We start from the raw sequence: 50,774 nt of genomic DNA on the forward strand, positions 1-50,774 counted from the left end.
ATGTACGAATAAAATAATTTTTACCATTTTATATAGATGATGAAATTTTGGGGTGTAAATGATCCTGCCCATTAATGGGAAAGTGGATAAAAGCACAACACTGGTCACGGATTCGCGTCTAACCGACGATTAGTGTGAAGTTTTCTTCGTGTGTTTAATACCTAAGTATAGCTCAATTTCCCTTGAACACTTGAACAATCTGCCCTTAGCAGATTGTTGTGTGTGTTGCTTTATTCCATTAATTTAAATGACATCCCTTCTACATTCTTTTCCAGTACGATATTAATCAAATGTTCGAAAACTTTTTCCGTCTAAGATGATATAATATACAAATCTACAGTTAAAATGACAAAAATAACATCTTTAGTATATGAGTAGTCAACATAGAATTTAAAATGAAAAAAAAAAAAAAAAAAAACAGTAAAAATTCGATAACAAATCCGTACCATGTACTCGGAGCCATGTTAAAGAATCATCGCAATTAGCTCGATTTATTAATATTCAGTAAATTTAAACTATATTACATTAAAATTGCTTTATTTATTTAATTTTAGTAAAAAGTTCGATAGTTTTATTATAAAAAAGTAAAATATTTATCAGCATTAATCTGAAATCTAAATTCATTAGCGACGTATAAAGGAAATATGGCGGATAAATGATGGTTGTGACCGGAACATTCATTTTAATACTTTTTTAAACAAAAAATAAAAATAAACTAAAGAAAATGCCAAAACGAATACATTTTAATAAATTTAAAATTTATAGACACAAAAATTCGAAATTTCGATTACAAATTCCTGAAAAGTTAATTACAAAATCGAAATATTGAGTAATATAATCATCACTCGAATTGTTCAGCTTTGAAATTATATAATTAAACTCTTATTAACTTACATAACAGGAGAAAACAAACTCATTTATTCAATATTATACATATTTACGACCTTAGTAATATAATACGTCAATGTTCAAATACAATACAATAGCCCAAAAGTCAGTTAACCACTGTAAAATAGTAAATTTGTATCTTATACGAATAATTTAACATTTAACAACTTTACAAAAAAACTGTTTAATACACAAATTACACACGATTTAACGAATTAAATAATGTTTTCTTTTAAAAAAAGCCTACGATAGTTTACTGAGTTTTGGGCCACCCTTTATATGTTAGACAGGCCTTCATAAGAGGATTTCGTATATAATAATCGGAATTTTTTAAAAAATAATACTAGTGATCCTGCACTTTTTATCATCTTTAACTATGCCCTGTGGGTACTAACTTGTAAAAGGGTTTTTTTTTTCTCCTATGCTCACTCATCGTGGATTAGGCCAAGTCTATAATAGGGGAAGCCCGACTTATCCGGGACATACCTATAAAAAAATTATTGTGTTGATTACCCGGATCCGATCCCGAGTACCCAGAGCGGTAGAAAGACATCATAACCCCCGGGCCATCCGGTTGTCAAGCCATTTTTTGGCTAAGATTGGTATCAATAATTTGATTACGGCTTCTTTTTTTTTAAAGTTTTATCCTCAATTTATCTATCTGAAGTCATATTGGCGCCACAGCATGAAATCCTCTTATCCACCTGATTACTTGGTAAGAGGATATCAATGAATTGTTTTCTATTTTTGGTTACATAACCTTTCATTAAAAACAGATTACATGTTACAATGTGAATAAAACAATCCCTTATTAGTTTAATTGGTGACACACATATAAACATTTTATTTTTTTTATTTTTCTCGTATAAACGACCTTTTATAAAATAGCAGTAATAGTCGAATATGATCTTTCCTTCACCCCAAGTTCAAACTTAATAATATTTTCCTATCTGTATGACCTCTCATGATACCTGAAGCAAAGTAGGAGACATATTTGTAAAGGCCTACTGGCATTTCTCGTGTAGCAGAGTTCGTGTTTTGTTGTTTAAGCTTCTAAACAATATGATTTATTAATTCATATCAGGATCCGCTACGTACCCGTGTGCGTTTAGTGGATATATGGGACAATATCGTTCCACTCGAATCGCAGTTTGGGATACGTGAAATCACGTGAAGAGATGAAAATTAACAGTGCATTTTACTCGCGTGGGAATGTGTGAAACGCACTATTAAGTATACCCGAAAATAGTGTTAAGAGGATGTTGGATTTCCTTATTAGTTAACAGAGCAATTTCATTTTTTAGCTGGTAAACAGTAAATAAAACCTTTGGAGCATCTCGCGTGACTAAAAACTAAGTACCGTAACAAAGAATTTTACCGCATGCAATCTTTTGTTAATACACTTCAAGACTTATAATTATATATTCTAACTAATAAAATACCCATATTAAACAAGTACACTTCCGTCGTTTTCTCATGATACAAACCCTGAGCTTTGAAAAAGTTACGTTAAACTTAACAGAATCTGTTAATTTACGTCACTAATTTGAGCAAATTTCATTAATTCTTCGTAGATTGATTTTTATACGACGATTTTTCTAGATAATCCAAAGCCAAGTACTTATCCAGAGCCTTATAGACAGAGCTGGATAAGTCTTCTTGCTCATCCGCTTCCGGCTTGGGCACATAATTTGGAACTAACGATGGAACATCTTCTGATTTACAAATGGGAGAACTAGAAGAACACACGCTATCGTTATCCTTCCATCCCTTATCGTAATTTTTCTCCACTTCTATATTCGATTCGGACTTTATACAAGGGATACCTCTGCGAATGCTTATGATGAAACAGATGAGGGATAGAACCGAATCGATAAGTGCCAAAGCCAAGAGTACAGCGTATATCGTAATAAAGAGGTTCCTTCTATTAGGGTCTTCAGTTTCGTCGCGTCTAGTTATGGATCTTGTTAGCCCTACAGTTGCAAAGACAATCAGCAGACCAATTGCAAGTTCTCCAACGACTGTGACTACAAAAAGGGCGCACCAACGTCTGACGTTTGTGGGTTCTCTTCCTACTGCGAGTGCCAAGATTCCGTTGATTCCAACAGCTATACCAGCCCAAATACCCGTACCATAAGAATTCATAAAGTCTGAGGTAACAGCTACGGATCCACTTATGAGAAGAAAAACCGAACAGAGCAGCTTACACATACCCAAATCGGAAATCAACGTACGAGGATAATGCGGATGTTGTTCCTCCACCAGAACAGCCGGATAAAAGAGAGACGGTCGACCTTGATAGAAGAGAAGACCATCTCGAGACTTCGGGGTCGTCATCTGTAATGAAGACCACACGAGAAAACTTAATAGGGATATCAGCGCATGATAATCTGACCTAAAATTTATCAACTGTATCTAAGAGATAGCCGATTAAGGCGAATGATGAGTTGGCTTATTTATTAGCACAGAAATTAGAGCAAATTCCTCTTTTAAATCATTTCCTGGAGGTTAAAAATTCGATTTAATTAATAAAACATGAAAAAACCGATTATAGCGTAGAGATTTGATTTATAAAACGCAGATACTCAACTATGCTGGTGTACTTCCAAAGAATACTTTATCATTTTGTTTATGTCGAAAATTCTACTTATTTTTAAATACGGATTTCTTAAATAGATATTTCTACTTAGATTTTTATATAAAATCTTTTATTTTTATTATATATTACCTTATTAACCTAGTGATAGTTACCTCCACAACGCATTGATGCTTTACGAGTTCGCGTTACGCAGTGCGTTCATATAAAACAGGTTACAACGCGAAAAAAAATCGATTAAAAATTTTTACAAACTGTTTAATATTTAAATAGAAACTTTCTAAACACTAAAATTTAATTAAAAGAATTCGTCTATTTTTATAATTAAAAAAAAAAAAACAATATAAAATATTACCTTTGACTTCTCTCAAGCCGCCAATTCCAAGTATACACGTGATTCCCGCCACAGCTGACCTTCTACTTACTGCGCATGTACGGAAACAGTAAACTGCACTTGTAACCTAGTTACGATAGCTACGAGGCAGACGATCAGGTTGGGGAGACGACAATGTAGGACCGTTCCACATTCGTACAATTTTTGCGGTTATTACTACTTATCATCGTAATATATAAATAAATTAAGCAATTTTAAATCATTACGAAAAAAAAATAATTATTATTATTATCGTATTAAGCAATTTAACACGCGGTTCGAGAGAAAGTAATTCAAAAATTTAAATTATTAATCTCGCGCCAAGAGGTTATTAAAATTTTTTTTTTTTAAATTAAAATAAGAATGTTTTAATAATTAATTTATGAATTATTACGTGAAATTTGAAATTGTGAAATATATTAAGCAGTAAATTGTGTCGATTTAGTATCTTGATGTCACGTGATTAAAAATTCGATTTACCCGTTTTTAAATTATTGAATCCAGATATTTATCGGTACTCTTTTGTCATTAATCTTAAAAGTTGGTAAGATATAAATAGATTTCGATCGCTGTACATCGATTATTACTTTATATATATCTTTTTTATCAATAAAGAATTCGAAAATAAGTTTTAAAAATTTAATTTTACATAAAGTAACGATTAAATAAATAAAGAGTTTATATAAAAATAAAACTTATTTTATTATAGATTCGTGGAATATTGTCGATATTGATTCAAAATAAATTAATAAATACATTAAAGAGTATTTTACTATAGATTTTAATTTTAAAAATATATTATATATTTATATTTTATTATCTTAATTTGCTAATAGTTATTATTTTAGTTTTATTTAATAAAAAAAACAGGTATTAATTTAAATATTAATTTATTATATAAATGTGTTTACAATTATTTAAGAAAGGAATCAAATATTTAAAAATTAATCACGTGATTATAGTTAATTATTTATGTTTACGACATGAAGCCCTCTGGTGAGTTAAATTAACTATTTAGAATAATAATTAAGAGTAATGATAGACTTTTTAAAATAAGCTTAAATTTTTAAATTATATAAAGCACTTTAAATAATTTTAATTTGAAACTGTTTAAATATTTATTAAAAGTTTAGTATTTCGTGTTTTCTTCCTCTTGTGGACACTTAGAGGGCCTTTTTTATAAAGCAGCCCATTATGGATTCGGCCAGACCCATAGTGAGGCAACAAAGGCACGACGGATCACCCCCGAAAAAAATTCCTGGGCTTTTCGACCCTTTCTTATTCGATTCCGGGTGTCCCAGCACAGTAGGTTGACACTTTATCCGCTTTAGCAAAGTGACAGCCTACCGTTCTGATGGACCCGGGATCGAATCCGGACGAGTTGAAAAATCCCCAAGAATTTTTCGGGGGTGAGCCGACAGGATATGTTGGTCCCCGTCCCTCACCACCCGGCCGTCGCATTGTGGGCCTGGCCGAACCCATAATGGGCTTGCTAAAAAGAGGTTCTCTTAGTGCCCACAGGGCGAAAAGAGTTTTAAAAAAAATTCGGCCGAGTGGCTAAAGTGGCAAATTAAATAACGAAAAAAATGGTTTTGAAAACACGTGAAACGTTAGCATTGAAGAATTTTATCCTGTAAATTAAATCAATATTAGTCTCCAGAGTTGCAGACTAAACTCCCTTTGATTCGGATTAAAACCCAATCCCCAGAGTGTTTGGATTGTCTGGTAAAGCACCAGGAAGTTGACCTAGATGTGGCGGCCCTTCTCACAATATCTGGCTATCCTATTGCAAACCATAATGGTAGGATCTGCAAAAGAAAGCTTTCTCAGTACTAGCTGTGTTAAAACAGGGAAGTATTTTAATAAAAAATAAATTTGTATAAAGGAACATAATAATAGGATTATTTTCAAATGGAGACATAGAAGAGTATCATGACTTCGCCAGTAGATTTAGGTTCGATTTTCTTTCGTAATGGGTCCACCTTTCGTTTGCTCGTTTTAAAACTTAATAAGACGGCCGAATGGCCTAGCTGTTAGGATAACAGTCGACCGCTTCGGGGGACCTGGAATATACTATTTGTTTTTCATATACGGCAACACGACACGTGGGCGATGCCTCCCAGGAGGACTTCTATGGATAAGTGGTCCCTATTTAGATGTTATAAACATGAATAAAACCCGGAAAACTCCACCTGGTCGACTCTTTGGCCAGTACGAACCCATGTCCAGTAGTTTTATCCACTCAACTGCTTGTGGGCTCAAAAATTAAAAAAAGTAATTAATTATATAATTATTAAAATAATTAATTTATGCTTTCTCATTAATATATTTTAAATTAGAAATTTGCTATCACTGTTTATTGGTATCATCTTTACTACAAGAAACGATGGTAGATAATGACTACATGTAACGTAATATCATTAAGCATCTACCATCTTAAAGAGACATTTATTAATCATAAATACTCTCTTCTATAGCCATAGGAAACATATGAATAATAATTCTTCTTGGATTGACATTGATAGTGTCTCGCTATTGCAAATTTGTAGATTATATATTTACTTAGATAATGACGCGAATGGCTATAATATACGAGATAAGTCAAACAGCGTGATCTAATTAGCATCGAATACAGCATCCAGAAATTACATTTTCGTATAGTTTAAGAATAATTTCACTATAAATAAATGCCTTATAAATTCATTTTCTTATAAAAATATCTTGTGAATTTTTATAAATGCTAAAATAATAAAAATTATTGAAAATGCCACACGAAAAACTTATAATATTGATTTTCTTAAGGATTAATTCTAGAAAAATACACCCGATGCTCCTGCCATCTCGTGTTCGTAAAGATAAGTATAAAAGCATGCTGTTTGGTGACATCTGATCGGTATTTCTAGTCAGGATAGAAAATATATATGTCAAAAGTAAGGATGCGTTTTACTTATTTTTTAAATTTAAAGTGAATACAATAAAGATTTTGGCAGTGCTAAGTTTATTTACAATTTAATTTGTTCATGATACAGGTGTTAGGCTTCTGATCATTAGAAAAATATGATTTACAATTCATTTGTGAATAATAACTTAAAATATATATTCTTAATGGAAATATGTTTCTGTTTATTCATAAATAAGAAACAATTGTAGATACACCAGAAGTTTCTATAACAATCAGCATAAAATTTTTCCTTCTTATGCACTTGGGTGACTTAAACAAATTTCATTACATATCAACATCTCCAACATTATATAACAAAGATTTTCATAGAAAGAAGGGAATAACAACTCCATATTAAAAAACTACTAGGCCTGAGCATGTGGATGAAGTCTTGGATCAAATGATCCTGTTGGTTTGGTCCTTCCTAAGCTTAGTTCTGTTCTATTCAGGCTGAAGTGTGCAGGAATGAATTTATTCTGAGAATGTTGTGTCCTTCTGATCCATTCCAATCAAATAAACATTGTTTTTTTTTGTATTCTGTCTGCACTGTGGGCACATTTTCAAGTTCATCATGGGTTCAGTCAGGCCCAAAACTGGACAGCAGGATTCTATTCTACGACAGACCACTCAAAAAAATTTCTGGAGTTTTTCAGCTACACAAATTCAATTCCAGGTCCCCCTGGCAGCATGCTGAGGCCTTAGCTGTCTTGGTTATCTGGTTAGCTAATGAATATCATTTAATTTGGAAGCTGTTCGATTGAGAAGTCTGAAACTGTTGAACGATATAATAAATGATCAATTTCTATAGTTCAATCTGTTTTCTTGTTCTCAAGATTTCTTGTATTAAAATAATTTTATTCAGAAACATTCTAACAATCTCTTAGCTTTACATGTCCCGATTTTCTAAATGTACAATGTTTTGTTGATTGAGATCATTATTATTACTATTCTAGCCAGCAGCTATAGTATATAACTTAATATTTTATGTGAAATAACAAAATTCACATGAAACTTAAAGTAAAAGAATTATTAATAATTTATCAAAGCATTAAATTTAAATTTCCTGGAATTACCATAAAAGTTTGTAAATTTGGTTGTAAATTTCAAGGTTCAGCCTCGAGAATTTACTTTTTTGATTTTTCTAATAATAAATTATTGTGTATTAAAAAACAATAAAAATTTTCCTTCTTAGTTTTGAAAGTCACCTTTAATTATCATAAAATAGATTATTTTTAAAACATATATTTATTATACAAATGAATTTTTAAGGAAAGAAAGTAGATATTTTCAATTAACATTTAAACATTTGTAATTGGATACAATTATATAATAAACCGTAGTCTGTGTTGAAGATCAGATGGCCAAAGCTGTTAAGCCGTTGCGCCACCTCTCTGGTGGACTCAGGACTGAATCCAGGCAGTTGAGAAATCTCAAGAATTTTTTATGGGCAGTCTTCCATAGATACCCCATCTTTTGCTATCTGGTTGCCCTACATGGGCCTGCCTATCATGTGACGAATATGAAAAGGCCCCCTTAGTGTCCTGTTGGCACTAAGGGAGCATTAAGTGGAGAGAGCACTGAACTGAGTGGTGGTCTAATGAGGGTGCTGTTATATTATGGTAAAATGCTCTGTAAATTATTTATTAATTTCAGTAAATAATTTTATATTTGAAATTATTTTACCATAATTTTATATTATGGTAAAATGCTCTGTAAGGCCTGTAGTTTTAGCTTAAGTTGTAACTTATGTACTAATAGTTTACAGAGTTAGTTTTTTATAAGAAGAAGCTCTGTAGCGTCTAAGCTATGACTTCAGACATTTATAATTTGTTTTTATCTATAATGCCATGAAACCATATTTCTACACATTTTTGATGAAAATCAAATTATTGTGATGTTTAATCAAAATTTTTGTTGTAATGTTAATATGAAAAATACACTGTCTTCCAAAAAGAATTCTACCGCTTTGAATTATCGTAATTACATTAATTATTATCCGAGAATGTTGTATGGTAAAACATTGCAAAACTGTCAAAGTTTCACATTTGTCCATTACAATTTATCAATTTATTTATTTTGTAATGGGCAAATGTGAAACTCTGTGCGTGTGCACCTTGTGTCGTATGGCACACATCCAACCGATACTCAAATTCTTCCTCTACTTGCCACAGTACATCGCTTGTGACGCCTCTAAAGGCAGCCACGATTCTATGGCTCTTGCAAATTCATGTCATACAATGACAAGTGATTTCAACTTTGCAAACTGCAGAACACAGAATGCCTTACTCCATTGCAGAGTTGCCATATTTGTTTATGACACTTCCTATGGGTATTGTATGTCGCATGCTTCTTGGATAATAATTAACATAATTACAGTAATTTAAAATGGCAGCATTTGTTTTGAAGACTCTGTGTTTAAAATTTCTGATGAGTTAATGATAAAAATCATTTTATATTTTGTATAATCAAGTTTTAAACAATTGTTAATATAACTGAATGAAAAATAGAATAGAAACAAGAAGGGATTAAAAGCTGGAAACAAGAAATATGCCGCAGAGAGACAGAATAAAATGAGAATATGCAGTAACGAAGCTAATGATGAATTGGAATCTCACTTTGATGATTTAAAGCTTGATGAGAAAGGTATTTTAATGTCAGTTAAGACAGATTATTGAATGATACTTGACATGTAATTAATGAAATTTATTCTCTCATAGATGACGATTCTTCTTATCCCACTGTACCGTTTAACGTGGCAATGTGGGATCTGAATCATTGTGATCCAAAAAAATGCTCGGGACGTAAATTATCTAGACTCGGACTTATAAAAACTTTAAAACTAGGCCAGCGATTTAATGGAATTATTTTAACTCCATCAGCCAGCCAATGTGTTGCTCCAGATGACAAGTATATTCATTTTATTATTTTATAATCAGTAAACTAGAAAATTTATGTTATTTATATATTACAGAGAAATTATTGATAAATATGGAGTTGCAGTTGTCGATTGTTCTTGGGCCAGAATTGATGAAACACCATTTTCAAAAATGAAAGGGTCACATCCCAGACTGTTACCTTATCTAGTGGCTGCTAATCCGATTAATTACGGTCGACCGTGTCAATTATCTTGCGTTGAAGCATTGGCGGCAGTGTTTTATTTAATCGGTTCGTATTCTGACAAAAATAATTTTGTAATGTCTGAACATTTAATTACTTTTTATAATTATAGGTTATGATGATTTTGCACACATGTATTTAAAAAAATTTAAATGGGGTCATTCGTTTCTCGAACTCAACAAAGAGATTTTAGATAAGTGTCGGGAATGCCATACTAGTTTAGAAGTTGTACGAGTACAAGAACAACACTTAAATCTGTTGGAAGAGGAAGCTGCTGCTAAGAAAGGTGCATACAATTATTGCAAATTATATTTGGTACATTCAGAATGTTTGCAGATGGAATGAGAATGTCTGATTTTCTTTAAATATGAGTTCATTCCAGAAGGGAAAACCATGAACAAAGAATTGTACATCCAAATTCTTTGATGATTATGTGAAACAATGACAAAAATGGCCTCAAAACTGGGTTCTATAACATGATAATGCTCTGGCTCATCAATCTCTCCTTGTTTAGAGGTATCTGATGAAGCATTCCATCATTGGACCTTGTGTTGTCTGCCTCTTTCTCTGTATGGAATACACATACAAAATGTTGAAAATTTGTCAAATGTAGATGAGGTGATTGCCACTGTAAAAAGTGCACTTTAGAGGGTTGCAAATGAATGGTTCAAGGATATTTTAAAAAACGGTATGACTGCTTGATAAAGTGTGTTACTGTAGGAGAATATTTTAAGGGTGATTTTTGTCAAAATGTAGCTAGAGCCGATAAAAAAGGTGACAAAAATCTTTTCTGCAAACTTTTTGAACGTACCATATATATTGTTTCTATATATTTAATTAATTTCATTTATTCTTTTAGATGAGATTGACTTACCACCATTGGTAGAAAGCAGTACTGATGATGACGAAGATGATTAAAATGTTAATTATTTGTAATAAAGTTTGATGAAAAATCATTTATTTGGGTACTTTATATATATATATATATATATAAAAAGATGATGATAGATTAAAAAAATTGAATCTTAATAACAATCCATTCCTGGAAATTTCGTGTCTTCACAATTGATGATATCATCCAATAGAGATTCAAAATTATTTGTATAAAGATCTGTTGATTTTTCACTTTCTTCCAAGATTGATCGCAAATTTTCAGATTGTAGAATTTCTACAAAGTCTTTTACATCCATTTCTATGTCGGTACTATGCAAAATATCTACAACATCATTGACTTTTGAAATAGGTTTAATCAGATCACAAATTTGTTTGTCAGTTTCGATATCAAGAACACTTTCAATTATTCTAGATCTGCTTTCATCATTAATAGAAATACTCATGGAGTCGGATCCCAATTTTAGGTCATCTTTAGCTCTGCGTATAAAATTATTTAATCCAGACGATGATGTATCGGTATTTATAGACGTGAGGTGACCTATTAAGTCGAGAAGAATCTTAACTGCTACGTTTTGTACAGTTTTATCGTGATCTTCGATTGCACTTGTAAAAGAACGAGCAAAACCGCACTGACACAAATCCGTCAGCAATTTTTGATCGTTGTTATTTGACAAAGTTAAATTCTGGTTGAGAATAAATTCCCAACTTTTTAAGGCAGACATTTTCACTTCCCAATCTAAGTCCGTGGTAACTGCCAAATAAAGAGATTTATAGAAATATTGAGGCACATCTTTGCTTTCGATCCAATTAAAGATGGCTTTTGCGGCAGCTCGGTGTACAAAAGTGTCCGAGTCGCACAATAAAGCTCGACAGTAAATTAATAAAGCATTATCCTAAAAAATAAGAAAAGTGAGAATGTATATCATAAATAATTTTAAATATTTAATAATAATTAATACTAACCAAAGAAATCTTTTTATCTTCAAAGAGACGTTTCCATCCTTCGGCAGATAAGATAAAATAGGAAACTGTTTGAATGGCTGTTGCTCTGATGTAACCTTCGTAAACTTCGGAATTTGCAATGTCCCATATAATGGTATGAAAGGACTGCTTACAGAACCAAGGGATAATGTCTGAAATAAAAACATTTATAAGTGTTTCTATTATTTACTTGCAAGGATAATACTGTAAACATTCTCATTGCATCACAAGAAGCAATTTTAAGCATGTACTTACATTGCCAAGCCAAATTTTGCAAATAAAATTTTTTGTTTTATCACCTTATAAAATAATTGCTTACTAATGCCGAATGGTCTGCTGTATTATCAGACTATAATAAGGCTAAATTAATAATTAGATATAAAGTAATTGGCTAGAAGTAGGTGGTTAGGCTGCCACCTTGTGAATATTAGTGAGGTTGAGGCCGAAGTTTTAAACGCGAAAACGTGTATGTCGGATGTTCAGCGCTGCTTTGCTGTAAGCCTAGAAGTTTGACAATGATGTTTGGATAGTCAGTGGAATCATGCTCGACATTCCAAACACCATTGTCAAACTTCTAGGCTTATAGAAAAGTGGCGCTGAATGTCTGACATACACGTTTTCGCATTTAAAACTTTGGCCTCAACTTCGCTATTTATAATAAAATTTCTGAAAGAAAATTGGCAAAGAGTGGAACATATGAATCTGCAACTCTTGCTTACCATAGAGATGTGTTGCCAATTATGCTACTTGAACCTCCATCTAATGCTTTAAGTAATGATGGCATTACTTAAAAATCAATTTATGGACTTATTGTTTATAATTGCTTACTGTAGATGCAATAAATTTTTTGCTGATATTTTAACTTATTCCATAAACTCATTAATATGTGAATTTATACATTTGCTATCAAAGAATCAACAATTTATTTTGATGGTTGGATGACTTGGGATTGAATCTAGGCAGAGAACTGTTAGAGAAAGGAAGAGATCATACATATATAATCTTTTCCTGTTTCTAACAGTTATGATTATAATGTTGACTGCTTGTAAAGTGGCAACACTTAGTGAGACCCTTAGAACATAAAGAGGTAAAAGAAACAATAGAACTACTGTAGTTTTCAGAAGTGTGTGCTACTATCAATGAATAGACACTAGTAGTAGTCTTCTAGATATACAGGATATACAGGTATCCTTTGTATAGCATGATATTTACGTTCCAAAAAGCTATGTTATGTTATGCAAATCTGTGCTATACAAAACAAAAGACTAGTGCAAAACATAGGTTTAGGATCCAACAGTTAAGAAAAATATAATATTCTTTTTTATTACTAAGAGAAATATGTTTATTAAAGAAATCAATAATTTATTTCTAGTCAATAATTAACTAACAATCACAATTAAAAGTCCTGTATTACACATGAATATTAATTTTAGTTAAACCAAGGGTTTTCTTTTTACAAACTATCATCATCATCTGAGCTTTTTTGTCAATCTTGATCAGAAATATCAGCAACATACTCATTTTTTAAATAATTTTTATCATAAATATTTTTCATGGATGACAAAAATACCAGTATGTTATTAATTGAAAATTTGTTCTAGCAGATTATGTTTATTCAGTCAAGTACCAAGCAATTTTTTTTTTTCCAGAATTTGATTTTCAGAAAACTGAATTGTTCGAGTCGGGAACAGTTTGGGTATCTAGATAACACTGTATTTTGTTTGTCATTTTTATGAATGTTTACTTACCTATGGTTAAAAAAAAGCTTAACAACACTTACCTAAAAATATTTAAATAAACTTTACTAAATACAAAGATTAATCTATAGAAACAAAACACAGTGACAATCTTAAAGGCTAAAGTCTGAAAGCATTGACAACAACACCTGGTTCATAGAAAAGGTAGGATAAGGAAGAAAAACATTTTACTATTAGTTTTCATTAAAGTACACAAGACAAAAGGCACAAAACAAATTGAAATTTCAATATTCTAAAATCTGGACAAATATGAGACAATGCGCATACTCACTTCAATAAAAAAAATATTGAGTAATAGCGTTTGTACTTAAAAATTGTGAAATATATGGAGGAATTTTCAAACCATGTATGAGAAATACCTGTAGAATAGTTACATGTAGTTATATGTCAGAATACAGTAGTGTACTTAAAGATAGTGTTTCATTATTGTCCCAACAAGAACTCCAAGAATATTAGAAGAGATCAGGGCCTGTCCCTCACCACCTGGTCATTTATATTACAGGTTTGGTCAAATCCAAGATACAGTACATATGATTAAAAAAACTCTGTTATGCCCACAGGACAGAAAATTATCAAGATCCTTTATTAGAATCCTTTTTTTGTTTAGATCTATCATAAAGTATATCATAATAATCTAAATATCAGGAAACTTATGAAAACTCAAATAAGAAGATTTTACCCTCAAACTTATGTAGTTTAAAACTTCTGTAAGATCTATTTGTTCAGATATATGAATAACATATGTTTGATAATGTTGGTCAATACTCCAAGTTTCATGTGCATTAGTTTGAAAGAGCTGCTGCTGCAAAGTCCAGATCACTGGATTAGCTGGTGTGCCCCCATTTCTTGGCACATTCAATCATCTCTTTGACTTTTTTCTTTGTGGATGTAACAATTGTTTTTATGCTACTGAAGTACTAGACACAAGAACTCCCATTAACAGTGTGACACCTAACATGACGGTTCAGATGTGGGCCAAAATCAAGTAAAGACCAGATATATGTGTCACATCAGGAGCACATGTGGAAATGTACTACCAGTTTAATATAATAACTAACTTTTTCAGATGTTTTTTTATTATTATTGTCTACAATACTATAATCACATTTCTTTTCCCAAAATTAATCCACAAAACTAGGGAGGATCAAGAGCAAACAGATTATATATAAAAGTTATTTAATTAAAATCTTTTAAAATTATTTTCTGTTTGTATTAGATTTAATTTTCAAAGATTGAATCAAATTTTATTCCATGTGCTTTTTATTAACCAAATTTAATCTGTTGTGTCTTGAGAATAAATCATAAATTTTCAAAAAGAAAAATGTTTAAAATAATTAAATTACAGTTTGTTTTTAATTAATCCATTAGTTAAACTTTTCTTGTAAGTAATAAAATTATAAAATGTTCTTTTAAAACATTACTCTTTTGTAAACCCTTTCTCTTTAACTCTTTATGCTCTGAAAATGTTTTCTAAGTACCTGAAGATGAAATTGCTTTTACCCCTGAGGCTCAAGGAAAATTTGTATAATAAAACCAGTTAAATAACTTTTCTTTCAGCTGATTTTGTCTTGAACAGATTGAGTCAATTTTGGTCAATCTCATGTTTAAAGAGTTAATTAATGAGCAATTATATGAGCAAGATCTTGATGCTTAATGTTCTAGATTTTAGTTGTGTTATACTTTTGCTGTTAACAAGTGAAACATGCTGGTCATCTATCTAACTGTTCTACAGAAAATTTTTAAATTGAAATAACACGACTTCCAGTCAAAACCAGAAGTTTGGATATACAGTAGTTAATCGGGACTTCTGGCTCCTAAGCTTTCCATTTCTGGTCTTGACTTTCATCTATCTAACTCCATTCTTGAGATTAAGGAAAGACAGACAGATGGATCACAGTGGAAATTTATAGACTTGCAATTTTAAAATTGCAGCCCAATAACCTTCCAAATATTAAATTATCAGTTCTATGTTATCTCAAGTCAAATAAATTAACAGTTTATCTAGTTAATAACTAATTACAGGTATACCTCACCTTACGTCGGTAATTGGTTCCAGGAGAGGCGACGTAAGTCGGAATTACTTGTCTCTGAATCTACTTGTCACTAGGCTAAACCATAAATTACTATTCCCAGTTCTGTATTTATTTATTAATGCATTTTGAATAATATATGGTTAATAAAACTCTATTTTAAGCTTACAAATAAATTTGTTTTTAATACAGTACAGAAAAAAGTAATCTAAATTTACGAATGCATGTACTGTACTGTAAATACAGTACATACTTGTAAATGTATATATTTTAATATGATTTTATGTGCTTTAAACGTTTTTCTAGTGATATTACGACTTCAATATTTGTGGCGGACAGACGTTAAGTCGAATAAAATGACTTAAACTTGATTTTTATTTTTGATACTTTTTTGACAAACGACGTATAATCGGGAACGACGTAACTCAAAACTACGTAAGTCGAGGTATACCTGTATTGTAATTCAGTTGTCCATTGACTTAACAAGCAAAAGTGATATGTTTTTCATGTATATTATAATAATATAATTTTGTTAAAGAAATTACACTATTATTTGCATGTAATAATAAGAATTCTTAAAATTTTTACCTTCGTGTGAAAAAAATATATCATTAATTAAACACAGAGTGCTGTCTATTACTTCCCAGTTCGGATCGAGCAATCGTTTTGTTAAAACATTTCTGAAAGCATCCAAAGGAGGAAATTTTCCCCATTCTTCATCTTGCTGTACACACAATTTTCCCCACAAACAAAGAAGTTTCCCTAAAAGTTTAGTGCACTTATCAATTACCTAAAAAAATACTTTATCAATATTCATTTTAAAATGTTATGTTAAAATTATATAATGATTTTTAAGATGCACTCACCGGCGAAACTGTGTTTGGACTTTCCAATAAATTAATGACGGCCGTTGTTAATCTAGATATGTCGAGTTTTATGTATTCGCTATCTAAAATGAAAATTTTGAAATCATTTCAGGATTACAAGATATAATAAAAATATATTTTTCATAAGATACATTACAAATTTACCGTAAAGTTCAAAGTTATCTAAGAAGAATGTAAGTAATGCAACTTGTAATCTTTGACAGTTGAACGGATAACCTTGCAACGTAGATCTGACTGAACATTCTGTTGTAAGCGAAAGCAAGCTTTGCAACTGTAGACAAATTTCTTGTTTTTGCTTGAAAATAAAATTAATTTTAATAATATTATGTATGCAAGTACATTAAGAAAAATCTGGAGCAACATACCTGACAGCTTAACTTCTTGGCAATTTTAGAAATAGAAGATATGTTTAAATTAATAATTTTAATAGTTGAATTTTTGTTATTTAGAGTCGATTCTAAGCAGGATAGAATGTAAGGAGGCACGTCTCCCGTGTCTGTTAAGTAGGATAAAGGAGATAAGAAAATATCCATTATCTCTTTAGACAAAGTTTCGTTTGATTGATTCCTGTAAGAAAGATTAGACTGTTTGTATAATTAAGTATTATTTTAAAATCTTTAATTACGAAGGAATTTAAATGGTTGATTCATAAATAGATTCATTAAATGGAATTCCTAGATTGAATTGATAAGATAAGGCAAGGCAACATGAGCAAAGAGAGAGAGGAGCAATCCATCAAGGAGAAGTGTCTTCCAGAAGGACTTTCTATGGGAAACTGGTTCCTATTTAGGTGTTACACATGCAAAGAAAACCTAGAAGATTCCACATGGCCAGATGCAAATGTGCAGACAACTTTTCACCACAGCATGCAATTCAACTTTTATGCAAAACTCAAGTGAGAAACCATTTTACATGCTCGTTAGTGAACTGATACATCATCTAGTAATTCCACACTAAATTAGATATTCATTAGATATCACTCATGGGGAATTATGAAATGAGTTCATAATTCCCCATGCAGATTATACCATTTTTGCAGGTTGTTTAATGACTACATATTGTATATTGTTAAGCAAATATCAGAGTTTACTTAGACAAACCTGTAAAGCAGTGATTCTCAAAGTGGGGGTTGCGACCCCCAGGTGGGTCGTGAAAAATATTTGGGGGGGTCGCAGAAAAATTGATGACAGATCAATTNCATACTTGTAAATGTATATATTTTAATATGATTTTATGTGCTTTAAACGTTTTTCTAGTGATATTACGACTTCAATATTTGTGGCGGACAGACGTTAAGTCGAATAAAATGACTTAAACTTGATTTTTATTTTTGATACTTTTTTGACAAACGACGTATAATCGGGAACGACGTAACTCAAAACTACGTAAGTCGAGGTATACCTGTATTGTAATTCAGTTGTCCATTGACTTAACAAGCAAAAGTGATATGTTTTTCATGTATATTATAATAATATAATTTTGTTAAAGAAATTACACTATTATTTGCATGTAATAATAAGAATTCTTAAAATTTTTACCTTCGTGTGAAAAAAATATATCATTAATTAAACACAGAGTGCTGTCTATTACTTCCCAGTTCGGATCGAGCAATCGTTTTGTTAAAACATTTCTGAAAGCATCCAAAGGAGGAAATTTTCCCCATTCTTCATCTTGCTGTACACACAATTTTCCCCACAAACAAAGAAGTTTCCCTAAAAGTTTAGTGCACTTATCAATTACCTAAAAAAATACTTTATCAATATTCATTTTAAAATGTTATGTTAAAATTATATAATGATTTTTAAGATGCACTCACCGGCGAAACTGTGTTTGGACTTTCCAATAAATTAATGACGGCCGTTGTTAATCTAGATATGTCGAGTTTTATGTATTCGCTATCTAAAATGAAAATTTTGAAATCATTTCAGGATTACAAGATATAATAAAAATATATTTTTCATAAGATACATTACAAATTTACCGTAAAGTTCAAAGTTATCTAAGAAGAATGTAAGTAATGCAACTTGTAATCTTTGACAGTTGAACGGATAACCTTGCAACGTAGATCTGACTGAACATTCTGTTGTAAGCGAAAGCAAGCTTTGCAACTGTAGACAAATTTCTTGTTTTTGCTTGAAAATAAAATTAATTTTAATAATATTATGTATGCAAGTACATTAAGAAAAATCTGGAGCAACATACCTGACAGCTTAACTTCTTGGCAATTTTAGAAATAGAAGATATGTTTAAATTAATAATTTTAATAGTTGAATTTTTGTTATTTAGAGTCGATTCTAAGCAGGATAGAATGTAAGGAGGCACGTCTCCCGTGTCTGTTAAGTAGGATAAAGGAGATAAGAAAATATCCATTATCTCTTTAGACAAAGTTTCGTTTGATTGATTCCTGTAAGAAAGATTAGACTGTTTGTATAATTAAGTATTATTTTAAAATCTTTAATTACGAAGGAATTTAAATGGTTGATTCATAAATAGATTCATTAAATGGAATTCCTAGATTGAATTGATAAGATAAGGCAAGGCAACATGAGCAAAGAGAGAGAGGAGCAATCCATCAAGGAGAAGTGTCTTCCAGAAGGACTTTCTATGGGAAACTGGTTCCTATTTAGGTGTTACACATGCAAAGAAAACCTAGAAGATTCCACATGGCCAGATGCAAATGTGCAGACAACTTTTCACCACAGCATGCAATTCAACTTTTATGCAAAACTCAAGTGAGAAACCATTTTACATGCTCGTTAGTGAACTGATACATCATCTAGTAATTCCACACTAAATTAGATATTCATTAGATATCACTCATGGGGAATTATGAAATGAGTTCATAATTCCCCATGCAGATTATACCATTTTTGCAGGTTGTTTAATGACTACATATTGTATATTGTTAAGCAAATATCAGAGTTTACTTAGACAAACCTGTAAAGCAGTGATTCTCAAAGTGGGGGTTGCGACCCCCAGGTGGGTCGTGAAAAATATTTGGGGGGGTCGCAGAAAAATTGATGACAGATCAATTTTTTTTTTCAAATATTTTATAAATTTACTATAGATTCATGTTTAGAAATAGAAATCAAAAATATATAAAATAATTTTTACTTAATATAAACAATAAAATACAATATGAATATTTTAATATGATCCTGAATATAACTAAATTAATCCCACCTTTGGGATGTTTTTCTACACATACTCATTATGTTAGCGGTGATATATGAAGCTTATCCCAAATGGTAAGATGGGATTTTGGGTGCTTACAAAGCTTGCTCAGCAGTCCAGTTCTATTTGTAAATGTAAACAAATACATCACTCAATCTTTGCTTCAGGGGGTCCTTTGAAATTCTTAAGTGCAAAAGGGGGGTCGCGGACCAAAAACTTTGAGAAACACTGCTGTAAAGTATAGTCTACTACTCATGTAAACTGTATGTAGCACATTGATAAATATTTATATATCTATATATATTTATTGTATATTTATAAACAACTTCACTTGAATAAACATCCTTAGTTGAATTTCAAAATCAACTAAGGAATAATAAGTGAAAATTAAAATCAAATAAATGTTAATTGAGTGAAGCTCATTCCTTTATTTAAATCTAATGACATTTGAGTGTAAACTCCTCTGAAACTGCTTGACTGATCTCAACCAAATTTGGTATGGACATAGCGTCCATGTCAACGAATGTCATTAGCTATTTGGAATCCTGATAAGAGAAACTGCCATAGACATAAGATGGGATTTTGGGTGCTTACAAAGCTTGCTCAGCAGTCCAGTTCTATTTGTAAATGTAAACAAATACATCACTCAATCTTTGCTTGCCATTCCTTGAGTTTTAAATAATTCAACATAACAATTAAGTTCAATTCAAACACAAATTGTTTATCGTATTTATACAGACACTTGGCAAATCACAGGCTTAACTGGGGAGAAAAAAAGGGGGAGGAAAGGTCAGCGAAATACATTTGTTTGAAAGACTAGTATGTAAATTTTAATTGTAAATCAATTTAAACATGATTTTAAGTGTATGGAAGAAATTTTAATATTGTTTAAACTCATCAAAAAGGTATGTTTTTAAGATAACATGACCTTATATATTTGTTTGTTTAAACTGTTGTAACTTGTGAATTTTTATTTTAGTTGGCTGAAGAGGGGCAAGAAATGCCCGAAACGTGTATAAACGAAAGAAACACGTATCAACTGAATAAAATTTAATTCTATGATTTGCCAAGTGTCTGTATAAATACGATAAATAATTTGTGTTTGAATTGAAATGTGACAATTAAGTCTAAACTCCAACTTAAATGTTTTATATTCCTTTGTATACAGTTAAACCTCAGATTTCAAACACCTCACTTTATGAACATTTCAAAAGCCACATTTGTCCCAGTTGCTGTACAATAACTCTGTTGCCAAACAAGCTACTCGGCAAGAGCTGACCACAAATTAGAGAAAGACAGACTGTCAACTCCATATACTCCCTGTGTCAAAGAAAGTCAGTGGGTCCAACCAATCAACGACAGGATTACTGATTCAGAAATTAGTGGCACTGAGATCGCCTCATGTCATGATATGGAAGCTCAGTTTAACTATATACGAATATATATGAATTTGGACCGAAAGTCATGTTAATTCAATTCAAAATTTTCCCCAGAACGGTGTTAGATAGATAATTGGCATGATTCTATTGGTAACAAGAAAAGTATGATGTAGAGAACCACTAAAAGAATTGAGAATGTTGCGATGAAAAGTTGCAGCCCGGCATTGTGACGATGTCACAATAGACAATTGTTCATTAGAACTAGTTTGGTTTATTTGGTTACAGCAATGCGACACATGAGCGATCTGTCGAGAGGATGCATTCCAGGAAGACTTTTATAGGAAGCTGGACCCTATTTTGGTGTTACTAACATGAAGAAAACCCAGAAAACTCTTATGTGGCCAGCCCATTGGCCATGCCCAAACCCATGACTAACTACCAGTGTTTGGTGATCTTATCCACTCTGCTACTTGAGGGCACTTTTTAGAATTCAGAAACGAAAAAACCTGAGTTGTTAGATGTGGAAAATTAAATACTTATAGACTTACTATAAACTTTCCACAGGGTAACACTTGATTCCATGCAGGTAAGTGCTGTATCATTGTCACAATAATTAAGTGAATATAATATATATTTTTTAAAATTATATCCTTTTTTGTAAGAATTAAATTTAGTGTATTATTTCCTTAAATTTTTTGCCAATAGATGGCTCTACATGTAAATCAGCAAACCAAATGTAGATTGAAATTAACTGATTTACAGAAATCCAATAGATATTTTGGAGTGGAATGTACAACATTAACTAAGTTAGGGATATATAAATGTAACTGTCGAGTTTCATAACAGTTGGTCGAATGGCCTAGGAATGTATAGCAAACAAACAAACAAATATCCTCATTTATATATAGATAATATTAATATTTAATTTAATACTAGGTAGCCAATTAATTAAAATTAAAAAAATAAAATAATAATAAAAGCTCTGGCTTTACACCAAAACTGAAACTAAAATTTAAATCAAAGCAATTGAAACATAATATTTCGGAAAGTGTGGGTAAAGTACTTATTAGAGAGGTTGAGGCGCACGTTTTAAACGTGTACGTGTGACGTTCGGCGCCGCTTTCCCATAAGCCTAAAAGTTTGACAATGGTGTTTGGATAGTCGGTGGAATCACGCTCGACATTCCAAACACCATCGTCAAACTTTTAGGCTTACGGGAAAGCGGCGCCGAACGTCACACGTACACGTTTACACGTTTAAAACGTGCGCCTCAACCTCTCTATTGTCTATCTTGATTGATTTGGTTATATTTCATCCAGGCAGAGTCAAGTCTCTATAGCACTTATTTGTAAAGTGATGGTTTGAATTTCAATTTACAGTGACAGAACATACTAGGTAGCCTAACAGTTCAATTAATGTTAACTCGCTTATAATTAAAACTTAAAAACAATTTTTAAAAGCAGGCAAATTTATAAAACAAAAATTAATGAAATTACTAAAACACAAAATAAATCTAAATTTGATTATTTATTGTGCAAAACAACACTAAAACAATTTCTATAGCCATGTCGCAAACATGGGCGTAGCCAGAGTTTTGTTGTGGGGGGGACCCAGTAGAGTCCAACCTAACACAAAATTGAATTATTTCAAATTATTCATAACATTGGGCACAGTGGACCTTTTTTTTTTTTTATTAGTATTCAAAATTTTTAGCTTTAAGTTTTTTGTTGTTTCCAAATCGGCTTAACACTTTTTCGGCTGTGATTTTCTGAAGGGGGCACCAGGTTCACTGGGGAGGGCCGTGCCCACCCAGGCTCCTCCCTCGCTACGCCCATGGTCGCAAAAGGAAAAAAAAAGCTGCAATTAATTTAAAAAATTGTAATTAAGGGTTTAGTTAATTTTGCCGGCAAAATTAAATAAATAATTACTAAAAATAATTATAAAAATAAAACTAAATAAATTAAACGAAAAATTAATTAAAACTAAAAATAATAAAATTAAAATGCTGGTCATTACACCAAAATCAAAACCAAAACCAAAATTAAAATCAGAACTAATTAAAATATAAAAGTTGTTCTATTTTAAAATTTACAGTATTTGTGTGCATTTTTGCTTTTAATGTGTATATGTTACTGTGAAAGACCGAAATTAGAGAATGTCGATATTCTCTGGTGAATGTCGACACATATAAAACACATTGGTGAATATTTGGATATATTAATATATATTCAAACAATCGCCAGTGTATGTCGACAAGCACAGATAAGCTTTGGTGGAGGTTGAAACGACATCCGAGAAGCCAATGTGGACAGAGAGGCGACAGTTTGTCGCCAAATTCTTCGCTATTTCCTTCTGCTCAAATTGGTGATACCGTTCGAATCCAAGAAATGTACAGCCACAGTCCACGATGTCGACCGTGGCTGTACAGATGCCCGAAATGTGTTGCTAGTTGTTGTTGAAATAGAAGACTCCGACTTTTATAAATTAGCAAACAAAAATGGTACCCTCAAGCAACTTTATACCTGTAATCAGTTCGTAATTTGTAAAAAAAAGTTACTTTCCATAGATGAGATTTCTTCTCAAGAAATATCGCTGAGAGAAACAGCTGCAGCTAATTCTAGAAGTGGAGGGCAAGGCTATACACGCTGTCATTGCAAAAAAGAAGTGTTCCACAAATAAATGCAGCTGTAAAAGCAAGGAACTCTTGTGAATTCAAAGTGTCATAACAGTTTAAGTTGTTGCACTAAATAAGAATGTATAACGTTAATCACATAATTTATGTGTAAGTTTACTATTATGTATTATTTTTCTTTTCTGATTAAAAATGTACTGTTTGTTTTAATTTCAACAGTTCATTTACATGTGCTGTTACTTAAGTTTTCTCCTATTTTGACATATTAAAATGTTGCATTTTTGTCTTAACGTAATAAACATATTTTTGTTGAACATTCACCATTAGTGTATGCTGAATGTTAACATTTGCAAGTGTAAGTGAGAAATAGTGATATTTAGCAAATATTTCGTACATACATGAAACGACTGTGTGAATGCTGACATTCACCGGAGAATGTTGACATTCGCCAGATATCGTTCATTCACAGTAACATATATATTAAAACAAATTAATCCATTTTGTATTGTTTCTTATGTGAAAATTTCTTTTGGTTTTTGAACAAGCTTTAGGAATAAATTAAGTTTGAAAACAAGGTTTGATTGTATTTGTAAACATTGCTGGCTAGCAGCACTGAACAAGCTCAAAAGCTATTACATATGAACTGAATTAAGTGGTTCCAAAGCAAAGTTTCAAAGGAGTAAATGTTTCCAAAATCAGATATTGTTACTTGTATTTTGAAACACATTAAATAAACTAGATTTCAGCATAAATCTTGTTCAAACCAATTATGTTCTGTCATTTATTATATTATCAAATATATCTAATGCAATAAATAAATAATATATACCTAACACATATACGTGTAATTTTAATTAAAGCATCTCTATTTGATGATGTCTAGAGATATATTTAGCAGTCCAAATGCAATCAAATCTGGCTTGGTGGCTTTCAGGCCATGCAAAGACAACTCCATGAAAACAGATTAGTACCCATAACTCACTATAATGTCATTTTTAATGCTATCAGTAACAAACATTTTATAGCACAAGACACTTGTGTAATAAACAGTAGAAACCTAAGTGATGCAGAGAATACTGCTCAATGCAATCCTCATTCTGAAAGTATAAAACCTGAACAGTGAGTTCAACAGCCAATTGTAATTGAATCGTTACGGTGCTTCTCACATGCAGCATGATACTGTCTTCTGAGGCTGTCAAGTTTACAACATGTCCTCAATAAACCATGCATTTTAAAAGTCCCTACACCAAAAGTAATGTGGATTAAGATCTGGAGAATGAAGTGAATAGGTGGTAGGAAATGTATGACTAATCACTCTGTTATTGGTAAAATGTTGCAGAAATTGCCATATACATGGTATTCAATATGTGAGGGCATCTTGCATGAAGTGATTCAAAGTATTATTGCAGTTGCAGTTGGGTATAACAAAAGTGTTAAGCACCTCTTGGTATCAATGGGCTGTCATAGAACATGTCACATGAACAAGTTTCTTTGAAGAAAAATGACTTAAAAATAAACATGGTTATGAATCCCTACCAGACTATTACTTTAGGCGAGTGCAGTGAAATCTGCTGGAAAACACAAGGGTTTTCTGTGAATCAAGTGACAGTTATAAATGTTTCACTAAGGTATATATGCCTTGTCACTCCACAAGATCTTCCATGGTCAAACACACTCATATCCATTCTCATAAAGGAGATCAATGCAAAGGTCAATTGGACTTCCCTATCAGAGTCAAACAATTATAGTTATAGCTGATCTTATAAGGATAACAATACACCAACTTTCTCAGGACATTCTATACCACAGGTTCTCAAACTTATTTCGACCACCGCCCACTTTGAGATAAAAAAAAATCTAGTATAATGTCATGACAGTTCGATGACATGTAATGTCATCGAACGAACTGCCATGACATTACATGTGCACTACTGGAATGTGTAGCATTAGTCATTGAGTATTCAACAACAGCTAGGATAACATCTAAAACAACTTGTGAAGTGATCATTCTCCTGAGAGCTTGTGAAGTTGATGATCTTTGACATAAATTCTTATGACAGCAAAATTCCTGAAATGTAATCATAGCATTGTTGTTGTTTACATAAAATAGCTTTACAAGAAACATGAGTTCAACCAAGGTGATGAGAATGACATACAGCTGGACCACTTTTATACCCAGAACAAGGCTGCAAAACAAGAAACAAGAGCTTTTTCATTGCTTACAGTGCCAAAAATGGTAAGTTTTGGAACTAATGTGTTTTTAAGAAATGTCTTCTAAATAATGTTCTAAAACGTCACCATACAAGGTTTAGTTGTATTAGGATTGCTAAATATCTCCTTAATCATTGAATATGGGTTCTTTACAATCACCTGGTATATATATATATGTTAGGCTCAAAAACCGAAAATGCTCACCGAGTGAAAAAAAAACGACCACAATACGTTTTGGCTAATTCAAAACAACAACAAAGAGAAATTCGCATTGTGGCTTTCATGATATTTGACCACCATGCGTTGTGGTGATTAAGAAAAGCCATAATGCATTTCTGAATGTTAGCTGATGCAACCACGATATGATGGACAGGTTGAAATTGGTTTGAATGTTTTAGTTAGGGTGCCTGATATTGATCGGGGATGTGCGTGCAGCTCCCAGAAATGTTTTAGCTGTTATGAGCATTAATCTACCAGGTCTCTCAGTTAGGAAACAAAAAAGGTTTTCCTGATCAACTTTATGCTTGTAATGAATTTACAATTTCTGACAGTTACTTCATTAACATTCAGGACGTACCCTGAACTTCATTAACACTTCGCTCAGCATCCATGTTAACATCTGGAAGTAAGCAAGGGTTTATAATGTGTCACTGTAAAAGATACTGTATTGATAAAAAACGCAAATGTCACAGAACATAAAATGCAACTCAAAATATCATGGTAATAATTCTTGTAAAAATAAATCACTCTGCAACATTCTTGATTCTCATAAAAAAGACTGATTTAATAAAAGTTCCTGACAAAGTAATTATTTTTAGTAAATTAATTGTTTGAAAATGTTGACATCTCAGGCACCGCAATAGATTTTCATGAATGATTAAATGTTGTCGAAAAGTAACCAAGTTACATTTCTGTATGTGGTGAATAATTTTCTTACCTGCTTATATAAGATAATTGAAGATATATAAGTCATAATGAAAAAGAAAGTTTTATTTTCTTATCACCACCTCGTTATTAGTTAACATCCAGAACTTGTGGTGGCTTTTAACCATAATAAATCCGTCACACAGTGGTTTTTAACTTTAGCAGCTGATTTTTATGTCATCATATAGAGTACATTGAGCACCTACTAGTACATGTAGTTGACCTTTAGCACTTTTAAGCAAAAACAAAAAAATCAAATGTGTATTTTTCTCCATACATTTATTTCTTTGAAATTTTTTTAAATATGAAAATTAAATTTATAGGAAAACTTGTAGAATTAAAAATTGTAAACAAAAATGTTTTGAGGCTAGAACTCATATTTTAAAGTTACAAACCACTGTGCGTTGTATCACCCTCTATCATGGTTGCATCAACTAAGTTCAGAACATGTTATGGCTTTTCTTAATCACCACAATGTATAGTGGTCAAATATCATGAAAGCCACGATGCAAATTTCGCTTTGTGGTCATTTTTTTCGCTCAGTGAGCATTTTCAGTCTTTGAGCCTAACATATACATACATTAGCTACCTTAAATTAAATTATCTATCATTAGATAAATTGTTAATAAATGAGAAATGCATACCGAATGATAGACAGAGATAGGAAATGTAGAATAGCATGTATATGTTTAACATCAATTAACTTCTTAACCAATTCTTCAATGATACACTGGTCTTGCCTAAATAAAATGCAATGATAAGTCAAATACATTCAATGTATACGGCAATAGAAAAAACTTGCTATAACTTACCATGGGGAAACAAAAATAGATAATAATTCCAACAACTTGTTTATATAAATTTCATTCATTTTATTGCTTCTTAAATTCCTGTTTATAATATCTATTACCTTTGGAACAGGGATCAAAGTTTTATTATTTGGTTGCAATTCTGAAAATATTCTAAATACTTCAACAGTAGAATCAATCAACTTTCTTGATCTATCAAGCTTTAGTGATATAGAAGAATCTTGCAGATAATTAAATAATTCTAACAAAGTATCTTCAAAAATCTTTAGAAAATTATCTTTGTTAATAGCATTACATTTGGAAGCATTTAGAAGTGTAGATAGTTGTATTGCTATTAAATTAGCAGCAGTTCTTTGCACATATAAACTATCTTCACCTAAACAGCACATACCAAAATCTATAGCACCTAAATTAAATTAAAGTACAATCCTTTTTAATTCATCTTAATTATTTGTATTAATGTTTAATTTAAGCAATTAAAGCTTACCATTACTATGAAGCCATAGAATATATTGTTCTTTTGCTGCTAATATGCTGAGAAATTCCAATACCGACACTTTTACCGAAAAATTCATCACTTGATAATTTTTTTCTTCAAATATATTACTTATCAGACACAGGAGTTTCTTTTCATTCCTTTCTAATGATGATAGAATATCATTATGATTATGACACACAGCCAACAGTTTTAACAAGAAGGAAACTGTTGTGCAGTTTATATCAGATAGTTCTCTGTTTAAAGCTTTCTCTAGATATTTTTCTAGTTCTGTCCTTCTAAGCATTTCAGTAACAAAATTTCCTGCAAAAATAATATAAACTAATATTAATATGATTCAGATTTCAATGGCACTCCACTTACAATCATCTTGTTTTAATAATAATAAATCTTATCAAATAAATTATGCTTCCATTACATAAATTTTGGTAAAATTGAAATTCTGAATGAAGCTGTATATCATACTTATAGGAGTAAAAGAAATCAAAGAAACTGATGGTCTACATGTAATCCTTCAAAAGATATAGCTCCTAAAAACTGGCCTATCTGGAATTTTGAAGACCCTCAACAATGGGATAAAATTTAAAAATGAAAAAATCTGGAACTATTTCTCAAAACAATGCTAAAAATCAATTTTTGCACTTTATTAGAGATGGCTAAGAACTGATAAAACATGAGAAATGCCATTACACTGACTACTTTTGGGGTATAGCAGTGTACTATAGTATGTATACTATATACTACACTGCTATATCTCATTAAAGATTACATGTAGATCATTGATTCCTCCTTAGACTATTGACTCATATGCCTTACTCCTATAGGCATGATCTACTGTTTTGATAAGGTTCCAACTTCCTCATTCAGAACTGCAATTTTGCCTAAATTTACATTATGATAATCCAAACTTTTGCATTTTTTGTACTCAGAGTAATACATTATATTTCAAATAGGCAACTTATCTCTTTTAATAGAATTACAATTTACTTGTGATCAAAGCAATCCATGTCTTTTGTCACAAATAGTAGTAGCTTGCTTCAATCATAAACAAAGTTTTATTCCTTTAATGTCAAGAATTCTCTATGAATCTTTCCTCATTTATCTAAGAGATAAGTTAACTATTTGTATATATTCATATATAGAACTGTTTAGATCAACTGTAGGATGAATGAATTGGAACATGTTGAATTCATAATTCAAAATACCAGTTACACTATTCATTTATTTCTTACAATCAGGCAATGTCTCTTTAACTTCATACACTATACAGTGTGACCTTAAAATAATTGTGCATGCTAGAAGTTATCTGTATTCTATCTTCCATTTCTTTATATTTCTCTAGACACCAACATTATATTGACTGTTAAAGTCATTAAAATGATCCTATAGCTTCAGTTAAGTCTTAAATTACTAGGTAGCATTAAGAAATTTTCTTCCATAATATCCCTGCATTTTTTTATGCAGCGAGAGCATAGCAAAATGACGTCATGAGCAGTGTTGGCCAATTAGAAACCAGTTTCAGTCTGTTCGCTATAAAGTGCTTCTCGAGCACTGCATAAAGAAACGCAGGGTATCACAGAGTGAATTGTTACACATTATTAAGTTGTGATTTTGAGAAGACTGCAGTATATAAAATCTATCGATTGGAAGTCAATTTTATATACTGAAAGTCATCTGCCAAACTTGTCCATTAAGATATTTTTCAAAGATTCAATGCTCAAATCTTATACACAAAGGTCTTGTAGCCATTCTGCAGATTTATTATTATATCCCATCTTAATATTGGAGTTTTATATAATTAAAACTTAATCATTTTGAGATTATATTATTGAACAGATAATGCTCATTTTATTTGTATTAAATTAAACTTTAATATGAGAAATATTTAGATGTAAGATGAAACGTGTCCAGAAACAAAAATATAAGTTTTAATTTAAGTGAAAGACTTGTTCATGAAGATAACAAAAGAATAACAATGGAAAGCATGGTAAAATTGCAGTTCTGAATGAAGGGTTTAGATTGGTTTTTGATTTCGGGGAGAGATATATTTTAAAAAGGATCACATGTACACAATCGGTTCCTTTAGCATTTTACTCGTACGGGCGTTGTCTACAGCGCTGATAAATCCCAACCGCCTCATTCAGAGCCGAATTTGTACCCTTTGGAGTGAAGAAATGATCTTTGAATTTTGTTTAAATGTGTTGAGTTTTGATTAACCAATAAAGTAATTCTACCAGATTTTTCATTTTCTTCTTTGACAAAAGTAATTAACTTCTCCAATAACGAATCGTCAATATCATCTTTTAATTTTCCAAAAGAAATCAACTTAAAAACGTGATTAAGTTTATTAAAGATCGTTTCCGACTTCGTATCATCCATTAAAATGAACTAGCTAAATACAGTAACTATTAAAATAGAATAACAACTAGTTATACAAATCCTAACGTGACACTTTAAACAATTACGGAGGTCGCCATTTTGGTTTAACCTCGTTCACACATACTTAAATATTTGGGGTTTGTTTGTTTTGGGTTTTTTTTGTAAATTTTATTCAGTTTTCTAATCGTTAAAATATTTAACAATTAGAATTCTTACGTGTTTAAAAAATTTTAAAAATTAATTCCATTTTATATAAAATATATATGCAAAATATATGTTTTTATTCAAGTGTCTAGGTAGAGGGAGCTTTACTGCTTCTTTACACTCAAGGTCTATACTGTATAAACACAGACTACAATAAAAACAGCATGCTCGTCGGAGAAAAAGCCGATTCACGGCCAGAATCTCCACATAAACCCCGAAAGAAAAAAAAAAAAAAAAAACAGCATAGAAGAGTTATGTCCAAAGGAAAATATTTTCTCCCGCTAGATGGAGTTACACAACAGACCATAACAATACACACTGATTTAAGTTATCCTAGCTACATGCTGTCGTATGCTCGTAAAACAAAACAGTAATTCAAACTTAGGATATAGCAAATTATTAACTTTTTTAATTAAGAATTTTCCCGGATTTCTGTAGAAAAGTCTGAAACAATAGACATACTGTATTATCAATAATTATCTAGACGGTTAAATGCAATAATAATTAATAGGGTAGATGTACTGTACTTGTTGTGGCCATACTAAAACAATTTTCAACTTTAAAAATATTTTTATATTCTTACAATTTTTTAAAGCAATGAAACAGTAAAAATAATGAAAAAACATTTTTCGCTAGAGTTAGTACATCATTTTTGGCCACCCCTGTGCCCATCATAAAATATTTTGATTCACTTGTGGCCATGACTGTTTTTAAATATAATAAACTAAATAACCTTTAAAAAATTCTCACACTTCCTAAAGCTTCCTACGTTAGCATAAAACAACTGAATTATATATTTACTGTATTAAGGCGTCAGAACCTAAAATGAAAGGCTTGATGTCTGGTCATTTTTAAAGATGTGAATGCTATTGTTACTTGTTTTTTATGAAGTGATTTCTTCAATACCAATGTAAAAGGTGTACTTCTATGGTGCGTGAAAAGAATTAATTGATAGACTCAAAAATTAAATAATTTTTTTGTAAATAGTCTGAACTTCTAATTTATAAAAGCAATTATTTATTGTGACATTGTCACAATGTTGGGCTGCAATTTCTAATCATATTTTTAACTTAAAATATATCCTCTCCATCTCAAATTAGTGGCTTGCCCCTATACATACATCACACTTTTCCTTTAACAATACAGTTGTGCCAGTCATATCTCCAACACCTTCCAGGGGAAGCTTTTAGTTGAAATAACGCTCTTGAGTAGTTAATTACCTATACGGAAGCCTTCTGCCCTAAGGCTTCCGTATAGCGTCCCGGATTTCATCTATCTATCAGGTCAGTCCATAAGTTCGTGCGTGTTTTATGACCGTGAGAAAAATCTTGTTTTGCTGTTAAAAATGCCAGTCTAATGTGATACTTTTTACACTGAAGTGTTAAATTGGATCTCATTCATATAATACTGTTCAGAATTGGGAACATTTCAGTTGTTTATTTTTGTTAAAATGGAAGTAACAGATGAATATAAGAGACATGTTTTATACTTTTTATTTTTAAGTGATGAGAATGCTACAAATGCAGCCAAAAATTAAATACTGTTCATAATCAAACTGTAATTAGTGTAAGGACTGGGCAGAAGTGGTTTGAAAGATTTAGAAGTAATGATTTTAGTGTGGAGGATAAGGCTCGTACTGGAAGACCTGTTGACTTTGATGATGATGCTCTCTCTGCACTAGTTGAAGCAAAACCATCTTTAACAGTTGATGAAATTGCGGAACGTTTAAATTCATCCCATGGAACTGTTCATAGACATCTACAAGAAATCGGAAAAGTTTCAAAGCTAGGAAAATGGATACCACATGAACTGTCAATAGCTAACTGACAACAACGTCAACTGCTCAACTCAAAAGCTTCAACTGGTAAATTTTACCTCATCCACCATATTTGCCAAATATTGCTCCCAGCGATTATCATCTTTTTCGGTGTTTGCAGAATTTCTTAAAAGGAAAAACTTTTGAGGATGAGAACAATGTAAAAAAGGCTATTTCTGAATACAGTAGAACCTCGATTATCCGGACTAATTGGGGATAAAGGTAGTCCGGATAAGGAAAAATCCGGATAATCGAAAAAAATACTTTGTCTTTTAATAATAATACAATACGTTTTCTTTTCGATGACATATCGGTAATATTAAAAATAAATACTGTATTTAAATCGTGATCAAATTTTAAAGAAAAAAACGTTCGTATTGAATTTGGACTACTACTTACCAACGCTAACATTGTTTAAAAGGCCCTCTGGTGGCGCAATAAGACGGATTTTATAAAATAAAAAGCAGTTGAAACTGCATTTTTATGAATAAAAATTTGACAAACTATTTTTCGTTTTATGACGAGTAAAATTTTTTCGTCGCGTTCGCGGCTTTTAAGTAATGCATTAACCTTCGAAGCGCGAGGCCCTTCGGACCGCGAGGCATAGGCGGTGGCCCACGTTGTCTATGCTTATGCAGCCCTTGGTCATAGAAATGATGTAATTTGAATATAAAATTATTTATAAATACGTATGTCAAGTAGTGCTGTGCGATGTCTATAATTTTAACATCGATGTCAAACATCGATGTTTGCCTAAGCATCGATGCCAAATTTCGATGTCGGATTTCACATCGATGTTTGATCGATGCCCATTGGAACATCGATGTTCAATCAAGATAAACTCAAACAGTTTAAAAAAAACAAAACTTAATTTTATTTTCAACTTGTATAGTTCAATTACAGTTCCAATGCATACAGTTCTTCAATTGATAATGAATTTAAAACTAGAAGTTTATGTACACTCTTTGGCTTTAAAGAACTCCGCTTTTTGTTGATAGTATTTCCAGCTTTGGAAAATAATCTTTCTGCTGGAACTGAAGTGGCAGGAATGCAAAGCCACTTCATGGCAAGTTCACATAAATTATAGTTAAAAAATTTCATGGATTTCCACACATCCAAAGCATTACTATTGTGAGGCACAATAGGGTCATCTAAAAAAGTATTAAAATTTGAATTTAAAGTTGCATTTGTGTTAACATTTCTATCTTAATATCAATTTTTCTGGATGACCAAAGGTCATCATCTTCAAGTTTATTTTCTGCATTATTGTGGAAACTTATTTGAGCCTCAGCAGAGGGAAATTTACAAAGTTCTGCATTTACACATTTAATTGCATTTGCACAACATGCTGGACTTTTAAAATCTAGCTTTTTGAACCTTGGGTCTAGTAATGTGGAAACACTATATACTAACTTCGTCTCAGTGGATTTAAAACGGAAATCAAGATTACTAAAACATTTTTCCAGCAACTTCTTTCCCACATTTGTTTCTGTAGAAACCTTGCAAACTGTATTAAACATTAACCCTAAAAATGGGATAATTTTACTGATGGTAGTGTGAGTTTCTGCTGAAATTTCATTAGTTACTTTATAAAAAGGTTTTAGTACTTTAAGCGCATCATTCAAAGCACTTAATTCTCTACCAGAGAGCATGTCGGGTGCCCCTGGAAACTTTTGCAATGTTAGTGTAACAAAATTTTTTAGTAGTACAAATCTCTCAATCATCAAGAAATACGAATTCCATCGAGTCTCAACATGCTGAATTAATTTTAATGCCACAGAACCTTTTTCATTCTGCGATGAGTCGGCGTAAACAGACTAACCTGGCAGAGTTGAGGGTGAGTTTCAATGAGTGTGAGTTCGTTCACTGTTAAAATAGTGTAAATTTGTAAACATATTTGCAAGAACTTTGTTTCATCGCAATTTCTACTAAATTCCCGGACTGTCCGGGTGAAAACCGAACAGGTGGTAACACTAGGAACAAAGAATGAACTGCATGCATCGATGAATCAAAATTCACATCGATTCAGGATCGATGTTTCAAAAACATCGTAAGGTCGATGCATCGACGAACAAAAACATCGATGTATCGATGTCACATCGATGCATCGCACAGCACTAATGTCAAGTTATATTTTTATCATGACGCAAAATATATTTAAGAGTTTACGACCACTGTTCCGGGTAAGACGTTGCTGAAACAAAAAAAGTTATGCCTTCCATCATGTACATAAACAGTATCGTAATTCGCCAAGTGTAAATCAGCAAATTCGTAAAATTTTTGTTTATTTTGAACAATCCGGATAATGGAGGTCAGGATAATGGAGGCTCTACTGTATTTTGATTCAAAACCGAAATCATTTTACAAAGACGGGATTAAAAAGCTACCATCAAGATGGCAAGAAATTGTACAAAATAATGGTGAATACATTACAGATTGAAATAAGATTTAATTAAAATTTTTTGTTGCTTTTTTTGTAGATAAAAATGCGCACGAACTTATGGACTGACATGATAATTCCATTCTCGAAATTAAGGAAAGACATATCAACGAAAGTGAGGATTTAAAAGTCTATAAATTGCAGTCCAAACATCTTAATATGTAAATCTTATTATTTTTCATAACTTGAAAGAATCATAAAAGTAAAAAAAATTCAAATAAGCTAATGACAGTGGCATGTTATAGCTTCACGAATCCCATTTGAATTTGAATTAGGGAAGTCCCACGGACGCTGTTAATTTCAGATATTTTTCTTTGGGAGAAATTTTTTAGAGAAAATATTTTCTTATAAAAGATTGGTTTGGGGCTCCAGGCAATTGCATTTTTTGTCCATAGGATAACACGCTACTAGTTAACAAAAGTACTTTTGTATATTTTATTGTTAGATATACTGTTTTGTGTATAACATTACTATTGCAAATTTAATTTTGTTCATATTATACAATATGAACAAAAGCATATTGCATAGAATGAATGCGTAAGGACTTAAAACATACATTAATACAAAAAAAGACAACTTTTACATTCAAAATTAATTTAATTATAATGAAAATTTTAATTTCAAAGTTACTTTAATGCTACTACAAAATACCAGAGCAGTCGGCAAGTAGTAGCCCTACCCTACGACCAGCAAAATAGATTCATATAATACTTTATAAGTATTTTTGCCTATTGTAAAGAAAGCATTGATTTTATATACCACTTTAAGATAATGTTTCTAGTTTTTTCAATCATTTAGCATTTCAGGAAGCAAATTTTAAAGGGTTTAAATAAATATGTCTAGGAACAATTCCTTGTAATGTTTCTAGGACATTTCTTTTCAATTGTTTTTACTCAAATATCAACAGCTTGTAAGTGAACTGGGATGATGATAATGCTTGGTAGATGTAAAATGTTGCCTGAAAGAAAGGAACAATTAATTTTTCCTGAAATTAATGTTGATTTTCGCCCACTTTTTGTACCCAATATATTACTTTTCTTCTTGCCTCTACTATTTATCCTATTCAGGTGAGAGACTATCTTCTAGAGTCCTCTCCGTCCAATGAACACAGGACTGTAGAGAAAAGTTTCATATAAGTCTAATAAAATGATCCGTACAAATATCACTTACCCGCTAAGACGAGTGCACGCGTATAATCCATTCAGTAGGACAGTATCTCCATATACTTATTAAAAGTTATCTTTTGGAATTCTTTTAGGGTTTTCTGGCCTTTCGTTTTAGGGAAATTATGGCAGTTAATCGCCTGAATAATCAGGTGGCAATCTACTGTACATTAAATAAGGTAGCAAGTATTGTGTTGTTTTGATACATTTGATGATGCATCTGAATTTCTTGTTGTTTAACCCAGTGTTTCTTAACAGGGGGCCATGAACCCTGAGAGTCCATAAGAAGTTTGCCAAGAAGCTACCAAATTATGCAATATTTCCTGTAGAATAAAATAAAAAGAAAATTGATGTATAACCAAATATCGTATTGAATAGTGAAATAAGAAAGATAAAGTTTTCGTATTTAGTTTTTCTTATTTATTTATTTATTTCTTATTTCTTCCTACATACATATTCAGCAGCAAAAATCTCATTAAATTATTTTTGAATATTTTTTGTTCTTTCTATGAATTTTTAAATGTTTCTTATTTTATCTTTTGTTGAAAATTAATGAGTTTTTATGTTTAATTGTGAAGTTTGAATGTTATTTAAATAGATAATGAAATAATAAAGTTATGTTTTAAATTTATTTTATAAAAAAATAAAGCAATAATAAAAAAATCAATNAACAATTTTATATATTTTTTCACCTAAACATAATTCATAGTTTTTAATGCATTATTGTTAAAACATTTTAAATAATAAGTTAATATTTTCTACAGATTCTCTAATCCATTGGTTTGCTTTTCAAATCAAATCCTGTGGAAACTTAAATATAGACACTGAATATGACATTACTTTATATTTTCCTAGCAACCAGGTATACAACACAAACATAAATAGCTTACTATGAAAACATTACAGTACAAATGCAACTTTACTTTTTTTTGACACTTATATTGATAAACAATTTCCATTATGAAATGTATGGAAATTCTTATTTAAAACATATATAACTATTATATTCAAAGGAATTTAAATACTTACAGTATTATTGATTNTCTGATGACGAGTTGGAAGATGAGGTGTACCTTGAGGTTCTGCCACCAGAACCATCTCTACCTGCTCCTTTCCCTTTCCAAGAACTATCTGGCCCCAAACACTTGCCTCCTCCTGATTATCATCCTGTAGAATATCTTAACCTTTTTTCACTTTTTCTTTACTTCCCCTTATGGTGACGGAAACTAATAGGAACGCCAAGCAAGTTATAACTGGCATGGGGGAGAATGTTCCCAAATATCTGAAGATGTGGAAACCAGTCACTATTAAAGATATAAAGGGGTTTTTGGGTTTTTGGCTATTGTTTTTGCAATGGGAATTGACAGAAGACCAAAAATATCGGATTACTGGTCCAATCTTCCTCCGTATGAATCTAAATGGTATGCGGAAATTTGTAGCAGGGATCGCTATTGTAGCTTGCTTCGATTTTTCCATCTCGTAGATAGTAGTAAGTTGCCTGGCCCAAGGGAATTAGGTTATAATGCCTCTGCGCATTATCAACCTTTAGAGGATCACGCAAACAGGGTGTTCAGACATCTACATCCCACACCAACAAATATGCGTCGACGAGTCACTAGTGGGTACCAAGTGCCATAATCCTAACATTCAGTATCAACCCGGGAAAAAACATCACAGGTGGGGAATCAAACTTTGGATGCTGTGCAACTGTTTCACACTATTGCCTGGGCTTCTTCACTTACAAAGGGGCCAAGTCCCAGGTAGAGAAGCACAGTATCTCAAAGTTTGGTTTGGATTATACTGTTGTTAGGCAGTTAGTGACAGTTGGTAACTACAATAACAAGGGTTATCATGTGTTCGTCGATAATTATTTTACGTCTGTACCCCTTGTTCGTGCCCTCTATTCCCGTGGAACTTACTGTACTGGGACCGTGAGAGCACTAAGAAAGCAATTACCTCTTGGCTTCAAAGAGAGATTCACTGTAGGCCAAATCTCGTATTTCAGGTCTGGCCCCGTATTGGCTTGTGCATACAGGGAACGAGCAAATAATCCACAACCTGTTCGTCTTTTATCCAGCAACGAAATCCAGCACGACATCCAAATTGTTAAGAGACGCGGGGTGGTGAAAGTAAAGCCACAGGTAATTTTAGAATATAACAAATTTATGGGTTCAGTGGACACAAACGATATGATGCTATATACGTATTTGGATGAAAGGCGGTCCAGGAAATGTTGGAAAAAAGTAGCATTCAATATCATGGCCAGGATGATGTTGAATGCATACATTATTTATAAAGAAAATACAAGAAGCCGGATGACCCATCAACGCTTCATCCAAGAGGTAATTGCAAGACTGAAGAAGGAATCAAAGAAGGAGACAGTGCCTATATCCCACACACCCCCAGATCCCAGAGGACCACCAGGACTTCGAAAATTGCCTGGAAGGCAGCAATTCCGGTGCGTCGTGTGCAGCACTCCGAATCAAAAAAGAACATCAACACGAGTGTGCACAAGATGCGGGAAAGGACTGCATGCAGATTGCCTCATCAGACATCAGTGCTAACATTAAAGGTACATGAAATATAATTAATATAATTTTGTTATAGTTTTATATGCATGATTCTTGCAAAATGTACAAAATGATATTTTCTCTTAGAGTTTTGGTCCTGATTGCTGCTTCCATCCTCTCAATTGAAATGCTTGCCTAAGTAACTTTATGACTCCTTCATTTCCATCATGTCGTGATCACTACATTCCCATTCAAACGAACTCTCTCTGTTATGATAGCACAACTTTGAGATAATTTTGGTGTAAATCTTGAATTCCGATTTTTCCTGATCTTTGATCACTTATTTTTACGAAAATAGAAAAGAAATCGATAATTTTTGTACAAAAAATTCAGTAAATAAATTTTTTCCTTAAAGTGGAGTTTTTCGTGTTGAATTTACTAACGGTGTACACATACACACGAGAAATGTAGAACGATTCGATGTTTACATAAATAAAGTATTTACAGTATATCAACCGAACAGTTAAAATAGATATATTTTTAAATTTAAATAATTAATAGAACAAGAAATATTTCACTTAAAACTGTGTGTTTCATGAAAATAATAATTTGATATAATTATATGTTTTAAGGGACCCCAACTGAGTAAATAAAACCACAGAACACTGATACTGTAATTGGTCGCGGGTTCGTGCACTATCAATATGCTGACCACGTGAAGTATTTCGGATNTTTACTAACGGTTTACACACGAGAAATGTAAAACGATAACATAATTATAGAGCCAATTCGATGTTTAAATAAATAAAGTATTTACAGTATATCAACCGAACAGTTAAAATAGATATATTTTTAAATTTAAACAATTTAAACAAATGTAGCCGTAAGTTACTGTGTATGGCCATACGAACAGACGCTGGCTCATGGCAAACGCGGCCTTTCCTGCTTGAATTTTTACTTGAAATTACTTGAAAACTATGAAATTCTACTTGAAATTTTAAAATGACTGGTCCCAATTCTTATGTGGACTGACGAGGAAACGAGTGTCGATATTCGGCCCTACACAACGTGTATTTTTGTAACTTCTAATTTAAAGATAAGCGATCACAACTTGAACCTTATACCCCGTTCGCACCGATCATTTCGATCCAGATTGTGACTAAGGTCGGAGACTGTTCCGTGGTGCGAACGCTCTCGACCGTTTCAATCTCGACTGAAACGAGGTTCAATAGCAATCGACTGGAGACAGTTCTCGAAACTAGATCCAGTCATAAGAGAGATCCCACAATCCCACGCGCGCGAGAAAATACAAGATGGCTGCTGAACACGTGTCGGGCTATCGACAGAGAAACAAAAAAGACATCTGGAGAGACGACGACATCTGTCTATTATTAGATGTATGGCAAGAAAAAGTATTTATTTCTAACCAAAACTTCCATTTTGTTTGTTGGTGTTTGTGACTTACCGCGTAGTTACGTCAGTTTTATGATCGAGTGTAATAGCCGGGTTCTTCTCGAGCGGACTGTCTGTGCGAACAGCACGACGTTCGACTGGCGACAGTCACAATCCAGATTGTAGGTAAATCGAGATCGAAGTGAGTCGTGGATTGTGTGCGAACGTAGTATAATAACTGTGTTCACGGAATCGGACAACAGTTTTATTTATTAGAGTTCTAGGAAAGATCAAATATTAAAGTTTTAAATAGTGGATATTTTATTTTTTGCTCGATCTTATATTTATGCTATTCTTAATTTTATATATTATACTGTATAAATACAACACGGTATATTCAACCCATTTAATCTTTTATGTTTACGTGCAGTTTTTTTGAAAAGTGACAAACCCTGTTCGGAAGTATTTCAAAATATTATTTTGAAATATTATTTTGAAGTATTTCAAAATATTATTTTGAATTACTTCCGAAATCTCTGTCGGGTGTTCTTAGTTTGTGGAAAATTTTATCTCTAAAAGTTTGATAAAATGTTCACACATTAAGCCACAAAGCCACGTCAAGGCGACACCCATTTTGTGGTAGTTTTTTATTTTCCAGAAACTAACCCTGATTGTTAGACAGAATAACAATCAGAGAATAAAACTGGATATTCGTTGCTATCAATCAACTAAAATCATTCGCGTAAAATAAGATTATTGTGCCAATGCAATCAAATGTTCTTATTAGGTAAGAAGGATTCTCAAGAGAAATTTGTCAGTTTAAACTAAATACAAGAGCAATTTAATTAATGTTAAAAATCTTAAGAATTAACGCCAAACTGATATAAATTTTGTTCATAACGAATGCAAATTTTTATCTATGGATATTGCCATTATTGAATCATCTCGAAGTATAAATAGCAACGAATAAAATATGAATCGTTTACATTTTCAAAGTAACGACTATTTGCATAATATACATATAACACTGTTAAGTTCGATATACAATTAAAAAAAATTGTAACACGTGTCAGGTGTGTGTATGTTATCCAGCGTTGATGTACAGTCCACAGAATTGTCACACGTGTGAAGTGGGTTGATGTAATGGTGTATACCGCTAAGAATGCGGGGTGAGATTGTCCCGCCTAGAGAGGGAGAAATTGTGCGCTTCCCTTTGGCGGTGTGTCGAGTCAGTGCTGACCAGGGTGTTGACCAAAGTGGGTAGCTGTGTGGCTGGTCAAAAACCAGTGTTGTGATTATAAAATAATTGTCGGATGCCTGAGTGTTACTTGCTTGTTTGGGAAATTAAAGTTCAAATTGTGTTGTTATGTTGGAAAGAAACTGTGTACTGTTTTTAGACCGTGCAAACGGGAACATTTCACATCATTTTTTATTTTCTGGTCCGTCGAGGCGAATGAAGCGGATCGTGGTAACGTTGAGTGCAGTGCGAATGGATGAGATAGGGATAGTGTTGAGGCGTAATAATTTAATAATTTCTGGTTTACCCGAGTCGGAAAATGATAACTTGCAGGTTAAAGATATAGTATTGGAATTTTTTCAAAATAAATTAAGTGTTGATAATGCTAGTTTAGAGCGGTGCTATAGATTGGACCAACGACAGAAAGATAAAACTAGGTTGATTTACTGAAGTTTTTTAGACTATGGTGATAAATGTAAGATTAGAAGAGCGGCATTTAAATTAAAGGACTAGGATATTTATAATGGATGACCTTCCTCATTTAACTAGAGACAAGGAAAATAATTAATGATTTTGCTAGAGAAAAAAATAGGTTGGATGCTTCAATTACTTATTTAAATAATAGAAATGCGGTTAAAGTTGGTAGTAAAATTTATAAATATTATATAGTTTCTAAGAAAATGGAAGAACAAATTTCAATTTGACTGGGAGTAGGTACTGTACTGTACGTCCGTACTTTCATGGAATTGAAGGTATTGTAAATAAGCCTATCTCTTTTCGGAATTTTTTGTATACTTTTGATATAATTTTTTAAAATGGAAACGTGGTGGGATGGCAGGTCTGCTATTTCCGATTTTTAAAATATGGAAAAATTTTCTACCTTTTCGGAAGCAGGTTATCGAGAGGAAGATAGAGGTCGTTGTATTGGTGGCTGGATGTTGTTATTGTCCAACTCTTGGAAAGTGAATATTTTGGAAAAAGATAGACATTGGATTGTTGTGGAATTGACAGTAGGGCCTACAGTAATTTCTTTCTGTTTAAAAGTAATAGAAAACATCCCTGAGTTAAAAGCAACAAGTGGGAAAAGAAAAATGTCTTTGATGAAAATTACATCGGTACCGAAATCAATAGAAAAAGAAAAACTGGCGGACTTTATCTACGATCAAAATGACGAAATTAATGGTTCCTTTTCAAAGCAAGAATTCCATCAGAGTTTTCAAATGAAGTTCTCAATTAAACAAAGGAATACGGAGTACCGGACATGGGTTTATGAGGCAACACCGGAGGTTCAAGAGGTAATAAGCACGGAAGGAAAAATCAATGTACTGTACAATGGACAAGGTGTCCGGTATACGAATTCTCCCAGGTCAGACAGTGCTATAAGTGTTTGGATTTTGGACACTTTGCAAAGGAATGTGAGAAAAAATAGAGTATCTGCGCTCACTGCGAAGAAAAACATATATTTCGTGACTGCAAGAAGAAAGAGGAACCAGCTAAATGCATAAATTGTGTCCGCAAAAAACTTGACCAGTATCAACACAACTCGATGGACAGAGGATGTCCAGTTTACAACAGACACATAGAAGAAATCAATAAAAGGACTGCATATAATTACTAAATGGAATGACTCTTTGTAACTGGTGTTAAATATTAGCGCCAAACATTTTGTATTCGGCCGAAATAGGTGCCGTCTTGTATATATGTTTTAATTGTATATTCTTTGTATTCTTTTGTATTTTGGTTTTTTTCAATAAAATTCCGGTGCAGGCGCTCATGGTACTTCTCTTTTCATCTCCTTTCCTATCTCGTTTCACCTTTCCCCTTCGCCTCTTCACTTTTATCCTTTTCTCTCCTACCTTTTCACCCCAGGCAATACCAATGAGTAGTCCTGGTCTTCATCCCCTGTTATATAGAATGTCTATAGAATGTTTTATGTATATAAGACCTGCATTATGGAATACTATTTGGACAGAGGTAGTTAGGTTGGTTAGTTGTTATAAGATGGATTTTTTTAATTGGCCATTTTAATGCTCGCATTGGGGTAGAACTACAGGAATGGATTTATGATTGTAATGAGGATTTCGATCAGGATTGTATGGTGAGGTTATCACAAGATACATTAATAAATAATCGTGAAAGATTGGTGTTGGATTTTTGTGAAGATGCGGGATATATTATTTTAAATGGTAGAGGCTCATTTATGTCTAAAGGTTATTTTACATATGTGGGTGTTATAGGCTCCTCTGTAATTGATTTAGCTTTGGTTAAGTTAAATCGATTATCTATTGTAACAAGGTTTTCTGTATTAGATAAAGTATATAGTAATCATTTTCCAATAAGTGTAGTTTTAGATTGTAAATATAAAAAGGAAATTCGAAAATCATTTAAGAGGTCTATGAGTAAAAGAAAGAATTTTTTGGAGGAAAGAAAGTAGTGAGAATGTAAATTATAAGTATAGGGAACTATTGTATGCGATTCAGAGTCAGTCAGTATTAACGTTTGAAGGTTTGATTCATTTAATTAAATGTTCATTTTCAGATTGGTGTTAAAAGCCGGTAGAATTTTCCAATTTTGTGTGGTTTGATACAGATTGTAAGTTGAGTATTGCAAGAAGAAATCAGGCGTTGAACAGGATGAGACGAGCAAAGATTGGAAATAGTGTTGCTGTGAAGAATTTTGTTAAAGAACATAATGTGACTCGCAATTTATGTAGAGTAAGAAAAGGCTTTTCTTTTTGCAGAAGATCAATAAGAATTTGGCGTCTGGTGATAGTAAACAGTTCTGGCGATTCATTAATTTCTTTGTTAAGAGTAAATACAGGGAGTTTTCAGATCTTGATTGGGTAGCTTTTTTTTTTTTAAAGAAATTTTATTCTTGTAAATATTTACCGGATATGTCTGTATGTGAATTGGCAGGATGATATGTTGGATATGGAGATAACAGAACAGGAAGTCAAAAAGGTTTTAGCTACTATAAAAAATGGTACTGCTCCAGGTATTGTTGGAATACTGGTGGAAATATGTAAGAATTTCCCAGATCTGATTAGATATATTGTAGGTTTGTTTAATAATGTGTATCAATCAAGAATGATTCCTTTAGACTGGCGAATATGTAAGATTATTCCTATATTTAAAAAAGGACATAGAAATTTACCTGATAATTATAGATCAATTTCGTTACTACCGACGATTTCTAAAGTCTTTTGTAAAATTTTATGTATGCGTTTGGTATCTTGGTTGAATAAGTTTGAAATATTTTCAAATTTCCAGGCTTTTATATGCATTAATACAAAAGTCTTTAAAGAAGAAACGAGGTAAACTTTACGCCTTTTTCGTTGATTCGACCTCGGCATTTGATTCGTTGGATAGAGATCTTTTGTGGTGTCAACTTTTGAAGATTGGGTTGAGCTATAAATTTGTAAATTTTTTTGATTTGGTTGACTAATACAGAGGCGTGCGTGTCTACTAAGGAGGGTACGACTGATCTATTTTTCACGTTAAAAGGTTGTATATTGAGCCCAATACTGTTCAACTTATATCTATATCCACTCGTAAGTAAACTGAATGACTGTAATTTGGTGGGTATTGATCTTTTGGAAACGGATGTAAAAATCTGTTCTAATAATTGGAATTGGTTTTTACAAAATCGCAAAATATTAGTTGATGAGTATAAGTATCTGGGTGTAGTTTTAGTCTAATGGACGTTTTTTAAAACATTTAAAGTATATTCACAGTAAAGCGACTTTCGGAATTGATAGGATTATTAAGGCTTGTGTATCTGGTAGATTGGTACGTTGGAAAGATAAATTAAAATTATTTGAGTCATTTATTCAATCAGTAGTGTTATATGAATCCGAAATTTGGGGCTTTAATTGGAGAGATAGAGATGATAATATACAAATTAATTTTATTAAGTGTTTATTCTCTCTAAAGAGATGGATTCCATCGTATATTATATATTTGTAGTTTCAAAGAGACCCCCTTTATTTTAATATAATAAAAAGTAATTTAAGATGGTTACGCAAAAGTCTGTTAGTAAACTTACAAAATCCGCTAAATTATTTTTAATCTCTCAAAGAGTAGCGTGGGGAGATCGAATTGTGTCTTTGTTGCAGAAGTCCGGCTATCGAAATGATCCGATAATGTTAAATGAAATTGAGATTTTTAATATTTTAATGAGTTTGGCGANGTAATTAGTTAAAGTTTCAAATTTGTAAATTATTAAATTAATTAATTTGATGTTTATATAAGTATTTTAACATAAATGCAAGCAAAATTTTGGTATATTCTTCGATTAGATGCAATTGAAGGAGTGAAACAACAGACAAGAAACATCGTTTCAAATATTTTTAATACAGTAGAGATGTACTACATTTTTCATTATTGTTCTAAATTAATAAAAGAGATTGCATTTTACATAATATATTTTTAAACTTTTTCAATTAATCTGGGGAATATAAATGACTTATGGATTTAATTAATCAATAACCATACATCTATAATGGCATTCTGCATTATATAAAATTAAATATCCTGAATTAATTTAGAAAATTTAACATTTTATAATGAATAATGCAACAATTACAAGCATTTCCAACTAGAAAAGTAAACTCAATTGCATGTAATTACTTCAAATAATGTAGTTGAGCGTATACATTTATATAATATTGTAAAAGATAACTTTGCCCGCAAAATCTACGCGTGCAAAATTATCTTAAACAGTACGGTGTAACTACATGCTCAGCTGCAGCAAAAGTCACTTTAAGCAAACCGATGATTTTTATATTGCTATTTCAAATGGCCTACGTAACTGACTTTCTTGTCCAATTGTATTAAACACGATTTACCATCAAGGACATAAACATCACAAGTTCATTATTTCTCACTACTTTGCATACTGATTCGAATAAGTAAATATCGGTAGTGTATGGAAAAAACACACCTACATAGAGAATAATGTCGTACAGAAAGTTATGCTTAGGATATATTCTAACACCGATTTTATATTCTGCTAAAGTATACGCACTAGATTTTTGTACTCGATGCAAATGCATATCAAATACGAAGAAATCGAAAAAACACAAACTTCTTTCGACACTATTCAATATGTACGCAGATATTATCGAGATATTTTTATGGACGGTGGCAATACTTTTCATTATCAGATTATTCAACATGAATTTGTATGTTCTACGGGTAATTCATGTGTACAACAATTATGCTTTCCCAGCGGCAGTTGCCTGCGGTTTCGTATCCATTTATTTTGCGGGTCAGTTTAGCATTTTGAGAAGAAGCAAGATTTTGCTCATTGTGTAATTAGCAGTTACGAAGAAGAATGGAAAATAATTGACCAGATACAGATCTATTTAATCAATTTTCTTTCTGTTTTATTCTTTTTATCGATGAATCTCGTTGTAATGACCGGTGTTGTTTTCTTCGCCATAATAAAAAAACAGAATGGTACGGATACAGAAGCATTAATTTGTGCTTTCATTCACTCTTTATGGTTTTTGTATGCTGCGGGACAAATTATATCCTACGTCGTAATATGTACAATATTATTTTACATTTTGGCAAAAAGACTAATGAATCTGTCTATTGAACTGATTGAAATGATTGTACGAAATATGAACTTCTTCGAATTAAACGTCTCATCGAATAAGCTTAATGCATTAATGAATAAACATCAAAAACTTTGGCAATTCGTTGAAATGATTAATGAGAATTGGAGTATTCTCATACCTTTTATATACACACATTTTCTTTATGCTACTTGTTTCGCGATTTATGCGACTTTATTTGTCAAAATGGAGCTGAGGCTTAGAATCTGTTTTTCAGTCTTATCTTGCATACTTATTGTAGGAATGATTTCAGTGAGTTGGGCTTTACCACATTTAACGTCATTGGTAAGTACAGAATACATTCTAATATTTATTGTGATGTTTACTAAATTTAATATAATTGGCGTTAAACGAAAAAATAATTACAATTTACTGATAGAGAAAATTTTTGGGATGTTTCCGCACTGGAAATTAACCTGTCACATGACACCAAATGTGTGCTAAAGTGCACAAACATCTTAGGACACATTTTAAAAAACGCTTGTGTAAAGTAAATTAAGATATAAAAAATGCTCTACAAATTCAAAATTATGATAGCTTTATGCTGAAATGCTGAATCCAATATTTGGAGACTCTTTCAGTGGTTTTTGTTCAAAGTGCATACAAGTGCATACAAAGTGCTGCAAAACAAATGCTAATTGCTTTATATATTTTTTTATTATAAAAGACCGGTACAAATGTGCATTTTTGATAAAGGCAATTTGCTGAAAATACAAATATTTGTAAACTAGGCGATACTCTTCAAAATTTTGAATTAAAATCGAAACAAATAATTTTGAAAAATATCAGTGGTTAAACTAATTTACATGAAGAAAAGTTAAGGTCATAAACTCACTATTTTGATTTCGTGTCTTTCTAGGCAACTTGGTACCTTAGGATGGTTCTCGCTTTCGAAGATTGAAATTAACATATTTAGAAAAATAATCCACGAACAATTTTTAATTTGGCTTGCTCAGATTTAATTTTGCACGTAGGCAGAACATTAATTTAACTCTTTAATTACATAAGCCATTTGGCTGTCACTCTGAAAATTTTTCAAACAAAGGCTATCCTGAATACATAAAATTATTCTCACGACCCAGTCATTCGGATTGTGGAATTGACAGAATCTTTGTTATCGTTGAGAACGTTCTAATTGTCTGTAATGAGGAAAAAAGTTTAAAAACTTTAATTTCCCTTACAAGTAGGACAAAAATGAATTACAAGATTTATCATAAAATTTTTTTCTTTATAACTTTTTATGTTAATAATATCAAACGATATATTAAAGATGACGATTCTTTCTCTATCAGATGTATGACAGCTTTGTAAATATCGAAAGATTTTCACCTGAAAACTTTTATTTACATTTCAAGCTAAAGGTAATTAATATTTTTGTAATATTTTATATTTAGTTTATGTAAACGTACAACCCACAACAATAAACGTTGTAAAATTAAAATAAGATTATATACGATATTTCAAAAACAATAAACTATATTACACTTTGGAGATGAATGACTTTATGAAGAGGTTTGCGAAGCATCAACTGGGTATGAGCATCGGAGGATTCTTCTATGTAAAGCGAAATTTTGTGATAAGAGTAAGTATTAATTATGATAAATAAGATGATTGATTAAAGTTTAATTTAAAAACAATTTTAATATTTCCAACATTTTCATATTTATTGTTATGAAAGGGATAAAAGTTATTTTTGAAGTGTATGTGAAATTTTAAATGCTAATATTAGATGAAATTTGAAATATCACATCTGAAACATTCTTTCTCTCTCTTCCTGCCTGCCCCTTGACGTAACGTTCAATTAGTTACTCGTGCGAAGACCTGTTTCTGCCAAATTTTAAAAAATTCTGGCATGCAATTTTGAGATGTAAAGCAAAATGGACGTCAAGTCACGTACAGTACATGCACACACATACAAAATTTTGTAAGGGTTTATTTTGTATATTTTTCGGTTATGGTGTGTCGATATCTCGAGAAATGCAAAACCAGAGCCTCGACATAGGAGCTGCATTATACCTTTCGTACATTATATTATATAAAAGCTGGTAAAATAATATAACTCTTTCAAACACTTATAACTGTTTTTGAAAATTACATTCTTTAAAACATTACTTTTAAACTTAAATTGCACTGTAAGTGTATTATGAAATTTATCTTTTAATTTTTCCAATATGTAAAAATTAAGACAAAGTTTACACACGTCTGTAAACAATAGAGTCTGCCAGCCCAATTGGTGATATAATATAAAGCATAGGATAAATTTTTACAACCCTAGTTATATTCGAATGTGTAAAAACTACAGGCTCTGTAGACTATTTTATTATTGTGTGGGCCATTTGACAATCTACTCTATTATATTAATTAGAGATTTCGACATATCGCGCCAGAAATAGAAATAATACAGGCAAAACAATTGAATAAATATATTTTTTAAATTTTATTTTAGGTAATCAGTGGACTATATTCCATATTTTCTTCATTTGTTGAAATATATGGGGTCCTGAAACATGATAAGAAATGTATTACCAATTATGGAAACAGTCCAAGAATTGGTGGTGATATTACCATTTCTACAAATGGAACATATTAAAGTTACAAATTTTAATAGCTAGAAAAGAAAAGAAGTTGAACAAAGACAATTTAAATCGAAATTGTGAAAACGTAAACAAAACTACAGGCATAGTCTTACTTAAATTTATGAAAAATAAAGGAGAAATATATTTAGCATTTAAATATTTTGCATCGTTCGTTTGTAAAAGCAAGAAAATGATATAATAAGAAGTATAATAGCTCATGCTGTATGTTTCCGCAAAACATTTCTTAAAATAATTACGATCTATATGAAAAGAATAAAGGTTTTGTTGTATAAAACAGTTTGTCAACTAATCTGGCAATATTAACAATATATCTAGTCAAACATTGACATTTTCTCGCGTTATATTATAAAATATTGTTATTGTTACAGCGCTGTTTTATTTATCGGCGTTCTTTCTTTTCTATTAAATGGGATAATTTCGCTGTGGGAACTAAGAAGAGCATTTTTAACAACTCCATGATGTGCAGGACCAAAATAAGGTGGCAGTCATACACGTCATACACGTCATTCCCACTGTGACCACTCTGAATTCGATACTGGAACCTTTAAAGCAGTAGGATTTATCGTTATTTGCATATCACTTCTTATCTAACCTGATTTCAATTTAACCATTACTGAATTGCCATTGTGTTATGCAGTAATTTTATTCCATTGTATGTTGTGCAGTGAGCTGTTGTCCTGTCATATTTCACGGCCTTTTAAAGGATAAAACAATAATTTTCTGAATTTTCTAAAAAATAAAAGTAGGCATATATTCATCTCTAGCACGTGATTCCAAGCTTTATAATGTTAAAAAAGTTCAAAGTTTCATTATTTTTCATAATATTAACACATAAATATTTAACGTTTATGCAAAATCCTTTGTACTGTACTGTACATTAAATAATAGAAGACGCATGTCACAATACTTGTAATGAAAATGACAAAGAAAATCATAAGTATGTTTGATAAATATAAATACTGTATTTAGGCCTATAGCTAACAATGAACATTCGTGGAAAAATGTTTATTTATTCTGTAGGGAATATGCCTTCTGCAGAGGCTGTTTACTAATCTGAAAAATATTGATCGATGTGTGCTCAGTATTTCTGGTGTGAAATTTGAAGGAAATGAACAGTACTTGATAGAGCTGACTATAACTGCACTACAGTAATGCTTCACATGTGTAGTGTAATACGATTTTTTTATGCCTATCAGAGTTGCAACATTTTCATATTAAACCAGTGATTCTCAAACTTTTTCGATCCACCGCCCCTTTGTTCCATAAAGTTATACCCAACGCCCCCTAACCCATTTTCTCTTGTGTGAGAAAAAAATTGGAAATATTC

The 50,774-nt window shown here is 31.8% G+C and overlaps 3 protein-coding genes across 6 annotated transcripts; 1 reads left to right on the top strand and 2 right to left on the bottom strand.

The window, feature by feature from the left end:
* Positions 1 to 2,335: 2,335 nt before the first annotated feature.
* On the bottom strand, positions 2,336 to 4,436 carry LOC111636376. Its single transcript, XM_023381614.1, has 3 exons — positions 4,338 to 4,436; positions 3,840 to 4,037; positions 2,336 to 3,225 (listed from the first exon to the last, which is right to left on the bottom strand). The coding sequence occupies exon 3, from the start codon at positions 3,223 to 3,225 to the stop codon at positions 2,449 to 2,451; it is 777 nt and encodes a 258-aa protein (XP_023237382.1). The 5' UTR covers positions 3,840 to 4,037; positions 4,338 to 4,436; the 3' UTR covers positions 2,336 to 2,448.
* On the top strand, positions 4,009 to 10,871 carry LOC111636377 (ribosome biogenesis protein TSR3 homolog). 3 transcript variants are annotated; one of them, XM_023381615.1, is made up of 7 exons: positions 4,284 to 4,401; positions 6,660 to 6,787; positions 9,306 to 9,441; positions 9,516 to 9,705; positions 9,770 to 9,963; positions 10,028 to 10,201; positions 10,775 to 10,871. In XM_023381615.1, the coding sequence occupies exons 2-7, from the start codon at positions 6,779 to 6,781 to the stop codon at positions 10,831 to 10,833; spliced, it is 762 nt and encodes a 253-aa protein (XP_023237383.1). In that variant the 5' UTR covers positions 4,284 to 4,401; positions 6,660 to 6,778; the 3' UTR covers positions 10,834 to 10,871. The 3 variants fall into 3 exon arrangements, with proteins under 3 accessions (XP_023237385.1, XP_023237384.1, XP_023237383.1); XM_023381617.1 differs by lacking the exons at positions 4,284 to 4,401; positions 6,660 to 6,787 and adding an exon at positions 4,009 to 4,027; XM_023381616.1 differs by lacking the exon at positions 6,660 to 6,787 and having other exon boundaries at positions 4,255 to 4,401.
* Positions 10,872 to 10,906: 35 nt separating this feature from the next.
* LOC111636375 lies at positions 10,907 to 30,563 on the bottom strand. Of its 2 annotated transcripts, XM_023381612.1 has the most exons (10): positions 30,324 to 30,563; positions 28,081 to 28,392; positions 27,597 to 27,999; positions 27,429 to 27,524; positions 18,667 to 18,868; positions 18,446 to 18,596; positions 18,281 to 18,363; positions 18,003 to 18,204; positions 11,773 to 11,942; positions 10,907 to 11,702 (listed from the first exon to the last, which is right to left on the bottom strand). In XM_023381612.1, the coding sequence occupies exons 1-10, from the start codon at positions 30,466 to 30,468 to the stop codon at positions 10,941 to 10,943; spliced, it is 2,526 nt and encodes an 841-aa protein (XP_023237380.1). In that variant the 5' UTR covers positions 30,469 to 30,563; the 3' UTR covers positions 10,907 to 10,940. The 2 variants fall into 2 exon arrangements, with proteins under 2 accessions (XP_023237380.1, XP_023237381.1); XM_023381613.1 differs by lacking the exons at positions 18,003 to 18,204; positions 18,281 to 18,363; positions 18,446 to 18,596; ... (3 more) ...; positions 28,081 to 28,392; positions 30,324 to 30,563 and adding exons at positions 16,166 to 16,367; positions 16,444 to 16,526; positions 16,609 to 16,759; positions 16,830 to 17,049.
* Positions 30,564 to 50,774: the final 20,211 nt, after the last annotated feature.

Source organism: Centruroides sculpturatus, unplaced genomic scaffold (assembly GCF_000671375.1).
Source record: "Centruroides sculpturatus isolate CEXI.00-Female unplaced genomic scaffold, Cexi_2.0 scaffold1069, whole genome shotgun sequence".
NCBI classification, from domain to species: Eukaryota; Metazoa; Arthropoda; class Arachnida; order Scorpiones; family Buthidae; genus Centruroides; species Centruroides sculpturatus.

What these genes read in the sequence shown, in the direction of transcription:
- LOC111636375 (XM_023381612.1), bottom strand. Translation starts at nt 30,468, where the DNA reads ATGGATGATACGAAGTCGGAAACGATCTTTAATAAACTTAATCACGTT. An exon ending in AGAAGAAAATGAAAAATCTG is followed by an intron (nt 28,393 to 30,323) that starts GTAGAATTACTT and finishes TTATTTTTGCAG; the next exon opens with GAAATTTTGTTACTGAAATG. An exon ending in AGATAACTTTGAACTTTACG is followed by an intron (nt 18,364 to 18,445) that starts GTAAATTTGTAA and finishes TTTTCATTTTAG; the next exon opens with ATAGCGAATACATAAAACTC.
- LOC111636376 (XM_023381614.1), bottom strand. Translation starts at nt 3,225, where the DNA reads ATGACGACCCCGAAGTCTCGAGATGGTCTTCTCTTCTATCAAGGTCGA.
- LOC111636377 (XM_023381615.1), top strand. An exon ending in TGTGTTGCTCCAGATGACAA is followed by an intron (nt 9,706 to 9,769) that starts GTATATTCATTT and finishes TATATATTACAG; the next exon opens with AGAAATTATTGATAAATATG. An exon ending in GGAAGCTGCTGCTAAGAAAG is followed by an intron (nt 10,202 to 10,774) that starts GTGCATACAATT and finishes TTATTCTTTTAG; the next exon opens with ATGAGATTGACTTACCACCA.